General features: G+C 38.8%; 2 protein-coding genes across 5 annotated transcripts; one reads left to right on the top strand and one right to left on the bottom strand.

Annotated features, from left to right (window-relative positions):
* The first annotated feature begins 14,913 nt into the window (after positions 1-14,913).
* POC5 (POC5 centriolar protein) lies at positions 14,914-42,825 on the top strand. Of its 3 annotated transcripts, XM_077171206.1 has the most exons (12): positions 14,927-14,999; positions 20,159-20,258; positions 24,665-24,812; positions 31,160-31,332; positions 31,701-31,877; positions 34,173-34,277; positions 34,982-35,161; positions 36,263-36,425; positions 39,212-39,330; positions 40,075-40,188; positions 41,047-41,223; positions 42,669-42,825. In XM_077171206.1, the coding sequence occupies exons 2-12, from the start codon at positions 20,175-20,177 to the stop codon at positions 42,816-42,818; spliced, it is 1,590 nt and encodes a 529-aa protein (XP_077027321.1). In that variant the 5' UTR covers positions 14,927-14,999; positions 20,159-20,174; the 3' UTR covers positions 42,819-42,825. The 3 variants fall into 3 exon arrangements, with proteins under 3 accessions (XP_077027323.1, XP_077027321.1, XP_077027322.1); XM_077171208.1 differs by lacking the exon at positions 20,159-20,258 and having other exon boundaries at positions 14,914-14,999; XM_077171207.1 differs by lacking the exons at positions 14,927-14,999; positions 20,159-20,258 and adding an exon at positions 22,706-22,756.
* Positions 42,826-42,999: 174 nt separating this feature from the next.
* On the bottom strand, positions 43,000-71,796 carry ANKDD1B (ankyrin repeat and death domain containing 1B). Of its 2 annotated transcripts, none has more exons than XM_077171209.1 (15): positions 71,548-71,796; positions 67,508-67,611; positions 65,403-65,501; positions 63,544-63,642; positions 63,349-63,453; positions 61,490-61,588; positions 59,863-59,961; positions 58,010-58,108; positions 56,998-57,096; positions 54,909-55,007; positions 51,053-51,151; positions 48,380-48,475; positions 45,534-45,732; positions 44,736-44,867; positions 43,000-44,416 (listed from the first exon to the last, which is right to left on the bottom strand). In XM_077171209.1, exons 1-15 carry the CDS (start codon positions 71,621-71,623, stop codon positions 44,358-44,360), a joined length of 1,563 nt encoding a protein of 520 aa, XP_077027324.1. In that variant the 5' UTR covers positions 71,624-71,796; the 3' UTR covers positions 43,000-44,357. The 2 variants fall into 2 exon arrangements, with proteins under 2 accessions (XP_077027324.1, XP_054508279.2); XM_054652304.2 differs by lacking the exon at positions 71,548-71,796 and adding an exon at positions 68,086-70,867 and having other exon boundaries at positions 43,004-44,416.
* Positions 71,797-72,089: the final 293 nt, after the last annotated feature.

Genomic DNA, 72,089 nt, shown 5'->3' with positions numbered 1-72,089 from the left:
GAGAGATTTGAATCTATTAGTCTAGAAATTGTCTAAACTTAGCTATGGGGTTCTTATAATGAAGGTAGAGGTAGCAGCTGACATTGTTCATTTGATGGCCAACATTATTGGGGCAGCTGTTGAAAACACTAATAATGAGTGAGATCCAGTGAAGATCCTGTGTGGCTCATGAGAAGTACTGAATATTCTAAAATCTAACTTCTAGGGGAAAAAAATTCCCTGCAGTGTCCCAGAAGGGAAGGCACATAGGATTAGGCATGAATGTTATAATAATAGTCAATAAACATTCAAATTTAATGGTAGGACAGTTCACTATAGAGTAAACCCTGTATCAGGGAACATAACACATATCATAGAAGCACTGTCAGCAAAAAAAAATAATTGCAAATAGTCACACTAGAAAAACACGCTCAAGGAAGGAGCTGGAGGGATTAATGGGGGAAATAAAGAAAAAAGCAGTAAGGACTCATGACAACTTTGTCTCACTTCCTCCTCATGTTTTGTATCATGTGAAAACTACCCTAGCAATGATTAAGAAGTTTGCATCTACCCATGACATTGTAGGGTATATTTTTTTAATTACCATTTATAAATTTTTTTAATTACCATTTTTAATTACCATTATAGTTTTTTAAGTGGATGGATTTCACAGCACATTTTTCCCTCATTCCTACTTTTCAATTTGCAGATATTCCTGCTAGAAAACGCGCATGTTTTCTACCAAAAATATCTCTGCAGCAAGATGTCTTTACATAAGGAAACTTCATTTCTTTGGAAGCCCAAAGAGCTGAAATAATTTTTTCATTTACTGCTATAAGAAAATTATAAAATCTTCTTTTGACTAAAAATATTTCATTTAAAAAAAAAACCAACCCTCCTCCAAAAAGTTAAGACCAAAGCATGTTTTTTCATCATTCTTTTGTTAAAGTGTCAGACTGAAACAATTAAAAAGTACCCAGCAATTACATCAATTCAGAATAAAGAAGAACCCCAAGTCTGAGTCTTGTCATAGTCAGTTGCTATACATTGTCACAGCCAGATGCTTCGCTGCAGGTACTCATATCAGCAGAGCTCTGGCTCACTGTCAGAGAAGCTAACAGGAACAAAGGAAATGACCAGGCTGAACTTGGGCTAGCTAACCTTACTTCTGATGATAAGCACGGGGATCCTTAAGAATCTTACTGGACAAGCTCTGAACGGTACAATCCATTCACACAAGACTTTGTCTAGAGTGCTTATACTACATGACTGAAGGAAAGGGATGGGTTGTGGCTAGTAAACATTTCCAAATATTCAATGATACTACCTGACAAGCAAGTTCACATGTTCTCTTAAGCTCTACATACAATGAGCACTTGCAGCTCCTACTGCTTTTGAAAGAACCTGAGTACTCAGCAGGAAATCCAAAATGAAGTCTACCTTTCTATCCAACTCTTGTTTATCTTATAGTCAGCACATACAAATGGAAACATACAAAATTAGCACCTCATTGGAAAACAGTGAGATTGCAACTCTCTACATTTCAATTTCTTATACTCTTAAAGCCCAGGAATAGTACTGATGAATGATATTTAGCGACTTCATTATTTAATAATATTCGAATATCAAATTATTATTAAGACCTATCAGTTGTAGGAATACAAAGCTTACTCAAAACTTCCTCTTGACCAGGCCTATATTTGTTCCACTGAATCTTTCCTTGTGGGCACTATAATTTCTTTCTTTTCATTCACTTCTCTCCTTTTTCAAAATGTGGTATAAGTTTGCTGGAAGAATTAGTTTCAAAATTTTACATAACTTTCCAAGAAAAGCCACCTTTCTCTAAATATATCCCAAAAGTACATAGAGAAATACTATATCACAAATCTTCACAAAAACTTTTGTGTGTTGGTATGCAAGATTATATGAAATTAACTGGTAAACAGATAAATAATTACAGAGGCTATCAAAGAAGATAAAAGCTAAAGCATCTGAACATTATTCAGTACCACACTTTCAGGAGCTTACTCATAAGCTATTTTGGGAAGGGAGACAACACAAAGCAAACTACACAAACACTCAGAAGATCTGTATTTGTGTGTACATTCTGAAATCCAAGGAAACCTTGCAGTCCTATTAAGTTGCAGACAGGGGAGGAGCATGACACGCTGCAAAAGTGATAAGTCTGCAGTACAACATAACTGAAATACCAATGACCAAATTTGAAGAGTCCCTAATAATAAACATTGTGTTATGGAAACATAAGCAAGATCAGAAAAAAGGATAAATACCGTTGTCACCCCATATGCTAAAAGTCATGTAACTTCTAGGAAAACAAATATAATTAGCCTAACAAATATAACCATGACATTAGTATTGTCTTCTGGGAGAAACTGTATCAGAATATTCTGGACATGGTTTGGCACTAGAGAAGGCTTTCCTAAATATGAAATTAACTTCATAAGCACTGCTCTGTTAAGGTAAGATACCTCCAAATATCAGTAAAAACAGAAAAATGTAGCTTTTTGAAGATGTATTATAGCAATAAATCAATTACTCAATCAAACAAATTATAGCCCTGTATCTATAAGATTTTAGAAATATAGAACAGGTTAAAAAAGAAAAGAAGAGTTAATGCCTCTCAAAGACACTAATTAGGAATCCATTCACCTTGTAGGTTTCCCAGCCATGAGTAGTGTCAGTCATTTGCAAGTGTCAGGCTTCCCTAAGCTGTCCTTTCAAATTTACCATTTCTCATTCTGTTTAGCTGCTGGTCTCATTGAATGGTGCTCATGATCTGAATGTAGAAGGAGTAAATAAAAAGACAACAGATGAAAAAGTATGTTGGATCTGATTACTTGTTAGGAATAGAGATTCTTTAACAAATAGGCATGCTTGGTTGCACATATTAGTATGTTCTCTAGCAAGGTTTCAAAGCACTTTGAAACATTTTACAAGGTCAAGGAGCAACCAGAGCTCCTTAATCATTTTCTCAGTCAGGAATATTAGATCCTTCCTTTTATCAATTATTAGCAAGGATAGGCAGGACTATCTCTGGAAATCATGATTTTCTGTACAAAAAAAAAATAAAACTATGCCTGTCTAAACAGACATAGTTATGATGTAGAGTAAATTGTAGAGTCTGTATCACTGAGGGGCTGACCTAAACCTCCATCTCTAACTAAATATAAAATAACATACAAGCACTTTAATATTTAAAATTGTCCCTTCAGTACTAGGAATAAAATGAGCTACAGAGCTGACAGTGTGATGCATTCAGTATACAGAAATTCAAAAAGTCCTCTAACAGTATCTTAGGTGTCATATATTCTTGCCATATAATGTAAGTGATGATAACACTTAACTGTTCTGCACTGATGCAATGCTGCATCTGAGAAATCAGGGGAAAAAAAGAAGGAAAAACTACTTTTTGTATATCACTGAGTTTTCTTAAGGGTTGCCAAGGCCACCAGCTAGTTAGAGTCATTATGTAATTTACTTCATATTGCATTTCAATTGTTCCTTTTAAGAGTAAAAAAAAATATAGTTATTTCCAAGACATATCAGTATCTTTGAAGAAGTAAAACTGAAATTATAAAACTGTAGCATGAAGCAACATGAAGAAGAAAAATAAAACGCAGTCTTGCAAATAGTGTCTTGACAACTAAAAATTAATGTACAGATTGCATAACCATGCTTCACAATTATAGCTAAGACAATGTCTTATTTCCTTAAAATATGTTAAAAGTCAACACAGATCACAGTCTCTACTTACTGTACACACAACTTCACAGTTTTTTAATAAAGGTCTTCAGGAACAAAATCTATTAGCACATATTGTCCTAAATGGGGACGTTTAAATCTTTGAGTCAATTAAAATTGTAATAACATTTTAAAAACTAAAGCCTATGAACTTGCTGTACTGAAACATATCTTAACTATGTCATCTAACTGGAGAAAATTTGATTCCAGTTATTACTCAAATACCTCTTTTATTTCCAGGATTCTAATTGAGACTATGGTTTTTGAAGAATCTGTTCACCATAAAACTAAAATGCAGCACTTTCAGTAACGTCTCACAGGAAATGTTCTTGGTGCATTAATAATTTCCATCAGCAATGCTAATTTTACTTTCCTTTTCACTCTAGTCATAATGAAGGGACTATGACTTGTCCTTCCTGAATTATGTTTCTTAATCCAGCTTCCAGTTTTAGAAGGATTCCCCTCTATCCATCAAGAACTACTGTTAAGTTAATTGATACAAAACTGACTCTTATCTTTTCATTGTATCTACAGGCAAAACTTTAGAAGTTTCATTGGTAGGCATTTCAGAGACTGGCAAGATCTCCCCATATATCCAAACTTACTTATCTCTCAGATATTAATTTTGCTATTTCTCAACATCTAAACAAAACCCTTGTCCTTTCCTTTCCCTGATGCTGTATTTCACAGCTGTGTTTACTACAGTAACAGTATAACCAGCTCAGAGATATTTTGCTAAATGTGATACATTATCAGAGGGAAAATCAGAATTGAAGCAACTTCTTAACATCATGTAATTAACCATCAATCAGTGATCTCTATACTTAACATTCAGCAATACAAATAAACCACAATATTAGATGCAAGCAAAATGCTAATAAACCACAATATTAGATGCATATGAAACGCTTATAATATACACAAACAAAAACTACCTCCTGAAACAACCCACCCAAAATTCTCTAATGACAGACAGAAAAACACAGTTACATGTGCACATCATTCTCACAGGACCTCTGAGTAGTTACAAGTGCACACACCAAATCTGGGTGTGCCTGTGGTCCTCCTTACACATCTCCTGCTAGAGGTGTGGGTGCCTAGCTTTCCATGGATCTGTTCAGCTCATTACAACCTGCTGAATCACACACTAGTGTGAAAGAACCCCATGACTTCATATATGCACATTGCAAGTGTGGGTATGTGTTGTTGCAGCCTGAACTGACAATTCACTGGCTGCATGCAGACACCTCATGGCATCCAACATGGAAGATGCTTCTCCCTTAGATGGAGGTTTTAATTCCAGCAGAGCAGTTTCTCACCATGTCAAATGTTATTCTGACTACTGCTGTTTCCAGTCCAATACCTCTCCTCTTCACAAATTCCCATGTTCCTTTTGTATTGCTTTTCAGGCTGTCTCCTTCTTAGAAGAGTCAATACACATAACTACCTTTCTGTTAAGCTAAAGAAACAATAGTGATCTATCTCCCAGTGTAACACTCCATGAAAAAATGAATATTGTGTCTTTGAACTTGAATCTGAAAAATAAACTTATTTTCTCCACATTCATCTTCCTGCACCACAGCACAGTAAGGGCACCTTTACCTCAACAAATAAGGGAATGCTTCTCATTTAGCTTTAGAAGTCCCATGCATCCTCTAACAGGTTTAAGATTTCTGCTTTAGGACAAAATAAATCACATATTCTGGCTTCTAGCTCAGATATAAGTCTGAACTTTATAATTAAATATATGCAAGCAAAATCTTAGCCCAAATGTCTTCTAAATTAATGTCTTCTAAATTAGCATGAAGAACATACTTTTTTGTAGTGGTTGAGTGAGAATTTGCTTGGTTAGATTTCCATTGGCTTTGTCCAGAGTGAGGGAGTTACCATTTGTAAGGTTTTCTTGTCCTTTTTGCATCTTCTTCTCCATATTTATACCTGTTCCTAACTACAATCCATCAAAGTCAATTTATAATCCAAAAGGAGACCAGCACTAACACACACCAGTACTCTGTGGGTCAGATACATTACTGGAAATAATTCCAGTTTCCCAGTTTCTGTATTTCAACACAGTAGCTCATCCACTTGAGGCATTCTTTAAAGGTCTGCTTCTTAGTACAATCTTTAAGTCACTAAAGACTCTGAATACTTTTAAAAAATTCTCTCGGTATTTAATTTTTGCAGGTCATCTACTGAAAAGTCTTTTTCAGCTGAATTTTGAGTACTGTATTATTATGTAATGGAAAGAAAAGCTGGGAGAGCTGTAATACCTGCCTACAGACGGGTGGTATGTTTCCAAGTTCTGCAAAAAGAAATTCCCACATAGACTCTAGTGACTATGAGCTTGATGGTAAAGAAATTTAATACCTTTAAAGGTCTTCTAAATTATTGTCTTCATATTAAAAGATATGTATAATTGAATATAAGCACTTTGTCTAAATTTTAATACCAGTTTAATTAAATTTGTTCTGACTTTCTGCATCCAAACAGATACAAGAGTGTTAGTGTTAGGTAATGCTAACTACTTTATGATCCCACACTCAGTAATTCTGTTAAAATTAAAACTACATTGAAAGGGTATCTTTTCCCCTCACATCTCACATGGACAGCCACAACACAAGCAAACAGTTGTGTTCCTTTGTTTTCTTCCTCCAGGTACAAAGATCCATCTGCATTCACATAACATGCTGGAAAGTATAACATGCAGTCCTGAAGGAGGGAAGCAGGAAAATGTGAATTACTGCAGCACTTACCACAGATTTGGCACAGATTTGGCTCTCCTATAAAAGAAACACAATGATAACAGTCTAAAATAGGACGTCAGTGTTCTTGGTTTTGGCACAAATACACTTATTGCTCACTGAAGCAAGTGGGAGATAGGAAACTAAACAAAAACTAGCAAACTAAACCAAAAAGAGAAGCAAGATAGATGCTTTTGAGGAAGAAAACATCAGAGTTAAAACCTAGAAAACAGCAGAGTTGAAGATAATATTCCCCTTCACCACTTATTCTCCTATTTATAATCTTCACTAGTTTTGAACCAGGACGGACATATTCAAAAATTTTCAACCTTTTTAAGCACACTCCTGAAACTACAATTTGAAAAATTGTACTTCATACATAGAATAAGAAGGAATCGCTCTACCTTAAATGCAATTTGATAGATTTCATATATTTACTTGAAAAATATCTCAATTTAAATTACACACTTTTGTTGTAATTCTATTTTAACACTACTGGATAAATTGATTGCTATTTAAAATCAGCTTTGTTTCTAACATAAGGGTGATTCTAGGTCGGGGCAAAGGCTACTGATTCATCAAGCTTAGTAACCATTCTCCAAAAAATCACCCAAAGTAAGAAGGGAACAATACAGCACATAATGAGATGTCACCAAATAACCTAACCTCCAAAAATTTGCAATATTTGGAATTCCTTAGCCAGGGATAATGTCTTTTTTTATTCAATAGGTATTGGTGGGTATTCCCTCTCTAAATTATCCACTATTCTGAAGGCCCATAAAATGTGTAGAGTGAATTTGTAAAGTTTCTTGAGAAAGATATTATAGGTGCTAAAACAAGAAGAAGAACCAAGCTTTCTTGCTTTAAATGAAGCTTCTGTTAGCTTCAACTGATGCTCAACATTTTTTTAATTGGAAATGAGACTAAACAAGAAATCCTTAATGCACAACCTTCATACCATTTGGGGTTCTTTAGGTCTCTTTAACATTTCCATAGAACAATCTTTTCTCCAGGGTATAGAACGCTGGTTTCCCTAATTAATATTCCTATTGTAACATCATGACTTAGATCATCCTTTTTACCTTTCTTTGATTTTTTTTTCCAGTTTAATCATAGTAAGAGGAAGTGATAACAACCATTAAGAACCAAACTCATGCTCTTATTGTAAAGACCTTGTTCCCAGGTAAAGATGGGGAGGTCAAAATCCAACATGGTATGGGCAGAGTTAGAGATGGTTTTATGTACATAATAATATATTTGAGATAACACTGTTATTCAGTTACATTTGCCACCTCAACCTTCAATCACTGTCTCAAGGTCTTCTTGTAAAGATAATCAAAGATGGTCAGTGAGTGCTAGCATTGCTAGTCACCTTGAAATAAGAAAACTTTTTTGTGTGGTTTCATTATTAGTAAATGCATTAGTTAATGAATTCCAAAAATTAGTAAGTAAAACAGTTTTTCTTGTGGGATTTCCAGAACAGTAGTCTCTAACTTTGCTGACTAATCAGCCCATTCTAAGTAGTCACATACTCACATTTCACCCTGTCACTGGTTCTGTTGGGCTTCACTCCAGTGCAAAATCTTTTGACATTCTGCCCAAAATGCTGTCACTTATCTACACACACACACACACCTTCATATCCCTTCCTCTCCTTCTTCTTTCATTTAAGGCTGCAAAAATTTCCATAAGCACTTTTACTCCCTTAATTTCAGTTCACACTCAAGGATTTGGTTTTGTCTGTATCATTCCTTTCATATGCACTCTATCTTCCTGTTCTCTTTCATAACACTGTCTTACATAAAAGTTTCATTTGTCAGTTTATCTACATGTTGAATACTTCACAAATTTTATTTGAAGACAGCTATGTTTTGCTTTTTACATTTTTTTTACAAATGTTAATGAATTAGACATTTAAGCCTTTAACAAAATCTTTTCCCTTATATTGTATTTACTATGTTTTTATAATGGTAATACAGTGAACTGAAATGGAACAGGCACGACCAGACTTATCTCTCACCTGATGTGGTGGAGTTGTCTCTCCTTACTCCAAAAAATGGACAGAATGACTCCGATCAATGTCCAAGCCAGGCTTGTACTCTGGATGCCAAACTAAAAAAAAACTTGTGGCTTAATAATCAAATCCTTTGAGAACCTGTAGATCCCTTTGAAGTACAATTACATTCCAAAGATTGGAATCATCTGAGCAAATGCAAATGTCTAAAATGCAGATATCTGTACTAGTTTTCTAGACTCTATAGTCAACAGGGTAATAAGCACTTTGTGGTATGATTCATCTGACCTTTTAGAAATGTATGAGATCAACTGAACCCTGCAGGCACTTGTTTCTCTGCTAGGAGTACAAAAGACTAGAAGACTTTCCAGATGAGGCTACCTCTGATGTCCCTTAAGCAACTATAAGGGGAATCCACAATGAATAGCACAGAAGATGTCTGCAATGAAAAGGCCTTAAGTCGGCAGTATGAATACCACATGAAACGTTTCAGCCTGAATGTCACAGACATCTGAACATTATTTGAAAGGCCTTTTAATAGTAACCAAAGTTTTTATTACAGTCTAAATTGAAGGTGCTAATCCTTCAAGTACTATGAATCTTTCTTTATTAGTGGAGGAGATAATTTTTAGTAATTAATTCCAGGAAATTTAAAAGAAAAAACTGTTGTAACATACCTTTTTGCATCCTAAAATGAATGCCAACAGCACTCTACAAAACTTAAAAGGTACCTATAGTGCATACTCTTACACCATTTAGACCATCCCACTGAATTTTCTTCCTCCTTAATGTCATTTAACCAGTCTTTGTCAACATTAACATAATAAGACATAAATGTAATAACAGCACCTAATTTGATTTTTAAAAAAGCAAAAAACAAAAAGAAGGGGTAGCAGATCAGATCTGTAATGACTGAATTCTACAGAATGCTGCATATTATAAGCGTTTTTGCCTTTCAAACCAGATCACGAGCAGAGCAGCATGATATGTTGCCACCTGGTGTAGAGGTGATGTAAAACTCCTTGCTGACTCCTGCCTGAGCAAAGGCTGCGTCACTGCAGAGGCGCATCTCTGCGCGGCCCATGCCGGCAATGCCGTCAGCCACCGTGCTGCTGACTCACGTCTCGGGAAGAAACTGCTCCAGGGGAGTGTCCTTCAGCCCGCGGTGAAGCGGAGCAGGCAGCACAGGGACTGCAGACCCTGACGGAGAATGGGGAGAGAGGAAGTGACCGCTGCAAGCAAAGGAGCTGAAAGCATCCAAACCAGAATGCAAATATGCATGTTTACAGCTGTCAACAGCCAACATGTTGATCCCGCCATAAGAAGCTGAAGAGATGCTAAAACATTCTGACTGGCATACAATCTCTCAAGTAAATGGGCAGCTCTTGGAGGAAGGGTGAATGTCTACTGCATATTAACCTTTCAAATGTTTCCTGCGCTTCATTTGCCAAAAGTGTCTGTGTTTTATGATGGAAACCCCATCCAAAAAACCTGCCTAGTACTCCTTTGTATAAAGAACCTCTTAAAACTGGTAAAAGCAAGAACAGTGTGCAGATTTCTTAAAGATAGCAATAAACATCACAATTGTTATTAATAAAAATTGCATTTTCCTTAGGAACAGATTATTAATACAATCAAGCTTGGAAAAACTTTAACTTATTTTTAACAGGAACAGTTTAATTGCTGCCAACTCATACAAGAATTATATTTCTACCTTTCTGTAAAACCCTGTATGCTGCTGCAAGGAACTATGACAAGTCCAGCATTCATTCCTTATATATGATTTTCAGTAGCATATTTCAGTGGGAAGTCCTAATGCTAGTCTTGGAAGAAAGCAGATGCTTTGCCTTTTACAGTCCTTCAATACTCTAGAGCATGGTGGTGTTCTATTGCCCCTGCAGCTGAATATGTCATCACAAATATGTTGTACATGTGCACCCTGTCACTGAAAGATCTCTAGGGATGTTGATCCTTTAATATCTTATGAGAAGAGATTTCACCTGTTCCTTACAGTTTAAAAGGAGACAAAAATATTCCCAGTGCTTTTTGGCAAAACTATCGACAGATCTGTTTTGGTATCACACTTGAAAAAAGAGAGAAGCTTGAAAAGCAGGTGAATGTATACTTACCTAAGGTACTGCAAGAGAAGCATTTTTTTCTGTGTAACTGAAAATCTTTATCTAACATGTCAATAAGTAATTATAGCAGAAAAGCCATCCTTGCTATTCATGAAAAATCTCTTCATAAATTCTGTCATGATAGGTTGTCACTGATGGGGAAAAGACTGATGACTGACTGATGTCAAAACACTTATTTGAGTGAAAAACACTCAAATGCTCTGGGAAAAATTTTTTAAATACATATGAACATGCTCACTGGGCCTTTTATATTTATAGGCCCTTCAACATTGTCTTGTGTCTGTCAAGTATAAGCTGAAACACCTGTTAAAAAAAAAAAGGAGAATATATTTTCAGATAACAGCAAATACTAGACTCAAGACTATTTTCAATCTCTAAATACTGATTACAATCCCCTTGGATATTTTTCTGAAAATCACTATATATTTGATATATGCACTAACCATTATATGAGAGACAGCATTGTCAGAACAGAAGAGTATTTTTACAAGCGAAGAAGGGGACCATAGATAGAAGACAGAGCCCTTTAACACTGAGGTGTTCAATATTCACAAGGTAAGTTTGTTTCTACTATCAGCATTATCACAAGAAAAAATGTCAGTAAATTCCAAAATATCTAGAACAGCACTGCCACATTGCCCATATTCACTATGGTTACACATTATTTTTCATATAGAATAAGGATTTCAATTCTGTATGAAATAATGGTATTTTGAAAAACGTTTCTTAATGCAGTCAGAACAAAAAAATCACTGTAAGGCTTGAAATGAGTGATCTATCAACAATATATTTAATATTTCAGTTCATGTGGTGGAAAAGGAATGGTCCTGGACCACCCAGTTACAATGGTCCCACTGCACGAGGCAGTAGCCATAATGTGACAGTCCTTTGAATGTAAAGCTCCAAGAGATGTAGCTTAGTGCCTTCTGCCTGGCTCTCTGCCTCCAGACACTCAACAGCTCTCTTTGAGACACCTCGAGCCATCGAGCACAAGAGAGATGGTGAGACCACACTGCACAAGGCACAGACCTACCTAGAAGCCAGGGCTGCATCTAGCCCTCCACATGAGAGGAGACAGATCTTGTGTTCACACAGCAAACACTCAAATAGATCATCTGGTAGAGTCAAACAATAACCACTCCGGTATCCACTCTTAAGTTAGAACAAAATATCTGGTCTTCCATCACATAATCATGATACGTACAGGGGGGAAATAGAAAACACTGGAAATGTGTTTCAGCAACCTACAGAACTACAGAAAACACTAAAAATTCATTACTGTTTCATATAAACTGGATGATGTTTGTTTTTAACTTTGAATTCCTCAAAAACTATTTCAAGGAAAGAAAAGGTGACTTTTTGGCATTAGATGTGTTAATGACATTAAATCGGTTCAGACTCCTGACTCCCTTCTACCTGTTTTCTTCAAAAGCTCAGAACAGCACCTGCTTCAAAACTAATTCTTAATCTGAACAGACAAGCATACTTTTCCTGACTTCAACCACTACTGCAGCATTTGCTTGGCTAGAACAGCAGCAGATGAACATATGTGGTCATAAAAGCATAGAAAACTCTCCTTCCTTCTGTGAAAATAATTGTACATTCTATTGTACAATAGAATCCAACATGAAAGATGGAAGGTATTTTTTAAATACAATTCAAAATCAGAAAGTTTCAACAGAAGGTTTAATCAGATACACCATAAAATACCCAGTGTGGGAATAGGGTAATTATTGTCATTTCATTGGTCTCTAACTACCTACAATTATGCCTTTATACTAGTAATCAGCTTGATACCATTTGATCTCCTTTGCTTTTTATCCATCTAATTACAAAGTAGCAGTAGATGTTTGCATCACAAAGACTGGTTTGAGTACCCATTGCAAACTCCTTCCATTTTCAAATGTCTGCATTTTTCCAAAGATGTAAGACTGAAAGCTAAACACATATTTAAAGGCATCTTTCATGTGCCACTGGTAGTCATGTATTTTAAAACTATTTTATGAAGAAAGATTCATCATATTTTTTACACCAGCAGCATACAAAACAAATTAACATGAAAAGCATGATAGAAACCTATGTAATCCCTCAATTTTTATAAATATATAATTTGGTCTGAGACAGGAAACGTGCTCTTTTTCACAAGCGTGCACCAGTTCTTGTGACCTTATGTGAAACACACCCAAAAAAAAAGGTAGATTTGGAGGCTGCTTTAGTAGTTAGAACTCTCAGAAGGGCTTGTCTGGATTCCATGATTTGAGTTGGTCTTTGGAAGATATTCTCTCTCACTCTTAGCTGAGCGCGGCCTCCTAGAACAACAGACATGTGTCGAGGAGATCCTGTGACCAGACATCTTGCCATGGTTCATGGCTACAAATGCCACTGTGCCTCCTGCCCTTTGCTATGAAGGCCAACTCAGCCCAGTCACAAACAGTATTAGGTCTCATGAAGCTTATTTTAGAGTTGAGGGATGATCCAATCCTACAAATTCATTGCTGTTAGGGTACAGCAACAACTCCACTCCACTTTGTCCAGAAATACTTTGGTTTTCTGGTTTATTGCCATCCTCCCTCAGCTATGACCTTTTGGAAAAACCAGTTGTGGCAAGGGAAAAAAAGGTATGCTTTGGTTTAGTGGGGACATTGGTCACCAATATGTGAATGACAGGTTCAGTTCAGCATTCAAAAAAGGGAATGGGAAAAGGTCTGAGGCCAGTGCTCCTGCAGTTGTTACAAAATGCAGTTCCTTTTTACCTCAAATTTAACCTTAACTGGAACTGAAGATCCTATCATAGATATTTGCAACCAAATTGATTTTAAAAAATATGTATTTCTGAAACCACACACTCCTTCATGCTTACTGAAATCCATCGGCAAATGCAGCCCTTCCATTATGCTTTTCTGGAAACTAACATAAACCAATGTCATTGTAGGCCTTAATGAAACAAAATGACTGCACAGTCAGTGACTCCTCAGGCTGGAATTTTTTCTCATCAAATCATGCTGTTCTTATCAGATACTGCAGTTAAAAACAACCCTCCATTGCCACTTTGTCTAAATGAGAACTTCAACAAATGTTGAAGTAGGCTTCTACTGTGTGAAAAGGCTCACTTTAGGAGGACTTAAATGCCTCTAAGAGAGGGGAAATTTTTTGGTGGTCCTTACTTGCTCAAGTGTTTCACAAGGGCAAAATATTCTAGAACAAGGTACATGTACTGCTGTGAATATTTATAAAGGGCAAATAACAAGTTATAGTTTTGTGTCTATCTGCGTATTTTATGCTCAACCTATCTTTCTCATGTTATCAGACAAAATGTTGGTGCTATAGAAGGTAGGATCTCATCTTACAGAGCCTGACCAGAAGGCTTGTGGCACTAGCATGCTCAGTGCCATGCTGTAGCCCGAGCTCAGTGCTGTAAATAATTTTGAAATAATACTGCATCATTTTCAGTGTTACAGCTTGCATTACAGAAAGATCAATTATGATGCTATAAAGTTAAAAGAACGCCAGAAAATGGAAGGACTCTCTACTCTTTGACGCCTTATGTTAAAATCTTCAAAACCCGCTGTTGTATATCTGGCTATTACAGCCCAGAGATGGCAGCAAGGAGAGTTACTTGCCTCAGGTGGGGTGTGTGACACACAGCCCTGCCACAGGCTGTGGATTAGTTCCCGAATCCATCTCGCCTGCCTAAGCAAGGTTTTAGGGAAAGCCTGTCCAGGAGAGGAATGCTGGAAACTACAAGCCAAGACCTCCTTCTGCAGTATTACTGCACAACTTATTTAAAATCCCTTCTCGGTTTATAGCTTCATTACTAGCACAGATGGAAGTGCTTAAGAATGAAGGAATTCCACCCAAGGAATTCTCTCTCTCCGTCTTCTTTTTTTTTTTTTTTTTTTTTTTTTTTTTTTTTTTTTTTATCTTTATTCTCCACAAGAATGCCCGTCAGCAGCTGCTGTCCAACACGCAGAAACCCAAGCCCTCCACCACAGCTCTATCTGGTACGGTCCCCTCCCCGGCACTGCCAGGGCCACACCATGCCCGGCTTTGGCCGCCGGCGCAGGCCCGCGATCCCCGGGCACGGCCCGGCACGGCCCGGCACGGACTCGGGACCGCGCCGCGCGCCCCCGCCGGCGCCTGGCCAGCCCCGCCAATCAGCGTGCGGCAGGAGCTGCCCGCGGGCGGGGCGGGGCTGGCGGCGTACGCGCCCTCGGCCTAGCGATTCGATTGGCTGTTTCGCCTCCAAGCCGCCCAATCGGAGGGTGCGTTGCAAAGGAACCCTGAGCCTATCGCAGCCGTGGTTCCTTTTCCGCTCCGGCAGTTTGAAACCGTCGGGGCCGAGGGCGGCGCGACCGGCGCCCGCAGGTGAGCGGGGGGGGCCGGGGCCGCGCCGTCCTTCCCACAGCACCCACCCCTGCTCCTGCCTGGGGGCCGCGCTGGCGCCCGCAGGCCCACCCCGAGTTTCCTGGGGGTGCCAGTGGGCACTCCGTGCCCCCGGGTTGGGCTGGTTGCTTTGAAAGCCCTGTATAAGAAAAGCAAAGGAGAATCTCCTGTTCATAATCTATCGTATTCGCGGCCGCCTGACCACCCCTGTGCCTCCCTGGTTTCTGTGGGACACTCAGCGGATTGTCACTGTTTGTCCCCAGCTGCCATGGCAGCCGCGTTGTGGGCGCTGCCGGCCTCGGGGGCAGCTGCGGAGCTGCTGGAGTGAGGAGTTAAAAGCGTGAGCAGCGCTGCTTTGCAAGGGGGTACGGCTAAAGGCAAGGAGTATGTCTTGCCTCTACTGCCAGGAGGTGTAGTTCTATCAGGGACACTGTAGTTCTATCCAGGGACACTGACGGTGGTCCCCTAGGCTCGGTACTGGGCCCAGAACTGTTTAGCTTGTTCATCCATGACATGGATGAAGGGGCAGATTCCTCCTCAGCAAATTCACTGAGAACACGAAGCTGGGAGGAATGGCCAACGCTCTGGAGAGATGGGCAGAAAACAACCATCTGAAAGTCAACAAAGGCAAATGAAGGGTCCTGCACCTGGGGAGGAACAGCCCCAGGCACCAGCACGGGCTGGGGCTGCTCTGCTGGGGAGCAGCTCTGTGGAGAAGGACCTGGGGGTCCTGGTGGACAAGAAGCTTCCATGAGCCAGCAGCGTGTGCTGGTGGCCAAGAATATCGATGGTATCCTGGGGGGCATGAGGAAGAGCATTGCCAGCAGGTCATGGAAGGTGATCCTGCCCCTGTACTCAGCCCTGGTGAGGCCTCACCTGGAGTGCTGTGTCCCGTTCTGGGCTCCTCAGGACACGAGAGACATGGAAATCCTGGAATGGGGGAGCAGAGGCTACAAAGATGTTGAGGGGACTGGAGCATTTAAAGAGGAAAGGCAGAGGGAGCTGAGCCTGTTCAGCCTGAAGAAGAGACAACTGAGAGGAGACCTCATCAATGTCTATAATTATCTGAAGGGAAGGTGCCAAGGCAATGGACCAGGCTCTTTCTAGTGGTGCCAAGCAGTAGGACAAGTGATAATGGGTAGTAACTGATGCCCAGGAAGTTCCACCTGAACATGAGGAGAAACTTCTTTATTGTGTAGGTGACTGTGCACTGCAATAGATTGCTTAGAGAGGTTGTGTAGTCTCCCTCATTGGAAATATTCAAAAACCACCTGGATGCAATCCTGTACTATGTGCTCTAGGATGACCTTGCTTAAGCAGGCGGTCTGGACTGGATGACCCACTGTGTCTGTTCTGACCTTACCCATCATTCTGTTTCCTAGGTGTTGGTCCTCTGATCCGAGTGAAACACTAAATTATTTGGAAAGCATCATCTTTAGTTAAAAACAAACCCAAACGCACAAAAACCTGAGCACAGCTTAATTAATTCAAAATTAAGGAGGAGAGCAACAATGCTGAGTCAGACCAATATCCTGTTTCTTAAAAGTAGCAGTGTTACTACTGCAGTTGTATGCTTATGGCTTGGAAGAAACTGCTGCTGTTAGCAGGAATCTTTCTTTAATGAAGTCAGAAATATATTTTGGCAGATGCTTAGATAAGTTTAGAAGAACCTGGTAAACTTGAGGATGCTCTTCTCACTTGTCTTTCCCCATATAATGATTTGCAGCTTAGCAAATTAGTTTGTTGACCCAGAGGTGGTCTCTTAATATCCCTTGATTTCTCTTTTAAGAACTTATCCGGTATTTTGTGGTACTTAGTGCTTGTTCACTGAGATCAAAGCTGACAAGTTATTCTTAGGCTGGCTTGGCTGAGCAGGGATCCTCTTCTGAAGCTAAGGCAAAAAAGGAAAGCATATGCCCAGTGGAAGCAAAGTCAGATTACATGGGAGAAATACAGAAATTCAGCTCTCCATGATAAACAAGAAATTTATATGGCCAGAGCTCAGTTAGACTTGAAGCTGGCCAGTACTGTAGGGGACATAAAAAGTAATTTTTAAAAATATGTCAATAATGAAAGGCAGTCCAGAAATAACATGATCCTGTTACATGATGAGGATGATCACCTCAGAAATGGGGACATTGACAAGGCAGAGATGAGTTCTTTGCTTTGGTCTGCAACATTGATGCAGTCCTAGATCACAGCCAGGGTGGGTTCATGAGAAGAAGATCCTAAGAAACTTAATTCCCTTTTATGACAAGATGACCCACCTACTTTATCAAGAGAAACCAGCTGATGTGATCTTTTTGGATTTCAGTAAAGCTTTTGGTACTGTCTCTCACAGTATCCTTCTGGAGAAAATGTCTGGCACACAGCTGGATAACACATTACATAATGGGTGAGTTACTGGCTCATGAGGTGGGCACAAAGGCTTACAGTGAATAGGATGACATCAGGCTGGGGACCTGCCCCTGGACGGTTCCACAGGGCTCCATCTTAGCTGATGCTTTTCAACATCCTAATTGACTTGGATGCAGGCATTGGAGTAAGTTTGTTGGCAATATAAATTAGGTAGGGCTGTTGATTTCCGCAAAGGCAGAAAATCCACCTGGGACAGGGCAACCCTGGATGTAAGAACAAACTGGAAAACAGCTCCACTGGAGTGGTCTGGTGAATCCTGGTCAATGGCAAGTTGGACATGGTCAGCAGTGCCCTGGCAGCCAGGAGGACCACCTGTGTCCTGGGGGCATCAGGCACAGCATGGCCAGCTGGGCAAGGGAGGGGATTGCACTGCTCTGCACTGCTGTGCTCTGCACTGGGGCAGCCTCACCTCGAGCGCTGGGGGCAGTTCTAGGTACCACAGTGTAAGAGAGACATTCTGCTATTTGAGAGCATCCAAAGGAGAAGATGGTGAAGGGCCTTGAGGGGAAGCTGTATGAGTGACTGAGGTCACTTTGCTTTGTCACTTGTGATGAAAGAACCTTTTGAGTTTTGGAAGACCAGAGAGTAGTTTCAGTGATAAGTAGAGAGCCAGATCCACTTGATTGCATGTAAGGGGCATGATCTTAGAAAACTGAAAACAGAACTCAGGACAGTGATCTTAAGTTACTGAACAAACTTTTCAGTAAAAACTTTTCTTTTTGACTTCCTTGGACTTACCTGTATTCACATTACACTCCATTTGCCATCCTATTTCTCAGAAAAATCAATAGTTTAGTTCTTTTGAAGTGTTCTGAGAAGAGAAGGTGTGACAATATTTAGAACTTCTTAGCAAACACACATATAATTCCTATAAGTGCTAGATGGTTGGTTCTTTGTGGTCTTCACTAATGCATGCACGTCTTTGAATAGATCCAGCGTTTTTAGAGTAGTCAGGATCCACAATTTGAGAAACCATGTAGGAATGCATATGAAATTGAAGTTGACTTTTTAGGATTGCAGAAGTATTTTTTGGTATTGAAAGACTTTATCAGCTAGAAGAAGGTAGAATGCTATTATAGAGCTATTTCCTTATGTAGAGAGGCTAAAACCAAGGATATATATAAGTAATATTTAATGTGAGAGAGGAAAGGAGAAAATTATCAGACCAGGAGACAATGAAAAAAGGGGAGCTGATGAAGGTAGTATTTCTTCTGTTGTCTACTCCTAGATATACAGGAATAAAAAGTACAAAGTAAACCTTCATTAGACTCCATTTTTATACTTTAAAAATGTGTTTGGTATATGAGGGTTCAGAAGGAAGTAGGAAGATGGTGATCATGTCTTTTGAACGTTGAGCTACAGGAAATCTCAGCATTTGAAACTGTCTTTATATTGTTTTTTAAACATCCATCAGCAGCACAGAAATGAGCTTGTCATTCTGAAAGGTGTAAAAATATCCATGGCAGAGAGAGCTTTTGTGGTGCAGGAAGAATCAGTGTATAGAACAGCTCAAAGAGCAAGAGGATAATTAATTTCTATCTGTATTCCGATATAGAGAACTATGTGGGGGGTTTGATACTTTGAGAAACATTGGTGTTTAAGTAGGATATTCCTGCCAGTTTTATGACAGTACAACTAGCAATTTAAAATTTACATTTCTGTCAGAAAATGCATCTGTTTAAAAACAAGAATATTATAACTGACAGTTGTAAAGATCTCTCTAAAAATAAATTTTCCTTGCAAGTTGTTTGCTACACTGTACAATCAGTTCCTCTGGTTATTTATGGTAGTATGCCTTCTCTCCTGACAACTCCTTAGTCAATGTGTCTAATTGTCTTTTGTGTGCATCAGGCACCTATATCACTCTGCCATTCATTCATTAAAAAATTCACCTTGCTTTATACTCAGTTCCGCCTCATTTTGTAATTCCTTTCATCTTTCCGTCCTCTGCCATATTCTTTAGAGTCCTTTTCCCTTTATTCTGTCAAATCTTATCACAAGAGCTTCAGTTCTTCACTGAAAGACCTATACAAGGCTGTATTTGATTAAAAGATATGTATATCTTTCACAAGGTCTTCAAGCTTATTATCAATTCTTCAACATTGCCTACTTCCCAAATATTCAAAGAATGCCTCACTGTCTTGCTAAGAAATTGCTGGAATGGTTGATATTTATTGAACCTAAGGTGTTACTTGTCCTTCCATAGCTGTTCATGTTCCTGGGCCTGAAACTCAAAATAGAGATGGGAGACTGATGTTGACCAGTAAGATCCAGGGTATTGAACAGGAGTGTTCAGGGCACTATCTTATCTTGGGCTGTGGCTGAGGTAACATAGTGGGTGGGCACGGTGTAGCTTATACATTCTTATGTTGCTCTGTAGGAATTTTGTACTGAAACAGCCTGATAAGCTAAAAGGCAATACAGTAATACAGTGTGAATAAAAATGACACAGGAGTATATCTGTAACTGCAACAACTGACATTGTTGCTTTGGGGTCTTTCCTTGTTTTCTTATAAGTTAGCGAAAATATTTCCATTATTTTGAGTATGGTTTGGATCAGACAGTTTGCAGCATTATATAATGAGACTATTCAATCAGTTTAGTGCACAGAATGGGCATTGATCCAGTTGTAACAGCAGAATCTGTTTCTGGGGAAAATATTGGTGAATATATGTTTATGTACTGAAACTGAAAAATGAAGTTCAGCTTCTACTGTTTTATAGAGTTACTTTGTGCAGAATGTCATCTGATGAGGAGAAAAGCACAAGTCCAATTTTCCCAAATGACTTTGTTCAGGACAGTTCTGTTTCTTCAGATCCTCAGGTAGGACAGAGGCAATATAATTTGATTTACTGTCATGGCATTTTATTTGGTAAAGAATAACTGTGAGCAAATCTAACTAAATGTTCATCTTTTTTATGTTTTACATACATAGGAAAATAATAAAAATATTAGGGAAAAGAAAGAAAGTAGGCTGCAAAAAATATTGTTACGAAAATATGTTCAGTTAGATTCCATTTCTGTGCATTTCACAAGAAATTTATGTAAAAATTCTTACCTAAACTTTAGACTTTGATCAGCAGCAAGTAAAATAGGTAGTTTTCTCAGCTTTTTTTCCTAGTGTTATTCTTTATTTGTGTTAAGTTTTATCAAGAAGCCAGAATTTGACACAGTGGGATAGAAACCCATGACTTTTGAGAGATGATGAGTAACTATATTTTAGGCTTTCCCCATGAGTCAGTTTTGTAAAAACTGAATTTTTTAAAATGGATTTATTTCCCTTGGAGTAGTATTATGGCCAAGTTAATCACAGAAAGGAAATGATTGCTTTTTGTTTTGTTTTTTTTGCTTTCTGCATCAAATACATTAGGACATTCTGTACCTATAATACAGGGGGTTGCCTTTTCTGTGCTCGTCACGCTTTCAAGAGGATGCAAGGATACTGGATAAAGTCTTTGTACCATTCTTTTGAAAGCAGCAGATTTTCATAATTTAATAATTGTTTATTCCTATTTGCATAGTAGATTGTGTGGTTTTTTTCCTTCGGTAGGATACAGTCCAAACCAGGATGGTTTTGGCAATAACATGTTTTGCTAGTTGCCCTTAGAAGTGCATCTCCACATTTGTCACATAGTGAAATGGGCATGTACAGTAGCAACACTGTTTAATTAAAGGGTTTTCTTCTTTCTTTTTTTACTATTTGGATTGACTTGTACCTTTAAAACAACATTTTATGGGGCAATTAATTTCCACAGTTCATGTATGTCTCTATTTGTGCTTGTATCTCATGGATAAGTTTTCATAATCTTTTTTTAGGAATAGTAATGCATGTGTGTTTCCAATGCTTTTTGTAGTCAGAGAACAAGATAAAAGCATCATGCTACAAATTTTGAAGGACCAGAATTTTCTGTTATGACCTGATTGTGATTATCAAGGAGGCTCTAAGGCCACCTGGTAATCACAGGTAATCGTATATTTTATATATCGTGTAGATAATGATAAACTTATACTAATGAGCGACTGTTTTGTGAATGAGAACATGTCTAGAGAAGAATAGCTCAGCTGGAAGTGACCTACATCAATTGTTGGCCAAACTGCCTGACCATTTTGTGGCTGAGCAAAAGTTAAAGCATGTTATTACAGGGCATTGTGCAAATGCCCCCTTAAACAGTGCCCCTTAAAGAGCAGGCTCCTGGCATCCAACACTCTCCCTCACGAGGGAAGCCCATTCCAGTGTTTGATTGCCCTCTCAGTAAAGAAATGCTTCCTAATGTCTAATCTGATCCTCCCCAACACAATTTTGAACCATTCCCACTCATTCTTGTCACTGGGTCCCAGGGAGACGAGATGGACATCTCTTCTCACTTCCCCTGCTCAGGAAGCTGTACAGAGCAACAAGGCCCCTTAGCCTCCTTTTCTCCAAACTAGACAAGCCTAAAGCTACCCCTGGTAGGAGTTGGTTACTGTTGGAAAAGAACAACACTGAGGTCACAGCTGATCAATAGGAATGTTGACAGGGAAGTACTCTACTCCATTTAGATAATTTTGGAAGGTCTGTTCTGTTTTGTTTGTTTGGGCCTTTTTGATAACATGTTGCTTTTAAATAGAGGCCAGTTTATTACTTTCTCCTGACAAAGAAATCCACTGGCTCTTAGAGAATGTCCATTATACTTATAATTGTTATGCAAGACTTTATCCATTCAATCTGTTCTTGTCATATTGTCTAGTAACCTTGACTGCAATCCTTTGCAGTATCTGTAGATTTTTATTTTAAAATAGAAAAAAATTATCAAAAAACATTTTTTTTTTTTTTGTGCCATTTGTTCATTACATCACTACATTTTCTTCTACAAAATCAAGGCATTAAATAGTCAAAACTCCACAGACCTTCAGGTCATAGAATTACATTCCTCTAGTTTTATACATTAACAGAATTACTTGCAGTTGACAGAACAGCTTGAAAGTTCTGTTAAAAGCAGAACCACAATAATAAACCAAAGATATATTTTTAATTTTATTATGGTTTTATTTTAAATGTACTGGTCAATATTGCATTCCAGTTGCAGCATACTTGTTAAGGAGTATTTAAGATGAGGAATACACTTAATCACTCAGTGTTTCCATACATATTCCCACTGCTGTCTCCAGGATTCTTTTTTTTGTGTGTCTAAGTTTCTGATTACAACTGGGATACTGTACTTTCTTTAATATTTGCCTTTCAACTTCATTTCAACAGTGTTGTAATATTGTAATTTATGAACATTTATTTCCAGATTTGTCACTGGATGCTGTTTATTGACACTTTCTGTTGGCGCGTAAGAGTGCGTATTTCTGTACAGATTGGATTCTTTGAGTTTTAATAAAAGAATTAGGACTTGAAAGAAATCTCCTGACATAACTTGATACCCGTATTTTGAATGCTAAGCATGTCTATAGTTGGACATATTGTGTGATAGTGAATAAATTAAGTGACTCAACATGAGACACCCACTTGCATCTGACATCTAACCTACTAGGTCCTTTGAATTGATCATGGAAGCAGCTGGATCAGCTCTGTCTGAGAACTAACTTGTTTGTTGGGAAGAATTAGTTTTAAGTTGCTATTTGGTTGCATGATCTCTTAGAAGAAGACAGAGGTGTGATCTAACATCTGCAGAATCATTTAATTTTTATTAGTTAAGGCTAATATTGGCTTTTTTACTCAGCTGAGATTTTCCTGAGGGAGTTTTGTATGGTTCCATGCAATTCCTGATTGAGTAACAGATCTAAAGATATCTGTTTTCTTCTTTTGATATCTTTTAAAATTTAAACTGTATACATTTAGAAAGATTTGTCTGTGGAAAAATTAATAAATTGTTGATTTGCAGCTAACTATACCTTTTACATGGATTGTGACACACTTGCGTGTCCAAAAGATACATCATGTATTTGTAATTCTATAGCTTCATACACATTTATTTAGGCTTTTACTTTGAACGTGATAGATTAGAAGATGGGAAATGGACATTTAAATGGAAACTAGAATGCAGAGTAAATGTACCAAACCTAGCTTCTTAAATTCTCTAATTAGTTGAAACACACAAAAATATACAAGTTACACTGAGAGTTTTGAAGTATTATCCTTTTCAGTTGTTAGATTCAAAAACATATTGCATGTAATTGGTACCTTTCGTTGATTGTTTTCACTCTAACTTCCCCCAGGTTTAAGAGGAAATTAATTTTTGAATTCACACTTGGTTTTTGAGATTTGACCTCATTAGGATTCTAATGTGATATAACAGAACTAATGTCATAATACTAAGTGAAGTAAAAATAACTGCTAGTGACCTGGTATAGTGTTTTCCAATGGGCATTGTTTTGCAAATCTTTAGTAGATTTTATTTGTTGTAGTAAGTAACTGGTAGTGGTACTTGTTTAATTAATTACTAGATTGCATGTTTAAGCTATAATACAGATTGTTTACGGTTTTGCAATGAACACTTAAATACCTTCATCCTGAAAATCTGTTTCATTAGGAGGTTTCAAAAAAATATTAATTGGCTTACTTAGGTGTGTAGCATAATGCCACATACTAGTTAGAGAAGTTTATAGCTTCTTAATAGGAAAGCTTCTTTTTAAGTTATATATATACATTCCGTATACCTGTATAATTTTAAAAATAAATAATATAAGGTGAGAATAATTATATCCTTTCTAAAAAAACTTGAGTATAATCAAATCACTTTTGATGATTGGCTTTACAACTTCCACCAGAGAAATTGCAATGTTACAGAGTGTGAAGTGTGACTGTGTTCAGTAGCATCTTTGTCATAGCTATAAAAATACATGTTTTTCTTTGAAGCACTACTAGTAGTCATTGGAAATAATAAGGGCCAATTAATAACTTAGATGATCTGGGACTGGAGTTTTTTTCCAGTTCTTGTTTAGATGCCTATTCTAGTATCCAATGCTGGAATCTCATAGAGTCTTTCTGTGCAGCTGTTGCAGTGCATATAGTTGTATTAAGAAGGAATGTGAACATTAAACAAGAGAAAGTTAAATTATTATAGTCATTGTAGGAAAACAGCTCACTTTTGCAGCTTTAGGGGAAATCCTCTCTGTTTACACCATAATAATAAAAAACAAACCTCTCAAAATTATGGAAAATAATATGCACTTCTTTTTACATATGCCTAATTTTTAAAAATGTAATTATAGTTTTATAATTCTTTGTCACCACTTTGCAACAGGATGAATATGAAGAGCTGTTTCGTTATACTGTAGTGACTCCGAAGTTTGAGCAGTGTGTCTCAAAGTTTCCAGAACCTGCCTCAGAAAAGAGACCATCTGAAAGAATTTCCAGGTTAACAGATTATACCACTCACCGTAATACTCCAGGTAGTATGCCCAAGGCTATGTGTTGAGCTTACAAGAACAATGATACAACTTTGATGACTTACATTTTTTAATAGCTTTAGTTTGAAAAATACATGTATGTCAGTTGTAGTACATTTGCATTTTGCACAACAAGAAATGTAGGAAGGCATATTCCCTGAAAGGTTCTGTCCCCGGCATTGCTTTCAGATGACAGTGTTGATGTGCTGACAGTTCTTTGTGTTTTGTGGTGCTGATGTTTAAAGGTGGTTGGTGTAATAACAGAAAAAGGAATACCCTTACTTACAGTATACTTCATTGACATTTGATGTGTCACAGCTGGTTTTGCTTAAGCTGGTAGGGCTGTGATAGAGAAATTTAGAAACATATAGAAACAATGATTCAATGGAAGGGAGGATTACCTTAAAAGGGCTTTGTGTAATGACTAATCATGTCACTGCATGAATGTCATTCTTACTTTTTTAATTCAATCCTGTTATTCTAATTTTAATTTATTTCTTGTTATTTTATTTATCCATGTTACTAATGCATCACAAGACACTAAACTTAGGGTCTTGTGATGCATTAGTAACATGGATATTTTTAATTGTGTTGTTTGCTTCTGTCACTAGCAATTAGATTGAGAATTTTGCTTTGCTGTTAATTTTGCTTCAGAAGAAATCGTAAACAAATATACCTGCATTCTTTCTTTTCTAGGAAGCTAAGCTTAATCAGGCAAAACTGACTTTAAACTAACTTCTATTCTTTATCATTCTATTTAATTTTAAAAATATTTACTATCTTTTTGTTTTCACTTTTATAACCGTTGTGGATGGCTTTATGTCTGCTGTTTAGAGGAACAAGTGACATACTTGTACCTTCCAACTTGGAAGTTTGGTCAGTACTATTTCTTTAGGTTTTTAGATTCTAAAGCAGCTGCTAGAAGGATTAAGGCTGCAGGAGATAGTGAGTGGTAGCTTATGACAGCTGCATAATGACCTTTAGCCCTTCTGTCCATCATATCTTGCTTATGTGCTGCTCTTGCCTTGACCTCATGGCACACTCCTAGCTGTGAGTTAGCCGAAGTCTGAGCAGGACTTAGGTGAACATTACAGCAAAATGTCATACCACAGAATGTCTGCAGCATGCAGATCACAGTGCAGCTGTGACTCCTGTTGCCAGTCTCTGTATATGAGCTATCATGACAAGCTGTACATGAGCTATCATGACACAAGCTGTCCCCACTTGCTGCGACAGTGTGTGTGGGTTAAAGCCAGCTCAAGTCTATTGCTATGTTGAAAGTTCATTTTGCTTCTTGCTTTTTTTTATACTTGCTGCTTCATTTTGCTGCTTGCTTTTTATATATATGTGGGCTGGCTCAAGCCATGCTTCTCTGGGTAGCACATAAATGCGTTCAGCGTTCACACTTAGCTAAGGCCAGTTGATCCCCTCAAATGGTGCAGTCTTTTGTGAGAAACAAAGGCCCCCCAGAGCCCCTTCCTATGCTGAGATTACTTCAGCTTCCTTTAAAGCAGCTGTGGTCACTCCCTGTATTCTTTCCAGAGCTCCATGAGCAGAGTACTTACCTCCTCTGTATGTTCTTCCATTGTTGATCAGTCACATTATAAGTCACAGATTGTCAGGATTCGAGTACACTTGCAAAACTCTTGATTTGTAGAGCAGTTAATGTCAGCTGCTGGAACTATTTCTCAACCTGAGTTGATGCTCTTAAAACAGTAGAAAATTTCAAACCCAGCTATGTGGAACTATATTATGGAGCAAATTTTAATTTGGGTATTGTCCTCTATGCTCTCTGCTTAGAGTTTTGTCTCCCAGTTTGAGTGGAATATTGTTTTGTAAGGGATTTTTTTGTGATGTGTTATACTGCTGTTCATAAGAAAGAATATCAGAATCAGACTCTTACACTTTCTTGGTACATGACTGTATACTCTATTTTCTATCATATTTGTCTGAAGAGAAAATTTTAGCCAGCAACCCAAAAGTCTCCTGTCTCCCTGTAACTCTGCTCTTACTTTTTAATTTTTTTTCTGCACTGCATTGGGTTTGCATGGCCAAACTTTAGTAATGGAGGATGCTACAGGGGTGGCTTCTGTGAGAAGCTGCCAGAAGCTTCCTCCATGTCCACCAGAGCCAGTCCCTAGAGGCTCCAAAGGATGGGAGTGCAACTGGCGAAGGCTGAGGCAATTTGAAATGGTGGTAATGCCTCTGTGATAAGAGATTTCAGAAGAAAAAGAAGTTTTGCATCGTTGTAATTGTGACCACAGAAGAACAGAGTGAGAATATGTGAGAGGAACAGCTCTGTACACAACAAGGTCACTGGAGAAGCAGGGACAGGGGATGCTCCAGGCCCTGGAGCTGGGATGCCCCTGCAGCCCATGGTGAGACAGCTGTGCCTCTGCAGCCCATGGAGGTCAGGGAGGTGCAGGGATTCACCTGCAGCCCATGGAGGAGACAGACCCACGCTGGAGCAGGTGGGTGTCTGAGAGGGGACTGTGACCTCATGGGAAGCCCACACTGGAGCAGGGACCTGCAGACCTGTGGAGAGAGGAGCCCATGCTGCAGCAGGTTTCCTGGTAGGACTTGTGACACCGTGGGAGACCCACACTGGAGCAGCCTCTCCTTGCAGGACTGCACCCCATGCAGAGAAATAGGAGAAGCCAGAAAAACACAAGGCCTACATTACCCTAAAAATAAACACCCGAAAGGACCCGGAAGAGTCCCCATGGAAGAGTGACCCACACTGCAGCAGTTCACAGATCTGTTTCCATTCACAGAATGGAAAAAAAGTGATTAAAGACAGTAAAAAAGGTGCTTCTGAACTTCCCAGAGAACACAAGAGACAGGAACAATATTTACACAGATTCATCCTGCTTCTGTCAATTAAAATGCTATAAACAAGTTTCCTTTGCTTTGCTACTTTATCAAAATATGTGTTTGCTGTTCAAAATATCAGTGTGTCTTCTCAGTCTGCGAGAGAGATGGGTCATACCTCCTAGAGAAGCTGGAAACAATCTAGTTGTAAAAAGGTTATTTCAGCTTCTAGGAGAAGATCTGATCAAAATCTTGAACTCTTCTATATAATCACTACTATTGATTGATGGTGATTATGTATTGAAGTCATGCTGGCCACAGTGTTAATGCCCTCAGAATATCTTCTTTTTTTCATGATGATAATAACATGACTTTGAATGAACAATGAGAAAACTGTAAGTTTAATACTATACCTCTAATGCTTAAATTCAAGCTTAATGCTCTACCTCTAATGCCGATCAGATGGGATTGTTAACAGGTTTTTTTCTGAAGGGCAGTTAATTTTTTTTGTTAAACTCCATTCTTTTGGCACTGCTTGCTTGTTCATACTAAAAATCAGGCTTTTTGACATTTGGCTCTATTGCTGCTACTGTGTTAAAATAACAAAATCATAAATTAATAGGTTAGTGTTCTATAACTGTAAAACAAAATGACTGAATGTGCTGAGGTTGGAGTTAAAATCTGAAAGTTTGCTCTTGTGCAGAGCTTCTCAAGTTTACAATGTATTTTCCCCTTCTCCATGTGATGGTATTGGAACCGACAGAGTTTTCAATGCCATATGATGCCTTCTGAAATGAAGTTCTGGTTATGAAGTATTCTTTGGTCTGGATGCTACCATTATGGTGGTAGAACACTGATTACTTGTAATCTCTATTTGTTGCAGAAAATTTAAGTATACATGGTATCTTCCCTAACAGCTTTCAGTCAAATAAGAGAAGTAATTGGAATAAACATGCTGTTTAATTCAGTTCAATGTCCAAATGTTTTTAAACTTTGAAACATAAAACTTCATTTCCTGTTCTTGTTATCAGTTTAGTTGATTAAATTTGAAAATTACTAAGACTGGAGCAGTAAATTATTTGTTGCAGAGATGTGCAATGATGACTCATACCCAAAGAGTGGAAAAAATCCTTCTCTTCAAGCCTGCTAGTCCTCAGTATATATCCATTAAACTTCTTAGAACATTTTAGCAAATTGCTGTGCTCAGCTTGGGCCACTAATAGCATCTAATGTGTGAGAACAGTGTCAGAGCTTATTTACTTAATAAAAGCAGAAAAAGTCAGATACTAGAACAACACAAAAAAGCTCAACTGTAGTAACAGACATCTGGATAAACAGCTAATTTCATTACCTCTGTCTAGAGATTTGTTGCAGTAAATGTGTGTGGAGATTATTTAATAAAGTGCATTTCTATACTTATCATATCCAAATGGTTCTAGTGTCCTTGGTACCTTAGTGCACTGTAACTGAGTGACATCATATAACTCTATGGAGGGAGTAGAGGTGACAGAAATAGAGCATTAGAAATAAGAATTAAATTAATGTGTGTACAACTGTAGAAAATTATAGCAATGCTGGAAGGCCAAGATGAATTTTATAAGATGATGTTATAAACATGTAACAGATACACTTGGTGGATTCAATGAAGATATTATACATCCTATGGTAAATGAGAGAAATGAAAGCTGTGTTAGGATAATCTGTTCATAGGGAGAATTAAGGGGAAGGTAGTGATGAACTAGTAATATTGTGATTCTCAGACTATGGCAGTTGTGAGCCTATTTTAATATCCTGTTTTGATTGGTAACATTTTGTTCTGTTGGGTTTCCCGGTTTTTTTTGAAGGTATCTTACAAACTGTGCTGTGTAGGATATCTTTGTAATCTAACTAAGTAATAGAAGTTTAAAAATAAAAACAAAACTTCAGGCATTTCATGTTACAGCTTAAGGAAGGAGTGACATGCAGGAATGGGGAAAAGTGGTGAAGGACAAAACTGTGAATATTTGACAATGGTAACAGTGCCAGATAATTTTATTGTCATATGCCAGCCAGATTCTTCATCACAGAAATTAGATATATTTCAAGTAATCTGGATCATCTGTCTGGCATGTCATGTATTTTGGACATTTTTACAAGCAACAAATATTCAAATTCTGCCACTACTTTAGCAATACTTCCGTCATTTTCAGGAGAAACAATGACAAAAAGCTAAAGCCTGATTTTAATTTACTCTGTGATGAGGAATAATCTCTTTATGGTCTTTTGCTTTTGCTATAGGATAGGACATTTAGTCTATAGAAATGGTGTGTTAGATGACACTCCTTTAGCTCAAGCTGGTGTTAATTTTATGATGTGTGGTTGTGTATTACCTTGAGAGAAATATCAAAAAGCAGTTGTAACTGCTTCTGCATCCCAGTTCTTCCTTATTTCCCTTTTGTTTTGGAGCATGAGTGTAGTGGTTTTGTGGCAGAGAGTATTAGCCAGGCAGCTCTTCTCATTTCCTTAGGAAAGGAGACCTAACAGTAAAAATAACTGTAAAAGAATATCAACCATCAGGCTCTGCCTTAAATAAATTCAAAACACACTTTTCTAGTGTCCACTGAAGGTACTGCTTTGTGACAGATAAGCTTATCTCTTCTTGGTTGAATCAAAAAATAGTACCCATCAGACAATACTTGTTTTCAGAAGTGAAGACTAAAATGTTGGAGGTTTTCTCTGTTTATGAAAAAAGAGTGTTTTTTTGAAGTTATTGTGTTTGTTGCAATTAGCAGGAATCTGCTAATACCTCTTCTAATTTTCTTTTATTCAGTTGTCAACTCAAATAACAAATTTTCTGTAAGGAATAACTAAATATAAAACAATATTTTACTTCCCAAGTTTACTTAAATATTAACTTTATTATCAGCTCAAATGCATGCAAACTAGCTTTAGTGGTACCACACCTCCTGAAAGTGAGGATTTGTTGTATAAGGTACTATATAAATTAATAGTAGATATGTCCTTTCTCAAATTGCTTGAACGCTAATTAGATTAACAAATTTAAGGCTTTAAGAAAAATGGATGCAGGAACGTATTAACATCAAAATATATCCACAGGCTACTTTGTGAATTTGTAAAGGAACAGCACAGACCTCAGGTGTTTACAGGCTCATTGAGAAAAAAGGCAGAAGTTAGTAGATTGTTTACCTGCGATGTTGATTGTCAAGCAGCCTTCACTTAGAGATGTTTTTTCTGGCTGTATTTTTGGTGGTTGCTGTGATCATTCTCTTTCAAATTAACTTATATTAAGATACTGTATTTTAAGGGAGCATTACTTTTGAATTTACTTATGTTACAATTGGATTGTCAGCTTAAATATGTGTGTCCAGAAAGCATGTATTAAAATTGGATTGGTTTTTCTTATGTGGGTAAAGGACATTTCTGGTGTCATAAATATTTTATTTCCTTTTTACCATTGTCTGTCTTCTGACTTCCATCCAAAATGTGGACCAGTCAGCCTTTCCAGAGTGTCAGTTCTTATTGTCTTGTTTCATTTTCAGTCTCAACATCAGTGAAGCAGGCTGGTATGGAACAACCTGCTCTTCCAGAAGCAACTTCTTCCACACACGGTCCAGGAGAAGTCAGCAAAACCACAGTGACTGAATTAACTTCACTAGATGGAAAAGTCACTCAAATAGAAAATATAGTTGATCTCTGGAGTGGAAGTCTTAAGGTATTTATATTGTATGGAATCCTTAAAAATCATTCACAGATATCATTGTATTGTAGAGTTAGTGCTGGAGAAGTTTCAGTGTGATTGCTGGGAGAATGGTATTTTTTGTTGTTATTGCATATTGTACATAAGCATGTGTAGCACAGAATATCTTTTTTCAAAAAACTTTGGAATAACTGTCTCCATTAGGGATGTTCTGATACCATGATTCAATAGCTCATTTTTTCTGGTAATATAGCTGTACACAGCCTGTTAATGAAGGTATCACTGCAAATATTTGTGTCTCCTTAATTGCTAAGTATTTTAAGATTAAAATTATAGAGAGGAAATAAACTCATTGCATTACTGTCATCCTTTTAACCTTTCAGACAAATATTCTGACTGAACTGAAAAACTGGGAACTTAATTTGATTCAACAACACAAGCTTCAAATGAGACAAGAGAAAGAGAAACATGACACACAAGTGAAACAACTGCAGAATGAGATGGAAAACCTGAAAGAGTTACTTCATACTTATGAAATCTCTATTAGCAGGAAAGATGAGGTAGTAACTCAATTTTATATTTTAACAGTTCCTCTCTGTTTAAAAATACCTACACTAAATTTTTTGGTCCATCTCTTTGAACAACATTTTTTTTAAGCAAGTAACATAGAGAAGTAAATAATACATTCAGACTGTATAGTAGAAAAATAATCATGGTTGCTAATAGAGTTGTCTATACTAACAATGAAAGCACATCATATGTGCTATATTTTGCATTGTTTGTTTCTTAAATCTAGTCTAGTCTTGTTTCTCATATATTTCATGAAGAACTCACACAGGCGTAGGTGAGTTTATTAGCTCTTATATTTCAAAAGCCTCTAAATTTTCAATTATTAGATTGGTTTTCCTCAGTTTTAAATGTTGAGGAGCCTCTATTTTAAGATTCTTAGGAATTCGACTTTTGTACATATTCTTAAGATTGGACATTTGGAGTGTCTGGTTTACACTTTCCTGCTGGCAACAGTGCAAACAACCTGAAAATTAAATAGAAGTGTGAAAGTGGATATAAAATCTTGGCAGTTTTGCAATCACAACATAAATGAGTTTTCTTTCTGCTACCCTGAACATATTTCCTAGTACTTGAGAACACTTAATGGAGTTTGGGTTTCTAATTCCTACTTACATTTTCAAAAAACATACATTACAGGAGTTAAAATGTGAATGAAGATAGTGTTCTGTGTTCGTTTAGAAAACAGACTAATCTTAAAGACCAAGCAAATATAAATGTTGTAAGATTACAATAACTGGATTAGTCTTATACCATGTAACTAGTACCTTGAGCATGGCTATTTCAGCCTATACCTTTCAAACATCTAATTCTATTGGCTGTCATTGTATGTCAGTCTTATTTAATGACTGACATACAATGATAGCCATAGCTCAATGACTGAGCAATAATTCTCAGTGATACTTTGAAAGCTCTATTTCATTTTTTGCTGCCAAAGAAATTGTTTCTTCAGCCAATTTTAAAGTTCTGATTCTAAGGAAAAAAACCCAAACATTTGAATAGAAAATTACTATTGCTCCCTCCTGAATGGAAGGTGGCAGTGCTTCCATGCTTCTGCATATCATTCCATAATTATGAAATCTGCTGTATCCTCATATGGACATAAACCAAGGTCCATCAGCCCAACAAATATTACAAGTACTAGATTCTTATTACACATTGTAAAGCATTTAAGATTTACAATGTGTAATAAGAATCTAATTTATTTAATTAGCAAAAATATGCTAATTAACAAAAATAGACTTAGGCTAAGACTTCTAATGTGTAGCAGTATGTATGCAGCATTGAAAATTGATTTTTATGATACTTTTTCAACAAAAGTAATTAACATATCAATTTAATTTGTTTTCTATTTTAATTTTAGTTATCATTCATTTAATTAGTGTATATTCAATAATTATTACTTGTAACAAATGCAATATAATGTTAACATATGCTAGCATGTATTGTCATAAAATGTTGTTGCAACAATGTTTATGCAGTAGTTAAAATAACTTTGCATTATTCCCCAAAGTCCCAAGATAACTTTGCATTATTCCCCAAAGTCCCACTGTTGACCATTGGAGTTGCTCATATATGGCTGATGGCAGAATCTAGCTTAAGAAGTTAGGCAGAAGTAGGGAGTAATATTCAGATTTGGTCTACCAAATTTGCATCATACCTGGCTTAATTTTTAGTTGGGGAACCTCAGCTCTTCATGTGTGCTCATTAAATTTAGAGATTGCTGGGTTGCAGTCTCTGTCCAGTATGACATCTTGCCTCTGAAATGTTTTAATTGCTTTAAGCTTATATACTATCTTTCATGAGAACTTCTAAAGAGAGTAACAATTTCTAATAAGGTTTTTCTGGTTTATAGCAGCAACTTAGCTTGTTTATTCTCTTCAGACAACTGAAACAAACTTCTAATATAAATGTTTCTGATTTATTAAAAGTCTCTTTGAAATAAGAAGTTCTTCTGATGTTATGCTGTGGTAACATTTAATTATGAGAAATGCAATATAATGTTCAGAAACCAGCAAATGTAGGACGAAATAACAATCGAGTCGAACTTTTCCTAAAACTACACAATGGAAGTGCCACAATCTGAGTGTCAAAGCCACGGGAATTTTACTTCTCATTTGAACTTTGATTGTTGTTTCTTACTTGATTAGAGTAAGGGGAAGTTTCAGTAGAAAGCATCTGTTAAAAGCAAGTGCTGTAAGTGAAAAATAAGTGAGACATAAAGTACATTATCTTTGATCTTACAGTGATCATAGATAATGAAATAGTGTTAATGAATATTTTTGCAGGTAATTACTAACTTGACCCAAGCATTAGAAAAGCAAAAGGAGAGAGTAACGTTGATGAGAAAGTTTACACTGTGGCGGATTCAGCATGTTAAAGCCAAACAAGAGGTATGTGCACAAAATCAAAATGCAGTGAAAATTAAACCTCTGAACTCAAAAAGAGTCAGAGCTGCTGCAGTTCTTTTTACAGTTTGAAGAAATCATGGTGTTTCTATTTTGATGTGTTTGACAATGTCAAATAACAGTTTGAAAAGATCAGTTCTAAAAGGAGTGTTGCTGTCAAAATACTCTCTGGAATGGAAAAAAATCTGTTGTCTGCTGACTATTTTGAAATAGAGTAGAATAGTAGAGTTGTTTTAAAGTAGTTTTTAAACAATCCTGAAGTCTAAATTTATTCAAAATGTAAGTTTTATGATAACTACCTGCAATCTTTTTGACTGCAGGTTTTATATGATTCCTGTAGTGAATCCAAATGTGCCACATACCCAACAAATGGCTTCATATGTCTGTTTACAGTGGGTATGTGAGATTGTTGTTTGGTGTCATTAAACTAGGAGTAAGACCACTGTTGTGTGTAGCCTAGGAGCTCACAAACACAGTTTCTCATGGTGAGGACAGTAATGTGCATTGGCACATGTGCACTGAACAGCTGATGCTCCTTGTGTAACACTTCACTGCAGGACCTGTAACTCACTTAAGGGGTTCCTACTGTGGTCTGTGTAATAAGCTGTAAAACAAGCAACCACAGTAAAGTACTGAGCTTTTTATCAACCCAGAACTTTTTTATGATGTGTTTGTGTTTACTTCCTAAGGAATATGCAATTCGAATGGCAGATAAACATTTCCAGACAGCTTTGATGAAGAAAGTGTGGGCCGCCTGGCGCTCTGTTAGTGAAGAAAAATGGAAAGACAAAGTAGCAAGAGCCTGTCAGTTAAAGGCAGAAGATGTGTGCATTCAGCTCACCAATGATTTTGAAGCAAAAATTGCAGAGGTAAAATCAATTTTTTTTCTTCTTTTGCTCCTTGACTCCCAACCCCTGTTCCTCCAAAGTGTGTCTTTCTCAGCAAACCTATCAAACATGAGTATTTTCCAGTAGAACAGAACTCCCAAGTATGCAAGAAGATCTGAATGGATCTAAGATCTTTGTAATGTTTTTAGACATGCCTTTTTTTCCCTGCATCTGATATAAAATGTTGCCAGTGTGCATGCACAGATGAAATAAGTTGTACCTTCCTGAAATAAGGCAAATCTCTGTTTGCCTACTAATGGGAATGCCATTTGTTTTCTAACAGCATTCTGTTACTATGGGCTATGCATTTTGAGGTCTTAATGAAGGAGACAATGCAAATAGAAGACCATTATTACTTTGAATGATCATGATGAGTACCTTATTTTTTTTCTGTAATAGCTATTCTGTTAAAGGCTGAAATTAAGTTTGATTTTTCTTTAGCTTGCTGATTAAGCTTGTTAAAGAATTTTCAGAGCTTGAGGTGAAATTGTCAACCTCTGCATTGGTGCATGCTAAGTAATCAGTTTTAAAATATCATTTTTAAGAGGTTTGTATTTCAGCAAGAAATTAAACCTAGAATTTTAAGAACAGGCTTACCAAATATGTCTTAACAGCACAAAAACCATAAGTAGCAACTTGATCTGATCTTTTCTCAGCCTTTTTAGTCTTTTACAGTATCTAGAGAAGAGACACTGGTGATGAAAATTTACCCTTATACTTAAATCATCATCAGAGAAGACTTGCTCTTCTGTTGAATGAACCCATATTTCTGCAGAGATCTGGGTTGTGCCAGATGCCAATTTCTAAAACACAAAAGCTTGCAAAGATGTATTTCTGCTTAGGTAGAGTCTGGCAGTCCTATATCTTTTGAATAGTCTTCTCCTTGATATGCTATATTATTAATATTGTGCTGTACTACAAAGGAACTACAATGAGCTGTTCATCTCTGGTGAAGCAGAGGTTTTCAAGTGAGAAGCTCTGTCTTTGTAAATATAGTATATTCTTTTTAAAATTAATTGATGAATATGTTTGTAGTTTGCATTGAGAAGTAAGAGAGACTTGTTTCCTTAATCTGTTTTGTAGTTAACTGCTGCTTTGGAACTGACAAGATCTGAGCTTCTGCGACTGCATACTGAAAGAGATCAGTATGAAGACACCATGAAGAAAGCCTTTATGCGTGGTGTATGTGCTTTGAATCTGGAAGCAATGACCATGTTTCAGAGCAAGGACAGTAGGCCAGATCCTGGTTAGTATGACTAGCAGGTTTAATCTGGTAGCGTGCGTGCATTTTTGTTGGATGTGTTTGGGATTTTTTGTTTGTTTGTTTTAATGGAGTTCCTTTTCTCTTTTTTTTTTTTTTTTATTTGAGAATTTTTGGCAATACAGAGTTTATTAAACTTTTATTGCTTTAAAACGTCCTGTTGAATATGTTGAGAAGTACTTTGAGGCTGGACTTCATACAGCTGTAGCTGAAAGGAGGAACATGTTCTCTTCATCCCACATTGCTGGGAAAGTGGGAAATTGCAGATGAAGGCAGGAAAGGAAGTCAAAGGTGGCAAACTTCTTAAAACACCAGGTTATGGAGCATTTAGACAAAATCCTGAAAATTCCTTTTTACTCTGGCATCTCAGTGTGCCATGAATCAGCTTTTCCCAGACAGCTCTCCCTTCTTTCTTAATCCTGCTTTTGAATGTAAAAAGGGCAAGCAAATCTCTCAGGTTCTGTATTTAGATGTAACTCCATGCCAGAACAGGAAACACCAGTCTATTTTTATCAGCAGCATACCTGTAAAACCTGTGCAGCTACACAGGGAAGTGCTACACATGCTTACAGATACAATGAAATCACTCTCTCAGACTGAGACAATCCGTAGCAGTAGGAACATAATTGTGCTGGTGGAGCAACCTAGGTTAAAGAGAAAATAGCTGTGCCAGCAGGAGTGCCACAGCTATGTGTGGCTCAACAGCTATCTGTATTGGCAGTGATTAATAGCCTTAGACAAGTAACTTCAGTTGCTAAATTTAACAATCTTATACAGAAGTTTCTGAACTACTTTAGAGAAATTCTTCACCAAAAAAGGTAGATAGAGAAAATAAAAACCTGAAGAAGATGTAAGCAGATACTTACCTGAGCAGCTGTCTAAGCCTGTTAAACATAAAGTGGTATTTGTGCAGTTGCTTAGGAAATTAATATGACATTAGCAAAGTGTAGCTGTGTGCTAGTAAAAATTTAGGATCAGTATTGGTAGAAGGTTAAGAATGAATGATTTTTTGAAGGTACTGGGTTTGGAAATATAATTACAGGGCATTTCCCAAGCAGTTTATTTTTCACTGTGTTATTAATTAAGAATTATTCTATCTTGAAGCATTATCTTTTATTTGTTTGTCTGTTGTTTTAAAAAAACATGCAACAGACACCAGGTCTCCCTAATAATGAAGGTTTATGCTTTCACACACTTGACTGGTGTGAAAGCATTGTTTCTGTAGACCTATAAAAATGAGAGTAAGTAGTAAGGAAATAAAGAAAACTGAGCTCTATAATAGTTGTGACCAACCCTTTATTTTCATGGACCCAAAATTTTGCTTGATTTTTACTAAGAAGCTGGAACTGATACTCTACACCAGCACAACACCTAAAGATTTTGTTGTGCTGCATGTTAGGGTACTCATAACTCATTTATTTGTGTGTCCACTATTACGCTTTTTAATCAGGCTTCATAACATTTCACAGACTCTTTTGTCCTCAGTCCTGAGCAGGTCATCAGCTTCCACCACCTCTGGTACTACCTTCTTCCCTGCCCCAGGCATCATACTGTGTTTTCCTTACAGCCATATGGTGGTTTTAATGAAGTTAGTTACATAATTGTTTAATATGGTTGAACAACTGTTGATCCGCATTCTTAATCAGGTAGAACAGTGATTAGGACACTGGAGGACTGCAAACATCAGAGAAGATTATTGTGATTTGTTTCTAGTCTTTTGATCTGTGGACATCAAAACTTCAATGTGCCAGTCAGCAATTATAAATTTATATGAACACTGCAGTGCCACCTACTGTCACTGGACATAAAATGCAGAATTTCACCCCTTTACAAATTTATTATTTGTTTTTTTTAATTTACATTTAATATACACAAAATCTACAGGTAAAATACATATCATATATCATTACAGTGTATTTATTAATAGTGTGCATGTGTCTCAAACTTGATGGCTTCATAATATTTAGTGTCAGTGTTGATGGTGTTAAAGTTACCTGCCTAATTTGATGACTTTTTTTTTACTTAGTAGTATATTAAGATTATTTTAACCTCTTCATGTATTTAAAAGAACACTGACGCCACAGGAATTCATAAGTTTTTGCTTATAAAACTCCTAATACTGTTTTCCTCCAGTAAAATAGATCAGATCTTACTGATCTATAACTCTGCATTGGTCCTGCCTGTGCTTAAGCTTAATGTGTGTGTACACACATAGATATGTAGAAAATGCACATTCTAGTACCCTTTGACTCTTGAAATCTATAAGTATTGCACAGATTTGAAGCACTTTCCTTTTATTTTTCCTTCTTATTTCAGCTAATTTAAAAAACCAAACACAACTACCACATGGTGTCACTCTAGTTCCTGGAATGAGCAAATGACCTTTGTGTTGTACTACCTAAACTGGATTTTCTCTCTTAGGATAAGAGCACCACTTGCACACTGATTTTAGTTTTGCCAAGCAGTAGGAAGAACCTCAGTTCTCTGCACTACAAGTAGGAGAGATGTGCCACAGAAATGTTGAGACATAGAGAAACAAGTCCCTTTAAAAACATTTATAAGCATCTCAAAAGAGGGTAAAATACAGGAATGTTTGTTTATATCTGTCTGCCTACCTCTATAAAGAACAGCCTGCTCTTTTTTATTAGATTATACAGAAATCCCAAAGAAATATTAAAATTTTCGTTGTAACTTATCTTCCCCCATATCCCCACCCCTTAGGGTTAGCTAGATTATATGCTTATCCCATTACTTTTTGTTTCTAATAATAGATGTAGGAAGCAGAAGAAATGATCATGCGACCACTGGTGCAGGAAGGCCACCTCCTTCACAATATAATCAACCCTCACCACCACCTCCACCAGCAGCTGCTGTTCAGGTGGAAAACATGGTAAGCACATAGCTGGAACAGAACTGTATTTCCTAGTGACAAAAGAGAAATACCTTGATTCGCGCTTTTTTGAAGAGAGTTCAGATGTGTTCAGACTGCACTGTGAATGGGACAAAGCTGCTGTGGCTTGCTGCACTTTCATTAAGCTCTTTTTTATTTTAGTGAAAATGCATTAAACTAACAAAGACAAGGTCACTACAATAAGTATAATTTGCTCTCTTAAGGTTCTTTCTGGAAAAAAAGCTGTTAAGAGGGTTTTTTGTAATAAACCTGAATTTAGTATATTCTCAAAAGATGAAAAGCTGGCTTGACTTCAGACTCCTTTTTTAGGAGGGTAACACATACAGACATTGAGGGAACTCAGCTTATTGTCCTGTCATACCAACTTAGCCAGATCATAATCTAGTAGCATGGTTGTTTTGGACCTGCCCTGGAGTCATCCTCAAAACTTTACCACTGTAAAACAGTATCATGCTAGAGAGTAGGTTAGAACAGAAATGATGTGCATGCCTGTCTCTTGACTTTTCATTCTAATAGTAACAAATGTAATTCACCCCATTTCTACAATTTTTAGACAAGTAATTTTATATTAGACAATAAACAGTAAACTAGAGGTAAAATATATGCAAAGACATTTCAATTAAAAAGGTAATTGGAATAGTGAAAAAACTGGCTATCTAAGGAGCAAAACTGTATTTTCTAGAAAGTAGTACTCATTCTGTATAAACTCTGGTTTCATTTCAGTTTTGTTGCCATCTGGCTCATGCAAGCACTCCTGAGACCAGGCTAGATTCTGATTCTCCAGTTATCATCACTAGCACGACATCAGGATCTGGTGTGACATCAACGCAAAAACTGGTAACATGCTAAAGTTAACTTTTTTTCTTCTTTTAGGACATAATCATAACAAATATTAGTTTGGGTATTGTTATTTGTGCATTTCTCAGAGCAACACAGGTATGTAGTTGAGGACACTGCCATAGAGTTTACCTAGCAGTATGAAGACACTAGGTTGAAATGCTCATTTGATGAGCATTTGAAAATGCTCATTTATGTTACATAAACTCATTTATGCTAGGAGCAGTTTTAAATTCTATTTCTAGGTAGGGCAGTGTGGCAAAGTGAAGAATAGAAGAGTGCACTCAGGTATAGTGCAACAGGAACAATTTGTGTTTGACTTTTGTTATGGAAAGTGCTCATATCCTTGTCTCATTATCCTGCTCTTGGAAATTTTTCCCTCATTCCCTCTTCTGTGCTTCGTGGTAAACTGCCCTCCTTTCTTTTCCATATTTGACACAGTTTGCTATCAGCTGTCAGAGAAAGATGCATTTTTGTATGCATGGGAGCTTTTTATTATCTGCTCTGTCATTGCTAGAAAGGTTTTCCACAATGATGGAAGTACCTTCAGCTGTCACTCAAGCATGCAGTCAGCAAGCAAAGCTAAACTATCCATGCTTCTTGATTTCTGTCAAATTAGTCTTATTTCCCTCAGAACAGAAGTAATTTACTTGAAATGCTATCACACAAGTAGAAAAAATTGGGTAATCCTGGTTGCAGCCAGGTGGAGAAAATTCAGTCCTGTGTAATGTAATTGGATTACCTGCAACATCACATGTTCCATTTAGGCATATGGTAGATAAAACTGAGCAGAAACACCTAGCATTGTAAATATTATGTTTAGAATTTTTTACTAATTAATATTTAATTTTTTTATAGTCCATGCCAAAAGTAATAACATCTGCACAACAGAAAGCAGGAAGAACAATCACTGCTCGAATCACAGGCCGAGCTGATATGGGACAAAAATCCAGAGCTTCTGGGAGTTTAGCAGTGATGGGAGTTGCTCCACCCATGAGTTCAGTTATTGTTGAGAAGCATCATCCAGTCACTCAGGTAAATCAGATTGTGTATTTATGTTCTTAAAGTATTTTTATTACAACACATCTTGAAATAGTTTGAAGAAAATTACCTTGTGAAGTGGTATTAGACAAAGCTCAGACTTTAGGCCTGTTGAAAACAGCAAACAGTACCTTGTGTCTTTGTGTAGAAGGCACTGGTGAGGAGATGTCATGGTTTAACCCCAGGCAGCAGCCAAGCCCCACACAGCCACTCACTCACTCCCCCAACAGAGAGAATCATAAGGGTGAAAGCAGGAGAACTTATGGGTTGAGAAAAAGACAGTGTAATAGGGAAAGCAAAGGTTTTGCACACAAGCAGTGTCTTGCACACAAGTGCACACAAGCAAACAAACCAAGGAGTTAATTCAGTGCTTCCCATGCACTGGCAGGTGTTCAGCCACCTACAGGAGAGCCAGGGCCCATCATGCAAAATGGTTACTTGGGAAGACAAATGACATCACCACAAATGTCCCTCCCTTTTCTGCTTCTTTCCCCGCCTTTATACACTGAGCTTGGTGCCACATGGTCTGGAATATCCCTTTGGTCAGTTTGGGTCACCTGTCCTGGCTCTGTCTCTTCCCAGCTCCCCAAATACCCTCAATCTCCTCACCATCATGGTAGTAGCAAAAGCAGAAAAGGCCCCCATCTCCTCCTGTGACTCACAGCCATGTGGCTTCCTGCACATAGAAGAATTCAAGAATTTGGGTTCCTAAGCAGAAATTGATGTTTAAATTTTATGTTCTTAGGAGTTTAGAGATTCAGTGTGGTAATTATTTCATTAAGAACAATTTCTGGATTCAGATTTTGTGACTAGTGTGACAAGGAAAGCACCTGAACTACTGTTTACAAAAGCTGACTTCCAAAAATGTAATAACTGTGACAGCCCTGGAGATACATTCTGTATACCAGTTCTGCAAATATAAATCTTAAGTGTTTGTCTTGAGTTAATTTGAGAGGGAAGAGAATTTACCTTGATAAAGAGCAGAATAAATATGGTTTATTACACCAAGGTGGCTAGTTTTATGGGCAGAAAATTGCTTCTTAATAAAATTGCAAACCTTTTATTTTCAAAGATCTTTCAGGGACTGCCTTATAGCAAATACTTCAAAAGGAAAATTGGCACTACAGGGGAAAATTGTGAATAGTATGGTAAAATACTAAAACAAACCAACCTTGAAATAAGACTGAGATGATAAAAGCTCAAAATACATAGTTAATTGGAAGTTTAGCACTTTGTATTCCAAAAAGTGTATTACAGATAAGAAAGGAAAAAATCTTCCTCTTTCTGTTAAATGACCATTTATTTTTTTCTTTCTTGAAAAGTGTATTTCAGTTTGTTAGGTTGCAGGTCTTTCTTTTTAAACTACAGCTCACCTAGAGCTATTTTAATGTGAATGTTTTGTGTCATTAAGTGTTTTGATGTATCTGATTACTTTTCAGCAAACCATATCACAAGCCACTGCTGCTAAGTATCCTCGAACTGTGCTTCACTCTTCTGGCTCTACCTCTGCGAGACCTGCAGGACAAGCCGGGCGAGTGCTTCAGAGCCAAACTCATACCAGTGTTCAGTCAATAAAAGTTGTTGACTGACTGACTATCTTTCTCACCAGTAGGGGTTTTTAATCAAGGTACCACTTCCCCGTCCTTTCAGATTTGATGCAGTAAAGCCTAAAGTACATATCATGTTTTTACCCTTTTCTAAAAAAGGAAGGTTTTTTAAGTGAAAGTGCTTTTATAATAAAAGCTGGAGGGGAAAAAAGAGCTTGAGCTTGTTGTTCTACCTCCAAACTTTTTATTATTAAGAAAAACACTTTTTATTTAAGAAATCTTTAGCACACTTTTTAAATAAAGGATACAATGTGATTTTTGTCTGAATCTCTTGTTTAATCCCAATGATAGTAACATCTATGTTCAAGAGAAAATGAATTTTTTTTCTTACACTTTTACTTGCTTATGCATGTAAGGATAGCTGAGATGCACTTTAATTATATCCTGCAACAGTGTATGTAAATGAAGAACAGCAGGGTAGCATCCTCCACACCCAGGGTCCAATTTAGGCAAGGTGAGGTACCCAGTCCATCAAATTCTTAAACATTTTAATTTTGCAAGCTAATGTTGCAGAACTTGAGGAATCCAAGCATCTCTACTTTAGGTCCCTAATTCCAAAACTTTATGATTTACTGGTCTGTTCTTCATATTCCTGCAGCAGAGTCAAGGAAGATTGCAAACAGGAGGACAGTTTGGAGTAAGACTTCAGTCTAAGATCAGATCACTTTTTTAGTACAAACAGTAGGATTCAGCACAAAATAATGCTAGCTATATGCAAACAGAAAAGGCAATTCAATTCCTCCATTACCTGATAAAACTATTGCTATGTTATAAAAAAGATCACTAAAATAGACATTTACATAATTTTTCAGATATTAAATGTATTCAGTAGTAAGAAAACCTTTAAACACAGTCAGCAAGTATAATTCAAGATATAAACAAGAAATAAGTAAATAATTGCTAGATGTGTGAAGTATTAAATATCAAATGCTCTTTTGAGGGTATGTATACAGTGTTATGCCATGATAGAAAATTCTGCAGCCACATGTGGTGTTTAGACATGACATTTTTGTGTTTCTTCACTACATAAATCAAATGCCGCAGTAGAAAGATTTTTCATATCCTAGCAAGAATTATAAAAACCTGAATCCCAAATGAGGCCAGATGCCAAGTTGTTTGCCAGGTGTTAATTGAGTTATACATATAACTTTCACTTACTATATTTAATTTTTTTCATGTAGAAAACATCTTATTTACATTTCACATCAAACACAAAGTAGCTTAATTTGCATTTCCAATACAGAATTACTTTATCAGTGTTAGGTCAGATGTAGAAATTGTAAGTAGTGAATCTTGCTTAGCAGTTATAAGCTACCAGTCAGCCATTCATTCTTAAATGTTTTGCATTTCTATTTAGCAAGCATTTGAGAAAAAAGTAACAACTTCAGGAGTGCAAGTTCTTCTAGGGTGGAAAAAGTTGTGCAACTTCAAAGTATGTTTTTTGTTTCCTAAAAGATATTTGAAAGCCACTTTCCTTCTGGCATGTAATTCCATCATATATGCCATGTTTTGTTGATGAACTCATGAAATGCGACATTTTCTGGAGTCCATGCCAATGCTAATTGAAGCTCTGATCTTCTCTGTAAAGTAAGAGAAAACACTTGATTGGTGTGCTCTGCTTTGCACAAGTTGAGACTAACTGAAGGATGGCCAGTCACAATTTAACTGTGTGTGCAGGAGATGAGGCAAGCAAGGTTTGCACATGTCTGCCTTTAGAAACCTTAAGTCAGACATAAATGCTTTTTCTCAAGCAGCCTTAGCCCTCAGGAAGGGCAGTCCCAACAAGAAGAAAGTGTCCTCCACCCCTGCCCTGGCCACAGCTTCCCAGCACCAGCAGGGAGCTCAGCATGGCAGTGCACTCTCATAGAGGACACTCTAATGTGCTCTGTATCAACTTACCAGCTAAAGGCTGAAGTCCTGCTTCCACCAGATCTTCATACAAATGTTTAACAGGATTCTGCTGAGCCAGTAATGTACCGTGTAACCAGATGAGCAACACTCTGTTCCCATGTTCCTTGTAACTTTTTTTCCCTATGCAATACACAAAATATTTGTTCAATATGCTGGAAAGAGTGTATTTTGTGCTTTTGCACTTTAGAAGTTCCAAGAGGTTTTAAACTTACTCCTTTACTCTTATTACATTTCTCATCCAGCAGAAAAATGAAGACTGAAGCTTACAAAAGTTTAAAAAAAAATCTCGTTTTATCTTAATGCTAGTATTAAGACATAAAAACCATGTAATACACCTTAAAATGGAATTTTCCTTTCATTTTTCCCCAAGCTGTGGAAATATACCCTGGAGTAGTAGTAACAAGTACAATATGTGCTGCAGAAGCACTGTCTTCCCAGCATTTGAGAGGCCTGAAGCCAGAAACTCCTGTATAATGGCAGCTGTGCAGATAGAGTCTGAGCCAAATTGCTCTGTGTCATGAGGTTCCCCAGGTCCTCACTTAGAACATGACCCCCAAGAATCTTCCATGATGCTCATGGCCTCCAGTTTTGATCTCCAAAGAGGAAGGTTCCTTCAGGCCAAGAGATAGAGCAGAGTGTCCTGTACTGCTACAGCACTGCTTCCCAGGAACCAGGGACAAGGCTGGTACCCCTTCACTATGGGATACTCACATAGTTTAAAAAGAACACTGCCTTGTGGGGTTTTTTTATCCTATATATTGTGTCTGGCCATTCAGATATTGTTACCTGTCCACTGTTCTTCAATAGCTTTAATTTGTTCATCTGTGAACTTCCAGAACACAGCCAGTTTTTTCCATTCATGGGGCTTTAACTGGTTGTATGCTAGATTCCAAAGGGAGGAGCGGATTTGCTTGGTCTGTGTGCTGTGATCTTGTTTGAAGGTCACGCTGACGTCTGACCCATTGCCACTATGAGCTAGATGTGTCTGAAAAAGAAAGCAGGTGATAAATTGTGTAACAGAGCTGAGAATCTTTGCTCAGTGAGGCCCTGTACAGATTTAGCTGCTGACAGATTTACTCTGTTCCTGTAAAGGAACTGTGTATTGCTCATAGAAACAGAGCTGAAACAAAGAGTTTCAGTGTTTGTTGCTATGTATTAGTAAGCTAATTGCAAAATAAGCCACTTTGGTACTTGATACACAAAAGCAAAGTAACAGCAACTGTTGTGTCAGCAGTGCTGTGCTGCTTGGTTCTGTCTATGTCATGTTTAAGACACAGCTGGGTTTCAGGCACGCTTCTTAACCTTTCCTCTTGCTTCTCAAAGCACTAATCTTTCCCTGGGGAGAGGGTAGGCACCATGGGCACAGCGCCTCTCAACCTGTTCCTGCCTCTGCCCTGTCAGCTTCACTGGGCTGCAGTGTGGACTTCCAGATCCTTTGCTGGTACCATCAGCCATTAGGTTTATCACAGGGACTCCAAAACACCAATGTGCACGTGTGTGTTGAGCATGGATCTGGTTTCATTCCTGCAAAAGTAAAATCAGACAGAAACCAAAACCACATGGATTTTACCCTCCCGATTAAAAGTGATGCTCCTACTGTATGCATGGCTCACCTGGAATAGGAGTGATAGACTTACCTCTTGTTTGGGCACCTTTTGGGCAAAAACCATGTCAATCAGTGATTTCAGTCCTAGCTAAGCTGTGTCCAGGAACATTCCTAGGTAGGTATGCTCCAGCTATTTCTGTATTTCATTACGTTTATGTACTAGTCCTGTTTCAAGTAAATCTTCAAGGGGAAAACATTCTTCACGAATTTGATAGAGGATGACAAAGCAGATACTAAGCAAAAAAGGAAATGGCAGTAGGCCACATTTTAAAAATACTAAGCATAAAGTGCTTCATTCCAAATTAAATTCAGAAAAATACAGCAGGGTTATTTCCTAACCTCGCAAGAGACTTATAGAGAAATAAAGTCACAGTTCAGTAACTAAGCATTGTCATGTATTTTTGGTTCCATTCATCTGATGCAGACTTTATTTCCTGCTTCTTAACACATGCAAGGTAAAGTTTAGGACATTCTACAGGACAGCTTCAGGGTCTCTCTGGCTAGATCATTTGCTTATGATGTTTAATTAAAAAAAAAAAAAAAAGCCACAGGAAAAAAATCTCAAGCAAACAAAGAAAACCCCTTTGCAGCAGCACAGCTTCCCTTTGCTGCTAGGGTGTTTTGAGGCAACAGCAAGGTGGAATAGTAACAGCTGCCCTCAAATCCAGTCAAACCCAGCCTAGACAATGACAGGGAAGGGTTGTGTAGAAGTGATAAATAGAGAAGAGGGCAAACAGAGAGATGACAGTCACACTTTAGTATCATGTGCCCGTTCCTCTCAGCTACGTGACATTTCCTTTTGTAACTAATGCTTTGTCACAAGTGACAAGTCAGCTGAATGTAACAAAAACACGGTCCTTAAAATAATGGTTCAAAATGCTGTAGTTCCAGTATGGTAACTCCACCACCATCATATTCCATAGCCATAAGATTTAAGCTGTTCCAAAGGCTGTGCTCTCAGCTTCAGGCAACAGGATACAAACACTTATATTTGTATTTCCCAGCATCACTGGTGCTTCTGCAGAAAAGCATCTGCTTAACACCTTCTCTTCAGAAAATTCAGTGAACAATGCCAAGAGGTTGAGAATATTATGGGCTTACTGCTGTCAGACTTTCATGTCTTCTGTGGCAAGACTACTTCTAACTTCTCTTTAGACTGAAAGAAACAATTAATGTACCTGACAATTCTAGCTGAACTGGTGCAAATCAAATGTACAATACAGAGTGTTCATGGAGGCTTTTTTTGCAATAATTAATCTAGATCTGTAATTTTCCAGCCCTGTAACATTAGTGTCATGGATTTGGCCACTCAGGGCAGGATTGGGGTGGTAAAACCAGCTAATCCCTGTACCTGGGACAGGATCAGTATGCTTATACACTTGACTAACTCAGCAGGAAGCAGGCGTGAGAATGAAATCACAAATTGATATGGCAGTTACTTGTAGCCCTTTAGAGAAGCCCATCACTATGCAGTGGACATTTAATGAACAACTAGGGAAAGAAGGTGAGAAGTTCAGACAACCTAAGCCATGTCATTCACACTTGTTGTGAAGTTCTTTTCCTTCTCATTGATTTAATTTTATAATTAACACACAAGGGAAAGGGAAGGAGCTTCTGTTAAAGTAGCTGAGCTCTTGCTAGCAAAGGAATCACAGACATCTCCACTCTGCTATTTTCAAGCATAGATTTTACTGTACCAAAGGATCCAGAAATCAACATGGATCCATGTTATCCCAGCCATGGTACTGATGGCACAGTTTGGATTTGGCCTAGAATATCTCTCCATCCCTTTATGTGTAGAGCACAAGGCAGGAAAGTGCTAAGATCTGCTTACAGTTTTACAGCTAGTCAGGAATAAAGCCTGGATGGGCTAGAGACTTTCCCATTCCCAATCTTAACTTTTGTTTATCAAGGCCAGTCTTCCTGCCTGCCAAAAGGAACCATCTCAGCCGAAAGACACCTCAAAACCAGAACTGGCTTTTCCCTTAGCTTAGGTATATTGTGTTTAATGAAAGATGACTCTTACCTGTTTCATGGCAAAATACCTTTCTGCTTTAATGATCATATCAACAATGAGGGCATGATGGCTCCTTGATGCTGTGGCTAGTGCAGTTTTCCCATGCTGAAAGCAGGACAGTGAGTCAGAACATAATCTTGGGTAAGTGTGTCATAGAAGAAAAACACAGGGACTGTTTACAGACCCCATCCCTTTTTTATGGCTTTTGGGTAGCTACAATCAAAGTCCTATGCTCTGCATAAGATTTATCACCTCAGCCCAGAGGTGGTCAGTTTTCTCACACACTAAACTCCCCAGTAAAAATTCTGGTGAGGTACTGCTGCTTTCAGACACCTTTACTTTGTACCAGGTTGCACACTCCAGTCACTGTATCCACATTCAAACTACCACAAATACAATCAATTCCCATGTTATGGTTAAACTGGCATTTCAGATGGATAGGCTGGCAAAGTTGGAAATATCCAACTTAAAGGGCAAACCTGACCCTTGTTTTAGATGGTAAGAGAAGGTGACTCACAGAATAAAAAGAAAATTACTTTCTTATTAGAGCTGAAAGGAGCACAACTGCAGGCTGATGCTTCATGGGTATAGGAGTCACAGTTATTCAAAGCCATTGCTGCAATACCAGCTGCAGAGGTTTGCTCAGTCTACCTGGACCCATCTCTCCTATCAGCACTTCACTGTGATGCACAGGCATCACGGTGGCTCTAAAGGGATTTCTCTGGAATTGTCTATTTTCAGCAGATCTGCACTGAATGCAACTGCCTGGGATTTAAATATTATGATTAATCTCCACATAACAAGTGCTAGGCATTTCTAGAAAAATAGATCTAAAAGAAGCCAATCCCTTAATTAGAAGGTTCATTAATTAAATTATAAGGTATTTCAGTTCCCAAGATAGATTAAAGTTCCCTAATATACACCTTTTGAGTTCTAGCTCCTGGTTGTGCTCAAGATCATTCTAATTAACCTGTTTTTAGAAGAGCATCACATTGGAAGCCAATGAACATACATTTCATTAAATCTTTTAGCCATAGGCATATTTTATATGTGAAGAGTCCAGACACCACAAGAACTCCTTGGGCTCAGCTCTGGAGAGGTGCTTTGCATTTCACAGAGGAAGAGAGAGGCAGTGGATAAGGGGGGTATTTCTGTACCCCTGTGCTAGTGTGGACACTGCTGGCATCCTGCATGCACATGCAGCACAGCAGTCTGCATATGGGGAGCACTCTGCTCTCACAGCCAAAGACAGAGTGCATTTCCTGACCTCTGACAGGAGCAGATGCATGGCATTCTCTGGAGACTGAGTACTGCTGCCAGGGCGTGGAGGCCAGAAAAATACTGTGCAAGCAGGCTCCCCTTCTTCCTGTCTACTGTTCAGCAAGGACAGTAACATTTTTGACATCTCAGCACCAATTCAGTTCAAAGGGCACTGTACTTGCATATGTTCCCAGCAGTGGCATGGTCTCAGGGGTCATCCAGCAAATAGGCAAGGAAAAAGCTACTCCAAGAAATAAAACAGAATGCAGAAAGGTGACTTGTACCAGAACTTGTACTGGCTCAGAGCCAAATTCTCACAACAACCTCTAACAGTGTTGCTGTAATACCAGGGCACTGCCTTGCTCAAAGTCTTGCAGGTGCTTAAGGTCATAGGCAATAAGTAATTTTTGTGTCTGCCTTTGGAATACAAATATGTTGAAAAAAATTCCCAATGGCTAAGGCGCTGTTGAAAGTGGACAAGATTTCATTCTGGATTGATCCCTACAAGAACTGCAGCCCTTTAGCAAGTGTAGGCATGATTCTAAATGGAAAGGCTTAACTACAATGCAGCACCTTACTTCAGCATCCCAAAACATACCAACCATGCAACCTCCATACAAAGCCCCAGGCCTCATATCAGCCCAGGGCAAAACAAGACAATTCTAATCCATAAAGATTCATTTCTCATCAGGACACTTTTCTGCAGGACAGTTACTTTTTCAGGTTACAAAAGGGCAAGATTTTGCTCATAATAAACATCAAACCCTTCAACTCTGTCATAGAGAATTTTAAGAAAAGTGGTAACAGTGTAAAATGGAACACTCAATCTTGCAGTAATTTAGCAAAATATTTAATCAAATATCAAAAAATATTTAATGGTACTCTGTCCTTTCAAAAGCACTTCCCCAGCAACTTTGCTTTGGTACTTCTTCCAGCCATTACCATTTTTGTTTCTATCTTTCAGGCAGAACATCATCTCAGGGTTTAAGTATCCATCTGAATGGATCTGGAATGTCACCATGATTCTCAGATGACCTGGAGTGCTAAAGGGCAAGCTCTCCATTGCTGCCCCTGGTAAAGCTGAGTTTCTCCCGGCACTGAGCCCGGCTGCAGATGCACAGTTACAAGGAGCCACAGGCCATTTGCCCCTCTGCAAGCCTAGACCATATTTTCCATTAAAGGTTTCTGGGAGCAGTGTTTATCCTTCAAACCACGGGACTTGGGAGTTTTACAGCTCTTCATCAAAACCATCAGATCTCTGCAAGCTGCAGTTATAACAATATTAAAAGAAGACTTCCTTTGCAGTTAGCTTTACTTAGCAAACACAACTGACAACATGTGCTTTATGCACCTCTGTAAGGAAGATTACAGAACAAAAAATAAAATCATGTAATCCTTACATGTGTGAGGAATGCAATTTACCTTATCCATGGTCTTGAGATTGCAGCCTGACTTCAGCAGCACTTCCACCAACTCCACATTGCCAAGATCAGCTGCCAGATGTAGAGGGGTTTCCTGCCTCTGGAATTGAAGACACCAAATAAATGCATTGAGTCAAACTTAGAAGCAGCATGCTCACAGACTGAATATAAAATAGATTCACAACAAGAGGTGACCTTGGTGAGAAAATACTGAGCAGAGGGAAATCATTTAACTTCTGAACAGAGGGAAATCATTTAACTTCTGTGTGATCTGCCAGTTTTGTATCAGGCAGACAAGACAGCATATGGCATCTCTGCAGGAAAACCAGGCAGAAGTTCCAGCTGGCTCAGGAAAAGGTTGCTGTTAAGCCCCTCTAATGTACTGTAAGCTAACAAGCTCAGTCTCTGTCTTCCCTCTTGAAGCAAGGTGCTTTGGACAGAGGGCTTCATGTGGCTGGCAACCCATACCCATATTATCCTCTCAAGTAACCTTTTCCCTGCTGAAATTCATGCCAAGGCAACTGGACATCCACTGTTTTCAACAGTACATTGTGCCACATCCACAATGGAACTTTTTAGTTGGCCCTACCACAAAATCATGATGCACAGCAGAAGTCTACCTGCTCCATTATGGGTTCAGTGAACCTTAAACAACACATATACAAAAAAATCCAAAACAAAATCATTAAACAAGGCCAAACCATTAACAAGAAATACAGCTAAAATGGCATTCACCTTCAAGTAAATCTTTGAGTCTGAAAGGAGGGTTGTATAGTTCTACATAGCTACATATACCCAAATATGTATATTTTTTTTTTTACAGAAATTAGAGAAAGAAAATCCAGACATCTGTGGGTGAAATGCAGCAGCAAATAATGGAGTAATTGTGGAAGCCCTGCATATATGGGAATGTTCCTTAGTATGTCTCTTGGGACACATTACCCTTCTAAGATGAATGTTTTGTGCCTGTGCTTCTCTGACATTGCAAGTTTACATTCTGTAGGTCTGGTTAGAGAACTTCTTTGGCCTTTATATCATAATTATAGTTTGCACACTAAGAATCACCAAGCTCAGGGTTCCACATTAAAAGTCTCATTAGTTAATTTTACAGTTTACACTATGATCACAAATCTCATCTATTCACCTTACTTTTTTATTCCTATAAATAAAAAGGGGTCCTTTTATTCATACACCCTACTTTCTTTCCTGCAGAAATTTAGGGATACGTAAGTACCTACTGCAGGCAATTTCCAGCATGCTAGAGACAGAGTGCAAAATATTTCTAAACGATATGTTGAAGAAATGTATAAAATTCTCTGGTTTATGTGACCAGAAAGTTTATACTTTACTCCAACCACAAATCACAGCCTCTGTCTTCCACAAAAATGTGTATGAATTAATCTCTAGCAATAAAATGAACAATGGGAAGGGGTGAACCACAGATTTCTCAAGACTCATCCTTGTTGCTATTGTGGGGAGCACCTCTGCATATCACGAGGGAGACCAGGCTGCATTTCCCCAGCAGTGAGCCACAGTGCCCCAAACGGGACTTGACAGGTCTGCTGGGACAGTGTTTCCACTGAGATGGATGGCTGAGATGTGGGGCTGATGGGGAGGGGGAAGAGGGATTCTCCTTGAAGTGCCACAGGTGGCAGGCCTGTCTGTACACAGCTGGGCCATTGAGTCTGTCATGGTCAGGAGCCAGTGTATTGAGCTCCGTACAATCTTCTGCCATATGGACCACAGGCACTGGATGTCACAGAGATTTTTGGAGGCCTAGTTGTTGTCAGGTCACTGTAGTCCACTCTGCTACCACTCCCTCAGAGATATTGGATACCTTCTGCAGTAGTTTACTTGCCTTGCTGGTTTGCAGTATCTTCTCTGAAGAGACACTTTGCATTCATGCTCAGTAAGAGCCATCTCCAGAGACTTGTGAGTGGCTGCCTCTGTGATGATAAATTTGTCAATCCCTTAATCCCTAGAGGTGGACACCCCTGAGCTTCCCTACCTTCCCAACACTGGAACAGCCAGGTAGCCATGTGTTTACCTTGCTGCCTACCTAAGAGGTCATTCAGAGATGGACATCAGGTAGTTTTGCTTCTGTTGTCGTTCTTGTATTTTCCCTTTCCTGTCCTGCTACAGGCCAGGCTGCCTCTTTTGAGTCTTCCCCCTTTTGCCCCTCAGCAGGAGCTGCTGTTTCTCTTTCTAAGCAAATCAACATATACTTCTATCATCTCTCCTTGAGTTCAGGCACAATTATTATATTTGAGGGCTGGGTCTCTGGTTAAGCAAAGGTGTGACACCTCCAACTAAGGGAGTTTTCACTTACGGTGGCTTCAGAGCTTCTCAGTGTCCTTTTGCATGCTCCTTGATCAGGAACCCTTGTTCTCTTTTGAGGGCACTGGATGGCAGCTCTGTAGGCAAGGGCCAGACCCAAAAGGGCATTGGAAATCCCTGTGCTTCATCAGGGCAGGCAAGGCTCCCCTCCTTCAGATGGTGTATGAATTACTTGGAACTACATTCCTGCTAAGGCATGAAATCCCTAACACTTGGAGGCAGTAAGAGCCTCAGGCACATGTCCAATTCCTTTCATACATGATGCCACCTGAGAATTGACTGCCTCTGGGCAAATCCCTGTGTGGCATTCCCAATTAGTTGTTAATTGTTACTCACAATAACCTAAGCCACACACTAATATGAAGAGTGTGATTATGCGAGGAAATTCAAGGAACTGAGTAGTGTTACAAGCAGGTGGGAGAGACCTGTCCTGGGGAAGAAGGGAAAAATGCCATTCTTTCCTCTCTCAACAAAGTGCCTCTCCAAGGAGGGAAATGAAAAGGTGCAACTGTTGATTTTCTCCATGAGATGGTCACCTGAGTACACCTCATTGGCACTGAAAGGCCCAAAAACACCAGATGAGGCACAAGCCAGTGCTTCTATCACCACTCTACCAGGCAAAGCAACACAAAGTGATATGCAGCACAGTAAAAGCAGAAATGGACATTAACAATCACAGGAGGTTTTGTACAGCAAAGAAGGCATCAAGCATGACAGCAGCAAAGTAAGTATGGTACACATCAGTGGTGGATATGATCTACAGTGAACTGATCTGATCTACAGTGAACTGGCCAACCACCAACCAGGCCTCCAAAGAACACTGACACCAAGCAGGGTGGAAGAGTCCTGGTTAAAGTAAGGGAGACAGGTGTAGTCTGTGGATGGGCTCAAAGCAGCATCCTTTCAGTTAACAGCTGCTCACTGATTGCATCACAGAGACCTGTGACCTTATCATTTGGTGTTGCTGTGTTGCTCAGCTCTGCTCAGCTCTGCCCCCTCCCAGCTCCCTGAGCACTCCAGTTGATTATGGTGGGGGCACAGTGTGTGAAACAGAGAAGGCCTGGTGCTGTGCAAGCATTGCTCAGCAACAGCTTTAACAGCGTTGTCTTACCAGCCCTGTTTTGGTCACAGATCTAAAAGACTGGACGTGGTGGGTTGCTTTTAGGAAAAATTAACTTCTTTCCTGCCAAATGGCATTCTGCACTGGCTTTCCTCTGAAGCCAAATTGTCTAATGAGACATTTCTGTCATTTATTACATGAACCATAACACTTGAACAATACATTACCCAATCATTTTCTGAGTGTACAGCATTGCGCTATCCTTATCTTGCTCAAACAATATTAGCACAGCATGTACCAGTGACTAATACATATGTACACACAGAAAAAGATTAGGAGGGAACTCCCTCTTCCTTCCTATTTTTTGTACCCTGTGCTCATAAGGAAAAAAAAAATCAAGCAAAATCCAAGTAATCTCCCCTTTACCAATAAAGCTGTGTAAATTCCCAGCTTTTCTTACGTGATTTAAGGAGTTTATGTCGTAATTGGCATCCAAAAGGCTTTTTACTACCAGTAGATTATTACTGAGGACTGCTAAATGGAGAGGGGAATTCTTCTGCTGTGGAGGGAAAATAATAAATTGTTATACTTGGAAATATTATTACAAGCTCAGGCAAACAAGAAAGAGATTCTAATTGAAGCCCACCACTTGCAAAGGTGATATGTTCTAGCAGAGGCTGAACACTGCAGAAAACACACCTGGATGTGTGGAGTTATACCAGAGGTGGTAGCCTGCTCCCACCTGGAAGTGGGTATTCAAATACAGCTGAGAAGACTGGAAATGCTGAGTGCATGGGGTGTGCATCAGTGTGCCACCCCCTAGGAATGCAGCAAGGCACTCCTCCTAAGTGTTCCTGCCTGGCATGTGCTGCTGTCCTGACAGCAGAGAGATCAGGGTAATGTTCCTGCTTCCTCAGAGAAGTGGATTTGCTCTTTGTTGAATGGCCTGGAGACAGACTCATTCTGGTTTTGGTAAACTGATGTTGAAATCTACTTTCCAGGAACAAACCCTTGTCATGTGTTGCTGCTAGAAATGATCTTCATACTCAAGTCACTTACTGTCCTATTTATAAAACATGACAAATTACAATTAGCAAGGCAGAGGTTTTATTTGAGTGATTATGTAATAAAATAACCAAGGCACAGATTCAAGACCAGTCAAAATCCACACTAGGTTGGTAAGATCACTTTGTATATTGAACCTGTGATGGATCAGTTTCTTGTAAAATACAACTAAAGAATAATTCCATACCAGTACCATTCATGGTGCCAGGCACCAGTTCAGTGTTTTTATAAAACACAGCCATTTCTTCTGAGCTACAGAAAAATAAAGCAAGCTCTTATGCAACATTATGATGGAAACATTTGCAAAATGTAATTTTTTGGAAATTTGGAAATTTTTTTGAAATTTGTAATTTTTTTGAAAGTTTTTTGGAACTCAAAAATTTTTTGAGTTGCTTCTGCTGCAGAAAGCTAAGGAGAACAAGCAGCACAATAACTGCCTGACCTTTAAATCATTTCAAGCACAACATAAATTGTTATTCCTTGATAGCTTTCTGCAAGAGGCCAGTGATCATGGCATAAGTCATGAAGCCCAGGTTCTATTTTCATCCTGTACAGTAGAAGTGGAAAATAATTTCTTACTCATAGAAAATCTCAAATATCTGTAATATCTAAACTGAGAGAGGATTTAGATAATATAAATACCTCTTTCTTTTTAAATCACAAAGAATGTTGGCATGCAGATTTTGAAGGCACTGAGGGTGCATTTACCTGCAGAGGGTGAAAGCCCTGAAGTGTTTATTTACATTTTAGTTATCTTTGTGACGGTGTTCACAGTGGTTTTTGAATGAGGGAAGAGATGAGAATGTTGATTCCATATTTCAGAAGGCTTGATTTATTATTTTATGATATATATATTACATTAAAACTATACTAAAAGAATAGAAGAAAAAGTTCTCATCAGAAGGCTAGGCTAAGAATAGAAAAGAATTAATAACAAAGGTTTGTGGCTCAGACAGAGAGCTGAGCTAGCTGGGCTGTGATTTGCCATTAATTATAAACATCTAAGATGGGCTAATCAAAGATCTACCTGTTGCATCCCACAGCAGCAGATAACCATTGTTTACATTTTGTTCTTGAGGCCTCTCAGCTTCTCAGGAAGAAAAAATCCTGAGGAAAGGATTTTCATGAAAAGATGTCTGTGACATATCTTTATTCAAAATCATGTTGACTCTTTGCCCATGGCATTACTACTGCTAAGTTCAAGCAGGGCACTTGGCTCTCCTTCTCCGAATGCCCAGCCCTTGGTGCAGCCTGGCCATGTCTACTCCGCACTGCTCCAGCCTGCTCAGGCACTCACTGGGCTGGCAACTGGATCTCGCCTCTATTGCTCTGTGTGTGTGGCTAACCAACATCTAGAAACCAAATAATAGTGTGTTTGGGAAAAAATTCAAGGAACTACTCAATCTCATTCAGCTGTCTCAATTCCCACGGAAAGACAGGACAGACTGAGGAGCAGCAGAAGAGTTATACTGATAAACACTCACCTCAGGTTTAGGAACCAGGTCAATGTTCTTATCAATAAGAAAAGTAACCAAGGATAGATGTCCATTCTGAATTGCAACCTGCAAAGCACTGCTATTGTTCTGAAAGGAATTTGATAGAAAAGCTTACATTTTTATTGCTGAAAAACACAGTATTAAAGAGAGGTATAAACACCGGGAAATCTTGCATTTAAATTTGTCTTAGTATCCCCTCCACCAATAAAACCCTTTGACAAAATGATACAAAATGAAGCACATCAGCAGCTGGCATTATGTTTTGTCAACAGTGAAGGAAATTCCCAATTTTACTGTATCACAACAAACATACTAAAGAACACATGTATCCCATGGCCCCATTCAGCTTCTCTCAAAAAAGAGACAGATCAGCATCATCATCTATATTGTGCCATGGACAACAACAATGCCAACATGTCTCCTATTCTGTTAGTTAGTCTGTTAGACCCTTACCAAGCAAGTATGGTCACATTAACCAGTAGATCCATAGGACAGTTAATAAATCAATACAAAAATAAATTAATATAAAATAAATTTTAAAAATTAATTTTTACAAAATAGTTCTGCTTAAACAAATAAGTTCTCATTCTGCTGGAATCATAAACTTCTTGCAGCAGGCTAGCCAAGCCATTCAGCAGATATGAGCTGGACTGCAGTTCAGGAATCACATGTAGAGAACAAGTTTGTCATCAGATCAGTCACATGCACTGCCAAAAAGGAGGATTTTCAGTTATCCTTGTTGGTCACATTTTCTAGTCACATGTTGTACTAGTGGGCATACAGGAAATGAAAAGCTCCACCACAGTATTCCATCAAATAAAGCTAATGTTATTTTACTTCCACACTGGTTTTATTCTGCTAGCACTCTCTACATTCCCCATTCTATTTTTAACTGGTTTCATAAAAAAAAAAAAAAAAAAGCCCAGAGCAAATATCCTTTGCTATTAAGGTCCTTTTCACAGTCTAGTATGCCCCACTAGGAGTGATGCTGCATACATACCTGAGTTGAAACATTGATGTCACTCCCGGCCTCCAGTAAGAGTTCAGCACATTTTTCATGACCTCCCTCAACAGCCAAGTAAAATGGAGTTTCTCCATTCTAGGCCAAAAGAGACAAAATATCTGTTCCAATTTAAGACATGTGACTACAACACTGAGACACAAAACACCTCCAGTAGGCTCCACAGGCCCGTCCAACTCTTGAATGACATGGCTACTCACCAGCAGTTAAGTGACAGATGATGTTTATCTGGACAGATGTATAGTAAAGTTTACAATACAGAAAATTATTCTAAAAATATTATTCATGCTCCTTTTGGTGGGCAGACAGATGTATAGTAAAGCTTACAATACAGAAAATTATTCTAAAAATATTATTCATGCTCTTTTTGGTGGGCAGCCATTGTTGCCATTCAACACCAGGAAACACCACTACTAGTACGTACAGTAATTCCAATTTCTGTCAGTGCAATGCCATGGATTTCTGACAAATTCACAACCCCAAGTGCTAGCTATAAGGAGAACTTTAGGCAGAAATAATCCTGTTTCATATTTATTTCAAATCTTTTCCCAATGAAGGAGTCTCCATGTCTCCACACAAGTCTATAAAAAGGGATACATCAACTACACAATTATCTAACTCCTGCTTAACATCTAAAATACAAAAAGGTTTAATGAAAGTTACTCTGGTGTTTCAACAGTCACAAAAGAATCAATAAATCCTAATTTTTCTTTGCTTAAAATCTTGATATTATTCTGGTAAACAATACATTTTAGTACTTTGCTCATGCTATGGGAAGAGAGATCTGTTCATACGTGGATCACAGCATCTCCTGCTGGATGGGAAGGTCACACCGTTAGCCATGCCAAGACAGGGGCACAAGCAGCACAAGCTCTGTGTGCAGAAGCAACATTCCTAAACAAGCCTTGGAAACAGGAGGGCTGCACATTTCAAAGAGGCTCATGAGCCTCACAACAGGCACAGCTGAAAAGAGCAGCCAAGTTGGGTAAGAGGGAACCTCTCAACTCATCAGTCTGCCACTGATAAACTAAGAGGAGGGCCTTGGGTAGGAGTTACTCATTTTTCCCCCTGGCCCAGCAGAACAAATGATCAGCCACAAGGCAGGTTCCCACAGTGGGCATTCCAGCCCTCAACAAAGGAAATTACCTTGCCCAGGTTGTTCCAGCTGCCCCATAGAAAAAAGAGAAGAGACAGGAACCCTTTACAAAGCAAGAACGCTGAGAGGAGCAGTTAGTGTGCATTTCCTTCCTCCACTCCTTGTTTAAGCCTTAAAATGAACCTGAAGAGTGCATTAACTCAGGGATGCAACCTTCCCAGCTAATTCACAATTGATGAATATGCTGGCTGAGCTCACCAACACTAAACCAGGAAAGTGTCTGCAGCCAGTTTTGTGCAACTGATGGACAAGATGCAAATTACCTCTGCTGAGGTGCCTGTGATGGAATGTGCTTGGTATGCAAGTCCAACTGGCTCAATGAATAATGCTGAAAAGCACCAGAAGTGCTTAAAAGTGAGATGTTAAAAGGAATGGGATCACATGGCTAAAATTGCTGGATGACAGAAAGCAAGGGGGTCAAGGCCTTCCTCTGTTCTCCTCTGCCAAATGCAGGGGAGGACGTCTGTAAGGGATAGAGGACAGAGGAAGACACTGAAGGAGGGATAATTTAGGGAGATTAATTTATTGGACAAAGAACAAGGAAACAGGATGCAAAGTTACTAGGAAACCAGCAAGACTAATGAAGTCTCCTCAGTGCCACATCTCTTCCTTTCAAATTTGAATTTTTAGAAAATTTTTCAAACTTTATTTCTTTCAATAGTTTAGATGTACTTACCTGATTGAGGTCATTTATTTCCTCCCATTGTTCAAGCAGAATTTCTACAACTTCACTGTGACCATTTTTGGCTGCTAAATGCAATGCTGTGTTTCCCTCCTTGAAATTAAAACATCAAACAATATCTTTTAAAATTCAGAATAATGACATTAACTAAAACCAACAAAATGCCTTTGGTCTTTTACATGCAAGTCTTTCTTACATACAAGGAAAGGGAGGCAACTGCACACAGCATGTGCCAAGATTCACTCTAATCTTGATCTAGTCTGATCTAATGGGTTGTCTGAAAACTTCAGTGTATACCAGCAAAAAGATCTGAAATTCTAACACCTAACACATGAACCAGAAGAAAACTTCAGGTACTGGTTCCCACAAGAGTGGGTACTACACTGAGCCCCCAAGACCATTGATTTAAGGAGTAAAAAAGCCTAGGTCAGAGCATAGAAATTTGTCATGGCTTTGATGTCAACATCACAATCTTTGATCTCTGTCACCGACAGTGCAATTTCTTTCCAGGAAATTAAGAAACAGAAAACAGAAACAAAACCAAAACACCACACCACCAAGCAAGCAAAAAAAAGCAACTAACAACTTCAGGCAGAGCAGCAGCTTTTGAACTAAAAGAAAATGCAAGCATACAAAATAGTTTAAAAATGGCTAAAAAATTTAGAAGAATCCTAACTCTCAGAAAAATGAGAGTCCAGAACAGTTTTTCACTCACAGCATTGAGTGGGAAGATGTGGGAATCCTTTTTACCATTGATGGTTAGAGTATGATTTGGTTTGGTGATCCAGGAGATGAGTTTCTGTCCTGGCTTCTTACCTAATTTGCAGGACCACAGCATTTACCCCCTGGTGCTGTCAACACCTTTAACCTGCTAGATATCTGGGACAACACCATCTGTCAACCTCTGTTGATAAACTGCTTAGCACGGCAGAGCTCTGGGTGGCACTACAGCTTTTAAACTATTACCAGAAAACCAAAAAATCCAACATCACTTCCTGAGTGCTTACTTATGTGGTTCTGTAAATGCAGTATCTCACATATTCACAGTTTTTACTGTATTTGTCTTACAATGCCTCAGATGCAGAGAAATACTAACTTGCTCATTCTAGAAATGGTAAAGCAAGAAAAAATAAATTTAAGAGCAGATTTTGAAAATTACGAAGATACCTTAAAATACAGTGTCAAAGCAAACTCAATCAGATTGAAGTGTTAAGGTACTGCTGAAAAAAAAATTTATAGGTGTTTATTTTCATCCTGAAGTTTTTAAACACCTTTGAAAAATTGATCACACAGTCACACACAGACAGACAGAGTGAAATACTGAGAAATATGATCTCCCAGAAGAGGGTGGCACCTTTATCACCAGGTTTCCCCACTTCTCTCAGCAGACAGCATATGCTAGTCTTGCTTTGCATAAATTATGAATGTGTATGGAAAAGTCTCCTGGCAATCATCCCACTGCCTTCCCTTTATCACTAAAAGTCATCATATGTTTGTTGGACCCTTATATCACTTTTGTGCAGCACACTCAGATATTTGATTGTATAATAACCACAGTGAAACAGAATAATTTTTCCTAAGCACATTTGTAGTTGTACTTCCGTGGAAAAGAAACATTTACCTCATCTTTTTCAGATGTAAATAGTTTCAGAGCAATCAATTTTTTTATCATGTCAACATGGCCTTTTTCAGAGGCCAGAAGAAATGGCTTTTTACCTTTCTAGAAAACAATTATGGAAAGAAACATAGTGTTACAGAAAGTAGAAATACTTCTAGTTACTAGATATATGGCATACATATGTATATGTGTATCCTACATAAAAATTTATATATCATATGACTAAGGAGATTAACACAATAGTAGATGACACACAGAAGAGCAGTAATTAAAATTACACTTAGTGTTTACAAACAGACCATACATCTTTCATATCCTGAATAAAATATATTAAAGCTGTTTAGAAATGGTAAAAAAGGGTAAAACTCAAAATATTTAATCCTATTTTTTCTCAGTATGAAAATATTAATTGAAATAACTGTGTCATTAAAAGTCTGAGGATGCTCAGAAACAGGTAGCAAAGAAATTGCAAAATTTATTTCCATGGATGAGTTTGATTCAAATTCTGGAAACAGAGACCAAAACTGATGTATCTCAGAAGTTTCATCCAGGAGGCCTGAATTTAGCACTGTACATTGTAGGGGATTTTGGTAGTGTTGAAGCTAACAAAAACTTTTCAAACCATTTACAAACTCAACTGCAGAAAGTTGTCTTGACACAAAACCATACCACTGTTCAAAACAGTAAGGCATATAACCAGCTAGGTAAAATGGCTTCACATCATGCCTAGTAGTGCCTATAGAAATGTCTAGGAAAAAAAAATGTATGCACCTAGTAGAGAATTATGATGCAACCTCAACAGGTGGTTGAGAAGGTCCTTCCTCACCTTTCCACTCCCAGGGCCTAAACCTTCAAAGAAATGTTTTTTTAAATTAACTCTGTTTTGTCAGACTTGTCATTTGTAAAAAGAATTCAGAATTTTGCACCCTTAGGTCAATAAAATTCAAGAAACTCAGAAGAAAAAAAAAGGGAGATTTGTTCTTTAGGTGTCAGATCTCAGAGGAATAAGTTTTCCTCACGTAAAGCTAAAATATCTGACTTGTCTACATAGCACATCAAAACAAGATTCACATGACTGTGGAAATTAAAAACACAGAACACCTGATGAGGACAAGGCACTGTTGAGAGTCAGTGCCCCTCTCTAGGATGGCTGCACAGAGTTCTGTGTTCTACATTGATGAAACATGGCCATGTTGGCCACAACTGGCATGTTTTGGTAGGGACAGGGGTCTGTGCAGATGAGCTGTGTGGGAAATGTCAGAGGCTGCCTGTCAGACATTTCCACTGTCTCCACAGTGAACTCAGCTGCCCCACGATGTGCCAACACTTAACCCACCATATTGAACCAAATGATGCCTCTGTGAAAATGTATGTAAGAGTGGCTGGGCACTGCTGTGGGAAGGATGCACAAGGGGAGATACAGCAACAAACACAGAAGATGCAAGGGAGGAAGAACAGAGGAAGGTACACCCACAGGTGACTGCAGCCCATTCAAGAAGCTTTCTGGAGCAGAGGAAAATAGCGAGAGGCAAAAGCAATAAAAAAAGGAATTGACTGGGGACTGGACCCAACCTTCTCTGACTCCCATTGCCTTACCACAACTGAGCATCACATGCAGCAGAAGAAAGGACAGCAGAGGGTGTCTGCAGTCCAACTGGAACAGGCAAAGAGGGAGGAAGGATGTTGCCCCTAAGGGCTTGTCTGGCTGTTTCTTTTACCTGTTTCTCAGTATCCAAATCAGTAATTAAAAGTATAGGCAGCTATCAATAAACTAAAATTCATTTAAATTCCCCAAATCAAGATTGTTTCCCCCAAAACAAAAGCCTCATAACATCAAAGAAATAAACAGAAACACACTGTACCCCATCAGGTTTGTTCAAGTCATTCAGGTGAAGATCTTGGAGGAAATAATCAACTATTTTAATGTTGTTGCTCTGAGCTGCAAAATGCAGTACGTTCATTCCTTCCTGAAAAATGGTAAGTCAGTCTGTAAGTATGTTTGATTTTTTCCCAACATAAACATATTTAGGGTTGGTAAAAATTTTTCATCAACAAACCTCATTCTTAGCCTTTTGATCAGCACCTGCTTTAACTAATTTTCGCATTATATCCAGATTTCCAGTCCAGGCTGCAAGATGAATCACTGTCAGGCCGTACTTCAAATAAAATGACAAAGGCAAAAATTACCACCAAAATACCTCAAGCCAAGTTTCTTTAAATCTTTTTGATTGATTCAGTGTATTAGTGGGTTCCAGTCTGTAGGCTTTTAGAAAAGCAATATGAACACCTGACAGTGTGAGTGGGATTCATCTCACTTAAACTAAGCTAGATGCAATAGAGCAAGACCTAGATAAATGTTTGACTCCTTCACAGAAGGTCTGGCATCTCTAGAGAAGGACTGATCCCATTTTATGACAGAGGGATGAAGTCCTACCTGGAAATTATTTTCTCTCTCCAGAAACCATGTAGATAGATGGTCCTGGGTGCAGTGGATGACATTTCAAGTGACAATATGCAATGAATATACTTCCATGAGTCCCTATAATTTTCCATTTAGACCTCTTTCTAATGTTCTCACCTCTCAAATTCTCTAAAAACTTTTTCTCTTATAGGAAAAAACTAACCCTGTTTTGAACATCTTAAAAACAAAAGGACTAGCTCAACTCTGAGCTGCTGTGGCCTCATCTCAGGTACTGGGGCCAGTTTGGGTGTCACAATACAAGCACATAAAGCTATTAAAGAGTCCACTTCACCAGTCTTTCCCATATTCGCAGAAAATGCAGTGGAAAACAGTGGAGGGCAATATGGAATATGTAAAGAGTCCAAAGGAGGAACACAAAGATGATGAATGACCTTGAGGAGAAACCATATGAGGTCATTTGGTCTTTTCAGCCTGGAGTAGACAGAGGGGAGCCCTCATTGCAGTTACAACCTCCTCGTGAGGGGAAGAGGAGAGGCGGGCACTGACCTGGCAGGACCAGAGAAACTGGCATGGAGGGGAGGTGTACAGGGAGGTTTAGGTTGGATGTTAGGACACCTCTCATATACCCTGTTCTGCACTTCTAATCATTCTAGAGGCTCTGCATGGGACTCACTCCACTTCACCAGTCTTTCCCATATTCGCAGAAAATGCAGTGGAAAACAGTGGAGGGCAATATGGAATATGTATCTGGTATGCAGGCAATAAGATAAATCTAGGCTTCAGCAAAATTTGTGGCTGTGGCCTAAAAGTCTGCCCTGAAAAACCTTACAAGTTATGAACCACTGGAGGCCAGTCACAAATAATGCACTAGGCATCCATCCTGGGAATGCTATTCAACATCTGCGTTAATGACCTGAATGATGGGCAGAATGCACCTGCAGTCAACTTGATATTAAACTGGGACGAATGGCTGACAGACTGTATTGGTGTGCTGCTATCCAGGGAAACAGGCTGGAGAAATGGCCTGGCAAGAACATAACATAATTCAACAGGGGGAAATGCATAGTCCTGCCCCTGAGGAGGAGGAGCAGGAGCAATCCCAGGCAGCAGTACTGGCTGGGGACAACTGCCTGGAAAGCAGTTTGGCAGAGGAAGACCTGGGCGTCCTGGTGCACACTAAGTTGAACACGAGTCAGCAGTGTGCTCTTGCAGCACACAAGGCAAATAATGTCCTTGGCTGTATCAGGTAAACACTGTGACCTGGCCAAGGGAGGTGCCTTGTGCTCACTCAGGTATTCAAGTTATCCAGTACTTTGGGCAATGTGTTTTTCTTCTAAAAATGCCTTTTTCACACAAATAGGTGCAGTTCTAAGACAAACCGGAGTTTTTACTGCAAGCTCTTAATTTTTGCACATTTGGGAGCACAAGAAAATTATCTGCTTTTACTCAAAGAAATTCCTATACATGTGAATCAAAACAAGTAAGCCAGCTTACCTGATCTGCCATATCAAGTCTAGCTTTGTGATGAAGAAGAAAGTCCACCACGGACACGTGGCCTGCCGCAACAGCAAAATGGAACGCTGTACGCTTCAGCTGGAATACGGAAAGCTTTGTTTGTCAGGTCTGCAATACAGTTCTTCCCCTGTGCAGGTGGTCAGGATTTTGGAATTCTCTGTTTGTTACCAAATGTACCTGTTAATATATACTATTTCATATTTCTCCTTCTATTTCTTTGGATATAATTTAGATATTGATCTTAGAGAATTCTTGTAAAAACAGAATGATTTTGTTAGTCCACATAGTAATGTCCTTTCATTGAAATGTCAGAATGGGATTAAGTACTCAAACACTGCATAGGGGGGGTGCATGCAGTACAAGAAGCATCCTTATTTATTATTTTATTGCACGGTGTAGTTTAAATAGCTGAGGTCTATATGTACGCAGTTAGACTTGCTTTTGGTATCCTCCTTGCTTTTGACCAAACCTGTGCAATGCAAGCCAAGATTTCTCCCTCACTCAGTGTTAGTCACCTTCCCATACTGAGTCATCATCTACGTAAATGAAAGCTACCACCGTGCATACAGTGAGTAATTTTATAGAGGTGAATGGGCTCAGTGCTTCTCAAGAAGACTTCCATAAAGTAATTTGTGGTATATATTTAAAAGAAATTTGTTAAATTGAATCAAATTTTATTGGAGAGTTTTGCTTTCAGTTAAAGTGGGCATAACTGGGTTTAACATTAGTGACTAATAGTTTCCATACAAAGATGTCTAAGAGATTTAATCAATTAATTTTAAAAGTCAGTTTGGATTTGTTTTCTTAGCTTCTCTGAAGTTCACCTGACTTGTATAAATTTAAATTTACAATCATATGCACCAAAAGGAATAAAAAGGTGGGATTTAGGAGGTATATTTATGACAGAAATAAGCTTCTTATACTATAGAAAGAGTACTATCAAAAAGCTCATCATCTGATAGCCTTTCTTATTTGGCTTGAGAGCACAGGCGCAGGAATCATCAACATTAACAAAACAAATGGCTTTGCCAGCATAAGCTACCTCCCTACTAGGATAATCAATCAAGGCACAACACCTTTGCAGCTATGCTAGTAACTCTCTCATATGATAGATCTAATTTAAGGATGACAGAGAAAAGTTTCAAACTACTGAACTGAAAATGCATTTAGTTTAACTTCCTGAATTCTGGAAAGCAAGGAGGAAGAAAGAACTATTTTAAAGTGACCTTTTAGAGTGTAACGCAATTGATACTCAGTATTCAAGAGAAGTGTGCACAGAGGAAATGTTTGTCTCCTTGTCAGTTTCATAAACAAATTAAGGAATGCACTATAATATCTTCTATATTCCCCAGTGAGTGAAAATACATGTGGGCATGGGAGGCAACATTTTTCAGAACCCAAAATAAATAACAATAAATAAATAAATACTCAGGGGTAGATGATTTATATGTAGCCATTGAGAGGACACTGTTACACAAAACTCCCAGATTAATATCATGACTGCTTGGTTGCTGTTGAACTACCTCTCATGTGAAACACAGTGCTGTATTTAGCTATTGTGAAGTATACATCTCAGATTTTAGGCCTGGTCTTGAAGTCAGCATAGGAAATGCATTTTTGTATATCTAAGGTAAATCTGGACTCTGAGCTCAGGCTGGAACCAGAGGACATTGTAGAATGCTCCCACAGTTCCATGCAAACCAAGAGTAATACTTCTTTCTAGAAATTTGTAATGCTAGCAGCATGAATCCATTCTTAAAGTGACTGTGAGGTAAAGTCTTCCCACTTAGAAAGATGGAGAACTTGAGAAATTAGTCACCAAAGAGCTCTGAGGAAACACTAGAGTAGGGGCAGAATTGAGAAGTCCTTAGTTCCCAATGTGATACACTGACACTGAAACCTGAGAGTTCAGCTGTACAACTCCCAGTGTCCCTAATGGCTGCATGAAATTATTTCTTCATCAGGTCCTAGAGGGCCCTTCTGCAGCCTCACTCCTGCAGCTGAGGGGGCATGCTGGCATTCCCCCACGCAGGCCCAAGGAGGCACCCTTCACAGCAGTCATCTGTCAGGCACCTTATACTCACAGTATCTACAGCATTTATGTTAACATCCTTTTTAAACAGCTTTTCCATGGTATCCAAATTGTTCATTTTAGCAGCATGTTGAAATTCTCTCTCATCTGGCAGGACTATGGGAAAACATGATAAAAAACCCCATATTATTAAAAAAGTAGCCATAACCAACATACAGGATGATAATATTGTTTATACTTTCTGTTCTTTGTAGTGATTTAATGTTATGAGAATCACTTGTTTCTCATCATCAAAGCATTTAATGACTAGATTTTTCTCCTTTAGAGACATCTGGCTGATATTTCTAGTTTCAACTTTTAAGTGCAACTAAAGAGAGACTCTTCACAACACAGATCACCAGAGCTGGGACTCACAGGAACAGTTTGTTTATGAAGCTCTTACTACCTAACTGCATCTCAAATTACAGCATAGGCATAGCAGTAACTTCAACTACAAACTTCAGCATTTATTTCCTATTCTTTGAGAAATTGTTCTGTTTTAAAACACACTACCAAAACACAAAATATGTAAAGCAGTAACCAAACAGTGTGACATGACTGGAAAAACAAACCAACACAAACAAAACCCACTTTCAATTTGAGACCTTCCTTTAATGTCTCAATCCAAAAATTAGCATCCGTTTGGTCAGCTGAGGTAGCAAGACATATTCAGTAACTCTGAAAAATAAAATTCCAGTGTCTGATAGTAACTCTGAAAAGTAAAATTCCAGTGTCTGACCTCCTTTAGCTGGAAGTCAGAGTCTTTTTCATGTTTATACTGTAATATTTCATTAATCACTTAAAAGAAAATAGTGTACCAGTTACACCAGTTGCAAAAATGTTCATACATACTTTTAATCCAATAGTATGTCACACTTAAAATACAATTAGTTAGATGTCTTCTGTTTAGACTATTTTGGGCTGAAGGCCACTTGTCCAATGATATCATCAAGGAGGCACTAGTCTGTTGGACCAGGAACTACAGGAATTATCTATTCCTTAGAGCCCTCTCAGGCAAGTTCATCCTACCACATTATGTCTGAGTTCATTAATGCCTAATCAGGACACAGCCTGAGGCACTATGACTGCAGAGCATACTAAGGAAAATCAGAATAGCATTCACTTAATTGCATTTATATGTTCCCTGTGGCTATCATCTCAGGGAGAATAATCACATTTTTACTGTAGAAAATGAATTAGAAATTAAACTGGATACTTACAAAGGTGTTTCCAGTTTCCCTAAGAAATTATCCAAGTGCCTCAAATAAAAGAATCATCCTTCCAAACTTCTCTGGGAATCACAGTCTATGTGTTATTCATATTACAACATGCATGATATGCAGGCAGAAGGAAGGAAAATAAAAAGAAAAAAAAAGCATTTGCAAATAAAGATGCTCTCCTGCCATTTGTGACAAGGAGCATGGCTAATAGCAAAATCATCATTATGAACAGTGATCTTTGAAGAATAAATGCCTCAGTCCCAGTTTTCATAGTCACTACCTTAGGAAGTATCCAACAGAGCTTTCTACTAACTTGATTTCAAGCTCAGGTAAACCAATGGTCAAAGGATACCTTGCTCAAGGCAAACTTATGTCAAATGTGGAAAAAATGATACAGCACTAATTAGCAATTAATTACAATAAGGCCACATTCATTCCTGCTGACTGCCGTCTTACATGAGGATGCAAAGATAGAAGCAGGACAATCAGGAACAAGCCCAAGACTTTACTCAGCACTGCCTTCAAAAACAAGATAAAATTATGTTTCTTTACTGTATATGCATCAGCAAGGACAATTTCGCAGTTCTAACAAAAAAATTAAGTGTTCTTTTCTCTCCTGTCCAGAAGCAATGTATTGGCCATGTGCTGCTAAAAAGACCTTTTCCTCTATACATTATACTTCTTCATAATCTCTCTCTCTTCACACTTAGTGATTCAGGAGTTGAGAACCATGACAGTGTAGACACACAATGACACTGATTTGTTGCCTAAACTTTTGCTGCTTTTGCAAATATTTTTTTTTCATGTATGGAATTACAGGAGTACAGAGGTGTCAGACTAAGCTTTATGGAAGCCTTCTATTCGAGCAGGGGTCTCCAAGATTTAGCACTCCTCCTGTAACTAGGAATTACTCTATTTTCAAGTAACAGCAGTGATCAATTATCTATGTGTGACTGCCAGGTTTTTTAGGGGGTATTTTCTTTGGCACCATACAAAAAGTCTGGCTTATATAATAAATACATATATATTTATATTGGACAATTTAATAGTTATATTCCATTTTTCTTTTGAGCTAACTGGAATTAGTACTTTAATTTCCTCTTCTGTTGTGATGTCCACAAGATGAAATCCACAACTATCTTAAAAAACACATGGCAAAACAACCCCTGAATTTGAATTGATTAAGGAGGTCCAAGGAGGTAAAATTTAAAAAATCAACAATATTTGGATTCAAATTCCAATAAAAGTACTTTTACCCTATTATTTCTAAAAATGAAATAATCTATTTAATGATCTGTCAACATTTTCAAAGTTTTCTCTGGGTTTTCTTTTTACTGGAAATAAAATTACTAGAGCAATGTAGGGATCTTGCTAAGTCACTAAGATTTGTTTTCTAAAATAGTAATTTTCTATTTCAAACAAATCATGGGGAAAACTACTTATTGAGTCCAATAGTGATATTTCATTAGTTATTTTCTTTTTCTCCACTCTTTGCCAGCCTGGGAGCAAGAACCACAGCCCAAGATGATGGCTCCTGACTGTCACACTGTGATCATAGGACTGTGGCGAAGCAGGGTTTGGCAACTATCATTTAGTTCCACAAATCACCTGTTTTCACTACCCACAGCTAACGCCAGAGCAGTCTGTTCTTTCACAGACTGGTGTGCAGGTTGAAGGCTGGAGACCCCATTGCTGGGTTGTGTTTCTGAGTGCAAGATCCTCTGATTTCTGTGTGGCTCCCAAAACTGGGTGATTGGCTGTGAAACTGGCGGCAGATGCTCAGCTCCAGGGACGTGACTAATAGCAGCGAACCCTCTCAGAGCCGTTCAAAGAGGGGAAGTTAAAGCACGGCAGTGGGCAATTTGTAGGACTTGCCCCAGGAAACTCCACATGCCAAAGCCCAGTTCCCAATCATACATCCACACATTTGCTCATGTCTTTTACTACACGTACAACAGCTCATGTTCATCTTTGTTCTTTCCAACCCACACCGCTCATTTTGTTCTCCCGTCAAGGCAAAAAGCAGGTTTGGGTGGGACCCAGCAGCCCTAAGGGGGCCTGGCTCACTGCCTCCAGGGAAGGCAGGCACCGGTGGCGGTGCCGGCCGCAGTGCTGTGCTGTGCTGGGCTGTGCTGTGCTGTGCTGTGCTGGGCTGTGCTGTGCTGTGCAATGCTGGGCTGAGCTGGGCTGGGCTGGGCTGTGCTGTTCTGGGCTGTGCTGTGCTGGGCTGTGCTGTGCTGTGCTGGGCTGTGCTGTGCTGTGCAATGCTGGGCTGAGCTGGGCTGGGCTGGGCTGTGCTGGGCTGTGCTGTGCTGGGCTATGCTGTGCTGTGCTGTGCTGTGCTGGGCTATGCTGTGCTGTGCTGTGCTGTGCTGTGCTGTGCTGTGCTGTGCTATGCTGTGCTGTTCTGGGCTGGGCTGCGCTGGGCTGTCCTGGGCTGTGCTGGGCTGTGCTGTGCTGTGCTGTGCTGTGCTGTGCTGTGCTGTGCTGTGCTGTTCTGGGCTGGGCTGCGCTGGGCTGTCCTGGGCTGTGCTGTGCTATGCTGTGCTGTGCTGTGCTGTGCTATGCTGTGCTGGGCTGTGCTGTTCTGGGCTGGGCTGCGCTGGGCTGTCCTGGGCTGTGCTGGGCTGTGCTGTGCTGGGCTGTGCTGTTCTGGGCTGGGCTGTGCTGTGCTATGCTGTGCTGTTCTGGGCTGGGCTGCGCTGGGCTGGGCTGTGCTGGGCTGTGCTGGGCTGTGCTGTGCTGGGCTGTGCTGTGCTATGCTGGGCTGTGCTGTTCTGGGCTGGGCTGTGCTGGCCCCCGGGCCCCTGGCCTGCAACCCCCGCGGACTCACGGCCCTCGTGGCTCGCCGCCACGGCTCCCTGCGCGGCATCCTCCCCGGCGCGGAGCAGGCGGCTCAGGCCCTTCATTGCTGCCCGGGGCTCCTCTTCCTCCTCAGCCAAGGGAAGGGCCCGAGGCCGGTGTGCCGAGGGAGGCGTCCTGCGTGTGCGAGGCCCCGACAAACCGGTTCCCGGGAGGCCAGCGCACGCAGCCGGGCAAACACCGCCCTGCAGGCACACCTGCACAGCACTCCGCTGGGGCCAGGACACCGCCAAGCAGAGTTGTGGAGCAGCTTTAGGCGTTTGTTCTAAGAGAAATCAAGCACTAAATACACTGCATTTCTTGACAGCGGCTAGGCACTGAATGGGATCATCCTTTCCCCATCCAATCCCCCTCACACCTTCCCTACTTCCCTAGTGGCTAGCCTTATGTGCCAGGAGCAAAAGGCAGTCCTGTTGCACCAGACAACTTTTGAAAAGCCATGTCATAAGCACATGTGTACAGACACACAGAGGTGTCACAGCTTGGATGGGATGCTTGGAGCCAAGTGGATTT

This window comes from Agelaius phoeniceus, chromosome Z (genome assembly GCF_051311805.1).
Source record: "Agelaius phoeniceus isolate bAgePho1 chromosome Z, bAgePho1.hap1, whole genome shotgun sequence".
In the NCBI taxonomy this organism is placed as follows: domain Eukaryota; kingdom Metazoa; phylum Chordata; class Aves; order Passeriformes; family Icteridae; genus Agelaius; species Agelaius phoeniceus.
This window is presented reverse-complemented; position numbering and strand designations above follow the sequence as displayed.

Bases quoted from the DNA above. Each gene is read 5' to 3' on its own strand.
- ANKDD1B (XM_077171209.1), bottom strand. From the start codon at position 71,623: ATGAAGGGCCTGAGCCGCCTGCTCCGCGCCGGGGAGGATGCCGCGCAG. The intron at 51,152-54,908 runs GTAAGAAAAGCT...CTTCAATTCCAG, and splicing joins ACATAAACTCCTTAAATCAC to AGGCAGGAAACCCCTCTACA. The intron at 48,476-51,052 runs GTAAATTGCATT...TCCTGCTTTCAG, and splicing joins ATCTCAAGACCATGGATAAG to CATGGGAAAACTGCACTAGC.
- POC5 (XM_077171206.1), top strand. From the start codon at position 20,175: ATGTCATCTGATGAGGAGAAAAGCACAAGTCCAATTTTCCCAAATGAC. The intron at 31,333-31,700 runs GTATTTATATTG...TTAACCTTTCAG, and splicing joins TCTGGAGTGGAAGTCTTAAG to ACAAATATTCTGACTGAACT. The intron at 41,224-42,668 runs GTAAATCAGATT...ATTACTTTTCAG, and splicing joins AGCATCATCCAGTCACTCAG to CAAACCATATCACAAGCCAC.